Here is a 72,089-nt window from a genome sequence, read left to right on the forward strand (position 1 = left end):
AGCGGCGAATAATTATTTAGCCGAACATAAGTTATTAGGCGCGAGAACCTTGTTTTGGGCTTAAAGGGGCGTGAGAGGCATGGGCCTAAGCCATTTGGGCTTGGTTCATGACATGAGAAGTAGTATAAGTAGCAAGTCAAACATATGAATAGTATCATAAATTCATTTCTTTGAGTTTGAGTGAGTAGAAGCAAGATAGAGCAAGAGCTAGGGTTTTGGCTAAGAGAAAGCTTGAGCAAGAGAAGGCTTGGATCATCATCTTTGCTTAAGGTAAGAGATTAGAATTCATGATTCTTGAGTGGTAAGGAGAGGGGAGATTGTCTATGTCTCCGTTCCCGAACTCTCCCACTCAATTTCTTTTAGATTTCGATTAAGCTTTTGTATGTGAGTATGATGTTCTTCATCATCACTTTGTATGTGTTAATCACTAGCTTGATTCCATGAAGAATATGTATGTATTTGAACCATGTTTGAAAAGTTTGAGAAAGTTGCTTAAAACTCAAGTAATTGGCATGATTTTGATTGTTAGAGGTATTTGGATGTTTGGAAGGGATGATTAATGTTCCTTGATACCATATATGTTTGGAATGGCTGTTTATATGAATTTATAACATGTTTGGATGAATTTTTGAGTTGATTTGAGGTTAAACCGCCTTAGAAACTCAAGAACAGATATTTTCTTTCTGGTGTAGTTCGCTAAGCGACCAGGAGTTCGCTGTAGCGAACAGGTTCGCTGGATCTCGCCGAAGCTCGCTATGAGCAGGTGATTCCCGGGTGAGGTTCGCTTAGGCTCGCTAAGCCTTCGCTCAGCGAATAGTTCGTTGAAGCTCGCCAATGCTCGCCATGAGCAGGTGACTTCCTGGTGTGGTTCGCCATGTCTCGCTAAGGCTTCGCTTAGCGAAGGCCTCTGTGACAGCAATTCTTGTTGATGTTGGTAAGTGTGGTTAGGCACTTGTAACATGGTTTAAGAGTATCCTTACATGATTGTTGATACATGTTGATACTGTTAATGCTTATTGTTAATCGTTATATGATTGATAAACGTGTATGCAATAAGTTGTAGCTTAATGTGAGCAATGTTATGTTTTGGCATTAATTTGCAATGTTAAGTGAATGTGTTAGGATTGTGTTCCCGCATTCATAAAAGAGTAGCTTCGAGCTAGAGAAATATCATATTGATGATATGTGTAAACATACATGCATTCATGTATATATATGTTGAATTGGAAACTAGGGTTCCAATAGATTTAAATGGATTTTTGAGTCCATAAGGAAGCCGAGGATCGGATTAGATGAATCCATAAGATCTAGAGCTGCTATCCAGCAGGATATAAAACTGTTTAACTTATCCATGAGGGATATGAAGGTTTGGTAAGTTCCGAACAATCCGGCAAGATGTAAAACTGTTTAACTTATCCATGAGGGGTAAAAGGCAATTGGTACCACATGCATTAGTCGTGTCTAGGGATGACATGACATAGAATGATTGGCATTAGATACATTAGGGTAAATGCGCATATATTTGATAAATGGTATGTGACATTATCTGATTGAACTGTGCTAAACTTTATTAATTGATAACTGTTTGGTGCGATGTTTTGACGTGAGTTAGAATATGTATGATGTAGTTTGAAAGTGTAAGACCTTTCTTATACTCGTATGATATGCGGTTATGTTTTCTAACTCTCTGCTTTGTGTTACTTGCTGGACCTTTGGGGGTTCAGATATTCAGGCTGAGGACGGTGCCGACGTTTAGACTGCTGTTCTAGCGTGGTGTTGAAGTACCTTTTGGTGAGGAGACTTAGCATAGATTACTCCTCTTAGTACTAGCTTTTGACTAGAGTTTGTAAATAGTAAATGCTCTGGTGATGTAACATCGAGTCGGGGATTTCGCTTGGCTTTCATCGTATATCGGTGTTACCTTTTTGATATGCTAGTTCTTGTATAAGTGACATCCTTAGGGATGAATATGGCTTATGTATATATATATGTATATATATGCATGCTTGGTTTGATTGGAATCCGCTGTTGTTTTTCATGTTAAATTTCATGATGCTCTGTGTGTATGCTTGTGTTTTAATTACCGCGTGGCACTCTGCCTTTACACTTGTTGAAAAGTTTTTAAAATTACGTTTTTAAGGGTAGTATGGGTTAGGGTGTTACAGACTTGGGTAAAATTCCTAAGAACAAAAGATGAAGCTTATGATGAGTTTAGCATCTTCTGCAAACAAATTCAAAATGAAAAAGGCTACACTATTTTAAAAGTTAGAAGTGATCATGGTGGAGAATTTGAAAATGAACCTTTTGAAAACTTTTGTGAAAAATATGGCATCTTGCATGAATTCTCTTCTCCTAGAACTCCTCAACAAAATGGGGTTGTAGAAAGGAAGAATAGAACTCTGCAAGAAATGGCCAGAACCATGATGCATGAAACTAATGTAGCAAAATTTTTATGGGCAGAAGCTGTAAACACAGCATGTTATGTTCAAAATAGAATCTATATCAGATCTAAATTGAACAAAACTGCTTACGAATTGTTCAAAGGAAGAAAGCCTGACATTTCTTATTTTCATCAGTTTGGATGTACTTGTTATATCTTAAACAACAAAGTCCATCTAAAGAAATTTGATGCTAGAGGTTATAAGGGTATCTTTATAGGATATTCTGAACGCTCAAAAGCATACAGACTGTATATTTCTGAAACACACACTGTGGAAGAAACTATGCATGTCAAATTTGATGACAAAGAGCCTGACCAAGTGTCAGAGCTTGTGGAAGGTTTGTCTAGATTTCAGGTATCAGAGGATCAGTATTCAGATATTCCAAACTACTCAGAACATCCATTCTCTGAAGAACCTCTGAACATAACAGTTCCTACAGACTCTGAACAACAAAGAACTGAAGCAACTGCTGAACCTGATGTTGATGAGTCTGAAGATGATGAGCCCCCAAGAAATACCTTCAAATACAAATCATCACATCCAGAGGAACTGATCTTAGGCAACAAGGATAGTCCAAGGAAGACAAGATCTCAACTGAGAAATGAGGAATCTTTAGTTGGTCTTATCTCAATGATGGAACCTTCAAAGATTGATGAAGCTCTAAAAGATGATGCTTGGATTGTAGCAATGCAAGAAGAGCTGAATCAATTTCAAAGGAATGATGTATGGACTCTAGTGCCCAAACCTTCACACAAGAACATTATTGGAACAAAATGGGTATTCAGAAACAAGCTGAATGAACAAGGTGAAGTGGTAAGAAACAAGGCTAGATTGGTTGCACAAGGTTATAGTCAACAAGAGGGGATTGACTATACTGAAACCTTTGCACCGGTTGCTAGACTTGAAGCAATCAGGTTACTTCTATCTTATGCTGTTAATCATGGAATAACTTTGTATCAGATGGATGTTAAGAGTGCCTTCTTAAATGGTTTTATTTCTGAAGTAGTGTATGTTAAGCAACCTCCTGGTTTTGAAGATGTCTCAAACCCAGAACATGTTTTCAAATTGAAGAAATCACTGTATGGTCTGAAACAAGCTCCAAGAGCTTGGTATGATAGACTCAGTAATTTCCTTCTTGAAAAGGGTTTTGAGAAAGGGAAGGTTGACTGCACACTCTTTAGAAAAACAACCAAAGAAGACATTTTAATCATTCAAATTTATGTTGATGATATTATCTTTGGTTCAACCAATGCTTCCTTGTGCAAGAATTTTTCTAAGATAATGCAGGATGAATTTGAAATGAGCATGATGGGAGAATTGAAATTCTTTCTTGGAATTCAAATTAATCAGAAGAAGGAAGGAACTTATGTTCATCAATCAAAATATACCAAGGAACTTCTGAAGAAGTTCAACCTAGATGACTGCAAGATAATGAACACTCCTATGCATTCAACTACCAACATGAGCAAGTCAGAAGATGAAGGAAAAGTAGATCAAAAGGTCTACAGAGGTATGATTGGTTCCTTACTCTATCTGACAGCCTCTAGACCAGATATTTTATTCAGTGTTTGCTTATGTGCAAGATTCCAGTCAGATCCCAGAGAATCTCATCTTACTGCTGTAAAGAGAATCTTTAGGTATCTGAAAGGAACAACTAATCTTGGACTTCTCTATAAGAAATCCAATGATTATGTGCTAAATGGATTCTGTGATGCTGACTATGCTGGAGATAAAATTGAAAGAAAATCCACAAGTGGCAATTGTCAATTTGTTGGTGAAAACCTTATCTCCTGGGCTAGTAAGAGACAAACTACTATAGCTTTGTCTACAGCAGAAGCAGAATACATTTCAGCAGCTAAGTGTTGTACACAACTACTCTGGTTAAAATATCAGTTAGAAGATTATCAGGTAAGCAGTAACAATATTCCTTTATATTGTGATAATACTGCAGCCATTCATTTATCTAAAAATCCTATCCTACACTCTAGAGCCAAACATATTGAAATCAAACACCATTTTATCAGAGATTATGTTCAGAGAGGCATTATAGATATTAAGTTTGTTGATACTGAAAATCAATGGGCTGACATATTTACTAAAGCCTTACCTGTTGAAAGATTTGATTTTATAAAGAAACATCTGAACATGTTTTCAATCTCTGAATGAAAAAAAAAAAAATTGGCATTTAAAGTGTAAGAGGTTATGTATATCAGAACTTATGATTCAGAACATCTGAAACACAAGCTCTGAAGTACTTAACTCTGATAGAGAATTTTAAATATCTCAGAGGCTCTGATCTATTTAAGTGGGAAACGTTTAGTATTCGCTACTGAACAGTTGTCCATTAAAATAGCAGTTACCGAGTAAATTTCTGCACGTGGTCTACGTGTGTCAGGTAGTGGGTGGTTAATGATGATTTTTGGTATTCAACTTTCTGTCAATTAGCGTAACTTCCCAAATTTGCTATTTTCGTGTTAACTGTGTGCATTTAAATAAAACTTACACAATACACTTGCACACTTCTCACTTTCACAACCTACACTTTCTTTTCTCTCTAAACCTTCAACAAAATTTTCTTGGTTTAACTACACATTTGGTCCCTTACGTTTATTTTAGGTTTCAATTTGGTCCCTTACGTTTAAAAAGTATCAATTTGGTCCCTTACGTTTATTTTAGGTTTCAATTTGGTCCTTTCCGTCAATTTTGTCACTAACACCGTTTGAACAGTACACGTGTCAGTGTGTCCAAGTGCCACGTGTCAGTCCACATGTGCAAATTGACTGCCACATGTGACAAAATTGACGGAAAGGACTAACTTGAAACCTAAAATAAACGTAAGGGACCAAATTGATACTTTTTAAACGTAAGGGACCAAATTGAAACCTAAAATAAACGTAAGGGACCAAATGTGTAGTTAAGCCAATTTTCTTTCTCTCTCATTAGTTCCTACCCTTACCTAAACTCCATCATGGCTGGTACTTCATCTTCTTCATCAACAAAGATCCCTCCGTTTATGTTCAGACACCTTCAGATTGTTGGGAACGAGATGGAATTCCCAGAATCTCAACTGACGTTACTACCTGAGAAGATGGTTGATTTTGAAAGTCTAAAGGAAAATGGGTATGATGTGAAGCCGTACTTCTCTGCTCAAGGATGGAATAAGTATTTTGATATGCTAAATGGTCCCATTTATCCAGATCTTTTGAAGAAATTCTGGATGAAAGCAAGAGTTTTTACAAAGTTTGAAGCAAAGCAAGAAGAACTTGCAGCAATCGAAAGAGATCCTAGTCTGAAAGGAAAAACTAGGAAGGAGATGGGTCTTTTGGAGTTCACTGGTACACAGATTAGGTCTAATATCTGTGGTATCAATCTTACTTTCTCTCCAATTCACTTCAATGCTTTGTTGGGTTTGGACAACTCTGGTTTGGTTCTAGATGATTTTGAGAAGGATACAAGATTCAGAGACGAACTTCTGCACAGGATGTGCATTGACATGAAGTTGAAAGGAAAGGTTAAAGGATTAACAGATGAGTGCAGGGTTCTTTTCAAGATTATTTTGTCAACTATCAGTCCAAGAGTTGGTGGTACTGATACTATTTCATGGCCTCATCGTCATTTAATTTACTTTCTTCTGACTGAAAGGAAAGTAAATCTGGGTAAATACTTCTTTGAGAGGGTCTGTGAAGCCATCTTCGCAAGCAAGTCTCAGAGGAAAACAACCATTGTTTATCCTAGACTGCTTTCAGATCTTCTCTTCCAAGGTCACATTGTTCAGAATCTGAAGAAGTTCTATCCAGAACTTATGGCTCAGAAGCTCTCGCCAGAAGTTCTGAATGCAAGCTTCTTAACAAAGATGCACTTAATTGACACCAAGCTGGTTCAACCTAAACAAGCATTTAGAGTTAGTTTGGAAGATCGCTTGTATGTGGATGGATATCCAGTAATCTCTGAAATGGATGCTGAGCACATCATTCAGGATTATCTGAAAGTTCTTAAGGATGAAGGTTATAATGTTGATAGGAGTATGGTCCCTCCAGCTCCTGTAAACATGTATAATCCTAAGAGGAAAGCTGAACAAGATAAACCAGATCTTCTGGCTCAGAAGAAGGTTAAGGTAGAAGAAGCTGCTGCTGAGCAAAGAACAAAGAGGAAACATGAAGCTTTGACTGGAAAAGGTGCTGCAACTTCATCAAAGAAGCCCATTATTGTTGATGATGAAGAAGAAAGTGAAGATAGTGACTCCTCTGAATCTCAGTGTGATTCAGAAACTGAGTCTGATGAAGAAACTCTGAGTACCAGGATGCATCAGAAACATGTCCCTGATCCTAAAGGTAAATCTTCTCAGTACATCTTTAATGAAGCTGAAATTGGAATAGGGTTTACCAAACCACTTAGAACTATTCTTCCTGACATTTCACCTTCTGATAACCCACTTTCTGAACTAGAAAAACACCTCAGCCCTGACCCCCTCAATAATCAACCTCTTACTCATGAAACCCACAAATCTAGCTCACCTCCTAAACCAAAATCACCTCAACCTCAACCTCAACCACAACAACAATCACCTGACATTCCATCATCTGAACCTCAACCAGATATTCCAACTGCTGAACAAACCTCTCCCACCAAACAACCCTCTCCAAATAAATCTCCTGAACCAACCCTTGAACAAATTGCTCCTGAACCAACCTCTAAACACAAATCTCCTGAACCATCCCCTGAACACATTTATCCTGAATCAACATCTGATATCTCTTCCTCTGAATCAACTCCTGAACCCAATCCTAATCCACGCATTCATACTTGTGCCCCTAACCCTTCAGAAGCAGAAGTTGTTATTATTGACAACCCTGTTAATGAACCAAAACTCTCTACCATTCCCAATATCTCACCCTCATCCTCTGACCCTTTTGGTAACCTCTCCAATCAGCTTTATGATGATTTACTTAGGTTATCACACATTCAGGACAAGTTTTTGGTGTGTCCCTCTGATGTGGATCTGGAGGTGTCACTAATCAAAGCTAGAATCTGCAATGCTTTGGATGCTATTGGAAATGAAATCAAGACTGTGATTGGGCAACGAGATTTGGACTTGGTACATCTGCTGAAGGACAGTTTAGCCAGAGCCAGCTTGAAACGTCTGACTGAGTTTAATCATGAAGATCATGAGCATGCTAAGCTTGCTGCTCTTGCTGCTACTGCAAGGCATATGTCTGTGTTTAAGGAATGCTGGGTGGATTCTAAGTTATTCAAGAGTCTTGAGGATCAAAGGATTGAAAATGAACGTCTAGCTGAAGCTGCTGCAAGACTTGCTGAAGAGATTCCTGAGATAAACCAAGAGGTTACTCCTGATGCTGATATTCTGATGATTGATTATCCAGAGGAAGGTGAACCCTCCTCTGATAAAGGCAAGGCACCTTTGGTTGAAGATCAAGCTCCTGTGGTTGTAGATCAGCTGCAGATTTTTCAAGAAGCTTTGAGGGAACAACAAGAAGGTTTGGAAAGGCAAAGGACAGCTCACCTCAACCTGGAATCTAAAGTGGATGGTCTTGTTTCCAACGTTGGGTCTCTGAATGACAAATTTGACCAGCTCTTAGCCTTTCTTAAGAAACCTTAGGAATCTTTGCACTTTTTGTCTTTTATGATATTTTATCTTCTGAACTTGATATTTACTTTTTTTTCTTTTTTGTCTGAACAATTTTTATTTTGGATTTTCACTTAGTTATGTGGTTTGTTATATTTTTGTGTGTGCTAATTTTCTTTGATAAATAAGAACATAAGAACACAAGATGCTTTTAAACGAAAATTTTTATTAATGATCTAACAATGTTGAGTACATTGGTAAAAAGAAAAAGAAAAAGACAACCTAATCCTAATCAGATGGATAATACTCAGAAGAAATCTCAGATTTCTCCTCAGCATCCTCTGATGAAATTTCTATGGGATCTGGGTTCTGCTCTTCTTCTTCTTCTTGTTCTTCTTCTGGAACATAGCCAGCCAAGAACTCAACATAGTCAGCATCATCTTCATTCTCTTCAGCTTCAGAATCTGATGAGATGATTATTATCTCAGCATCTTGTGGTTTCTTGTCGTCTTCTTTATTCTTCTCATCTTTTTCGCGTTTTTCTTCTTCTTTCTTTCTCCGAAACTCTGCGATACGTGGACTAAAAACGCATTAATTGATAAGTGATAAGTTTCAAAGCTGAAACCACGCTCTCGTTTTTATCCGTTAAGTAAAAAGTTGTTACTTTTAAGTTGTTTTACGTATTTTAATGTGGAGACTAAGTTAGTTGAAACTGAAATAAATTTCATAAGTAAGGATAAGTTAAGAGTGCAATTTTAACTTAGCCTTATGAGACTTAGGGGGAGAGCTTGCAAACCTCTCACTCTAAAGAAAGATATGAAATTTGTTTTATTCCAAATTATCTTAATCTTATACTAAATTAAAATATCATGGATAAAACTTAAAGCTTTGGCTTTAAGGAGTATCAATCTTAGGGGGAACTTGCAAACCTCACAAACCTAAGAGAAACATGATAAGTTAATTTAACAACAATTGTCAATTAATACTTATGTTTGTCATCATCAAAAAGGGGGAGATTGTTGGAACAAAATTGATTTAAAAATGTTTGCCCCTAAATCTATTAAGGTTTTGATGATAACAAAGTATTAATAAACAATTGGAAGGACTAAAAATTTAATTTAAGTGTGCAGGACTTAGATTCAATTAAGCTCTGATTAATGATCAGAAGATAAGGACTTCAGATGTTCGTAAGCGCTCAGAAGATCGTGAGACTCAGAAGTTGTACTCTTCAGACGATGGAGTCTTCAGAACCTCTTAAGGTCTTAGCTTCATCAAACTCTGGTGATCTTCTTGAAGTTTGTAAAGATTCTCTTTTGCAAGTCAACTCTTCTACCAATGAAGAAAAGGACCTTTCAAGCCTGATCAGAACAGCTAATCTCTTTCTGTCTGTTCTCTTTTGAGAACGTGGGTCATCAGTTGTGTTAGCTGAATAAGGAAAGTCTTCTCTGCAGTAGTCAAAGTACCTGAAACTCTTACTTAGTTTTGGATACAACCAAACTGCATCAAGACAGGCTGCTTGAAGACAAAAGATTATCTACTTCAACGGTCATCTTTGCAACGACTTTTTTCTAGTCGTATATATACTAAAGGAATCAGTTGTATAAAAGAATTATCGAAAAAGGATTGATATACGCACGAACAAACTCTGAATTCCTCATACAAAGCTCTGAACCTCTGAACTGTGTTGTTGCACTTTTAGTTCAAATATTTAGTATTTGTTCTTCTAGGTTCTGTCTAAGAGCTATTGTATACTTTCCATTACTTTACTATATCTAGTACTTGAGATAACTTAAGCTTGTGTGCTTAAGTGTGAAGTCTTAAGCTTGTGTGCTTGAGCATTGTTGAGAAGTCTCTTGCTTGTGTGCTTGAGCAGTTGTAATCTTGTGTGATTATAGTGAAATCCCTTGGAAGTGCAAGGGGACTGGACTACTCTCGTTTTGTGAGAGGAACCAGTATAAATTGCTTGTGTGATCTCTCTCTCTCTCTTAACTCGTTTTATTGTGTTATTTATCCGCTGCTGTTGTAGTTAAGTTAAGAACTTGAAAAAGTTTTAAACTTGACTAAAACACAATTCAACCCCCCCTTCTTGTGTTTTCACACCTTCAGATATCATTACAATCACCAACGCAACAACCCACATTCGATTTGAACCACTCCTCATCAACTGTCCTGCCTATGCTAAAAATATCCCTCCACCAAATAGAATCCTTAGCCCCAACTTGAGGTGTTGTTCCAGTCAAAATTTTAGTAGGTAGATGCCCATATCTAAACTGCAACAAATCAGCCTATACTCCCTCTCGTTCATCAATTAATCTCCATTTCCATTTGCTAAGCAATGCCGTATTGAAAAGTTCTAAATTTTTTACTCCTAATCCACCCTGGTTCTTTGGTAAGCAAATATGATCCCACTTAATCCAGCATAGCTTCTTCTCCTCAAGACCGCCTCCCCATAAAAAAATTCTTTGAATCCTTACTAATTGTTTTAAAATACAACTAAGATCCTTAAAGAAAGAGAAGAAATAAAGCGGCATACTAGCCAAAACCGAGTTGATTAAAGTGATGCACCCTCCAATAGATAGCTGACGGCTACTCCAAGAACTTAATTTGTTAGACATAGCATCCACCACTGATTTCTGTAACCACCCTAACCCATTATTTAATTTATCTTAATAAAAGAATATTTTTCGAAACTACGCAGCGGATAAAAATGACTTTAAGACTCGAAGTCAAAATGAATTATAAAATATTGGTTCAAGGTGTTACATTTTTCGTTAAAAACTCTACTAATAAAATTAATTAGTAATCATCACTTATACAAAATCCCTTTATAAAAGATACACCTTTAATTGAAATAAAACAACATCAAATAAATACTCTATGAACCCTTCCACGTGTTACAACCAGAGCGGAGCTTTCACCAACAACTCGAACACTAACAAACATACAACCTGAGGATCTGAACCCCCAACGGTTCAGCACAAACACAAAACAGAGGGTTAGATAACACAATTATTAACAGTGACTGAATATAACGCATATCAGACACTGAATAAAATAAATACAATTGAGTAAATTCAACTCATACAATCACCACATATACACACATATATAGATCTACTCAGACATATATCAGACATATATCAAATATATTCAGACATGTTCAAACATGTATTAGATATATTCATTTATCAATTACTCATCACATTTGAGAAGTACAAACTCTCGAACAAAGAAATGAAATACACAATGTCGAGTAACATTTAACATTTAAGAATGTCACATAATTCCTAATGCATTCTAATGTCACATAGATATGAAAATCACTTATTTCAATCCAGAAAATTATACCAAACATATACCATACTTATACATGTTCAAAATCACTTAAAACAACTTAAAACAACAAGTATAAGCACTTATTTCATGAATTTTCACTTAAACTTATAAACTTACTAAAAGCACTTAAACTACATCATCAACAATCAAAGTAAGTATTTTCTCAAAGCAAATCATCCAATAATCATGAATAAACATATAGATTCATGTATCAACACATAAAACTCATAAATAAACATATTCCCAACTCCCACGTACAAACCCCCAATTGAGATGAGAGAGTTTGGGCTAGAGAAAAATGATTTTCTCTCCTCTCATGAATTCATCTCCAATAATTATGTTACTATCCCTCATACCTCTAATTCCTTGAAAATGGAAGATTTGATGTTCTTGAGCTCTCTAACTTTTCTCTTCTCCAAAGCTTTCTTTCTTTCTCCCAAAGCTTCATCTTTCTTTCTTCTAGGTTTTAAGAGAAAAAATGAAACTCTCTTAATGATTTTTTCCCTTTTATACTAGGTTTTTACAAATTACTACCTACACCCCCTCTTTACTCAACACACCCCCAACACCTCTTAGGCTCCATACTCATTTTAGCCTAATTACTTAATTTCTACTCATTAATTATCTTGACTCTAATTTAGTCTACAACTCTCAACTAATTAATATCTATTATGATTATAATATACTCCATAATAAAATACACACAAATAAATAATCCTAATAATAAAAATTGGGATGTTACAATTTCCATGTCTCTCTCCTTCTAGGATTAGCCCCTACTGGTATTCCTAGAAATTTAAAAAGGATAGAATCCGAACGGCAAGACAAAAAAGATGATCCAGCTTCCAGAAAGTTCACATCTATATTTATACCATAAAGCTTGCTTTTCACAAAGTTTATTCTCATACCGGACACTAATTCAAAGCTTCTTAACAACACTTTGATAGACCACAAATTATCCCATATGCATGTCCCCATTAAAATAGTATCATCAGCGAATTGAAGGATCTGAAATTGTATACTGTCATTTACCTGGAATCCTTTAAATCTCTCATTCTCTACAGCTCTTCCATCATTCCGGTTAAACCTTCAGCTACAATTAAGAACAAAAAATGGGATAAAGGATCACCTTGACGTAGGCCTCTTCCAACCTTGAAATCTTCTATTGGGCTTCCATTAACTAGAATGGACATCGAAATCTCAAAGATACAAGCCCGCATCCACTTTAACCAACCATCGGAAAACCCCGTCTTTACCATCATGCGTTCCAAAAAACCTCAATTCACAGTATCATAAGCTCTTTCAAAGTCAACCTTCAACAACAAGCATTCATCTTTTCTTCTTTTTTCTAAATCGAGAATCTCATTGAGAATAAGCACTCCATCAATAATCTGTCTCTACGGAAGGAAGGTAGATTGGCAGTTGGAGATTACTTTGCCCAAAACTCTTTTCAGTGTATTAGCCAAAATCTTGGACAAAATTTTATAAAGACTACCAATCAAACAAATGGGTCGGTAATCAAAGAGAACCTGAGGGTGGTCCTTCTTTGGAATAAGAGTCAAAAAAGAAGTTGTCACCGCTTTAGGGAGAATAGCGTTGTTATGAAATTCTCATTAAAAAAGCCATCACATCGTTTTTCACAATACTCTAGCAAGCCTTAAAAAAGTTAAGATTGAAGTCATATGGGCCCGGACTCTTATTACCATCAATGCCTTGCAAAAAAGGTCTATTATTCCATTCTTCAGAAAAATGCTTGGAAAAATGTTCTTTCACTTCTTTTTTAATGCATGTCAACCCCTGTATCCACTCCTCTCCATTCTTTAGCATTACAATTTGATTTCTACGCCGTCTTCCTTTTATGCTAGCATGGAAGAATTGTGAATTAGAATCCCCTTCCTAGACCCACTTCGACCTAGATTTTTGATGAAGGAGACTTTCTTTGTAATGAATTTGCTCCCAGAATTTTTTGACCAAACCTTTGTATTGTGAAAGGAAGGGTCATCGATCCTGTTAGCGGCCAAGTCCTCTACCTCATTCAATTCCTTCATAGTTTTATCAATCTTGAGATCAAGAAGATCGAATACCTCACGATTCCACACCTTTAGACGCTCTTTTAAAACATTCAACTTTTCTTTAAGAACAAAAGTTTTTTACCTCTAATCACCGTCGTTTCCCAAATGTCAACAACAAAAGACATGTAGTTCGGATGCTCTAACCAACAGTTGTTAAACCTGAAAGGCTTAGGACCTCAATCGAGATTAGTACACACAAGCCATATAGGAAAATGGTCGGAGATGTCACGATCACCAATCCATTGATTGAATATGCCTCCTTTCTCAATAAAGCCTTCGGATAGTAAAAATCAGTCCAAACGACTCATAGCTGAGCCATCCGAACTCAACCAGAAAAATTTCTTTCCCAAAACAGGTATATCAATCACTTCCATAACATTAATAAACTGATCAAATTCATACCTCTCCACCGGGCTCCTTCCTCCACTATTGCCTTTTATTTCTCCCAATTTCAAGATCGCGTTAAAGTCACCTCCTAGACACCAATCACCCTTTGCAATGTTCAATTTAAAATCTACCAAGTCTTTCCAAAGCTTCCTCTTTCCTGACATACTACATGGAGAATAGATATTAACAATGTACAGCAAGCCAGAATTCCATTCAACACACATACCTAAAAAACCATCGCATGTGAAGCTATACTGAAATGAGAATAACTCCTTATTCCAAATAGACAATAAACCACCTGATAAACCAATAGATTCTTTCACCACCCATTCGACATCTTTATGACCCCACAAGTTATGAATCATAAAGTCGTCAAAATTAGATCTTTTTGTTTCTTGCAACAAACACATATCGAACGCACCTGATTTTAACAACGAGCTCAAACGACGTCGTTTAGCAGTATTGCCCACCCACGTAAATTCAAGGACATAATCTTTATGGGCAACACTGGTTCTGGTGCTCCCTTTGAATTCGTGCTTCCTCAACTCTGGTTTCATTTGAAATAATCCTCTCTACATACCTTTCTCCTTCCTCCTCTCCTTATTCAACCCCCAATTCTAAAGCCCCAAGCCATACTTTGGATGCCACTTCGTGTTCATAATTCTTCAGGAATTTTGTGTTGCAGTTTCGAATGTCAGAAGAGTTGATAGAACTGCAGCACAATAAGTCGTCGGTAGAATTTAAAGAGCCCGACAAACCCGTCCCTGAATTGATCATCGACGGCTGAACCCTCCTAACCCCAGCGACTTCAGAAGCACCTTCCGCAGAAACAGTATTCGTGCTGGACAAATCTAGATGTGCTTTAGAAGAAGAAATATGTGAATTCTGTTTGCGAGATTTGAGGCTGCTTGCGAGTTGTTGTTGTTTACGCAAAGAAGCAGAAGGAAGAAACAATGGCGCTTTCCCTGTATGTTTCTGCATACTCAAAGATTTTTGAGAATTATTGTGGTACCTTGGGTGCATGATAGTATTATGGAGGCCAAAACAGATAGCTCACGTTTGACTTGTAGTGACAGTTTTGTAACTGTCATTATAAGTTAAATTTCTTGGATTTAAATAAGTATACCGGAAATTTTAAAGAAGGTGTTCCGGTAAACAATAATTAACCAGATTACTTTAAAAAAGTGTTCCGGTAGAGGGGGAAACGACATCTATTTACAGATTTTCTACTTTTAGTGACAGTTTGGTCTGTCACTATAAGTCAAATTTCTTTTAAACTCAAACAATAAATAGGGATGGCCACGGGCACCCATGGGTGCGGGTTTGACACTTACCAAACCCACACCCGAAATCATCACCCAAACCCAAACCCAAACCCAAAGGCTGTTCGGGTGGCAAAACAACACCTACGCCCACACCCATTGGGTTCGGGTTTTTTCCACCCAAACCCGCAGCACATTTGAAAATAATTTGCAAATTTAAGAAATTAAATTCCAACATAGACTTTGAATTAAATTACAACTAAAATTAAGGTCTTCCAAGGAAATTCAAACATAGACTTTCAAGAAATTACAACATAGACTTACAAGAAATTAAATTACAACTAAAATTTAAGGTCTTCCAAGGAAATTGAGGAAGACTATGGGGGTAATTAGGTAATTATAAAATATTTCGGGTGGGTGTATGGGTTTCGGGTGTGGGTTTGACTGATACCAAACCCACACCCATATTATCGGGTGTCACCCGAACCCAAACCCAAACCCAGTCAAATCGGGTTTCCCCCGTTGACTTGGGTTTGGGTTCGGGTGGGTCTCTCGGGTTTGGGTTTTTTTGCCATCCCTAACAATAAAGAGTAAAATTATTATAACAAAAAAATAAATAAAGGGTAAAATTGGAAAACAAATTAATTTGTAGGGGTAGAGGTATAATTGTTGGGGTAGAAAAAAAAAATTCCTCTTTTTTCTCTCTTTTTAAATAAATTTGAGAGGTAGTTTGTTTGTGGGGTGGATAAATGGATGCCCACATATTTGGGATGTCTTACTTTTCTTGTTAAGCTATCTCATTTTTCCTTAAAAAAAAAAAGAAGAAGAAAGGAAATAGTGTAAAGCATTAAATGACATATTTGACATCTCTTGACACTCTAAATTTACCATCTATCATTTACAACGCAACACCTTAAAAAATTAACATGTAGCGCTTGCGACTGGCAAGGACAGAGAGTAATCACTGAAGCATAAGGCATATATATATAAACAATGAGCATCATGTGTCCCCTATTGTATTAGTAGGTCGTGGGTTCAATTCATACTCAAACTATGATTGATGTAATTTCAAAGGATTTGATCACTCTGTCCACTGTTATGCGGCGGTCATAGCAAGCATCAACGACCTTCTTCATTTGGATTGGAAAGTCCGCCTTTCTCATTCTTTTAGGGAAGGTAATGCTGATGCTGATTTTTTGGCGAAGTTAAAATCGATTAATGATGACAAATTGACCTTTTGGGGATTCCTACCTGGAGAGATGGAGAGCATGCTTTAAGGGTGTTAATTTCACCCTCATACTTGATTTCTTTTTCTTTTTCTTTCTGCCTCTTTTTGATATTGTACCAACAGAAAAAATGTTTTTTATTGTTACTTTTACCGGGTTTTTTTGCTTACTAACCATTAAGATAACTATTGAATTCATCACTGAAATGTAATAATAATAATAATAATAATAATAATAATAATAATAATAATAATAATAATAATAATAATGCACCCAAATAATTAAAGTTTAGACAGCTCAATATTTAAATTTCATTAATTAATTTTATTCTTTAATTAAAATTGTGTAATATTATATTTATGTATATTGCCTTAAAAAAATATTTATGTATATTATCAACTATTTCTAAAATATTTATCTATATACTAAAATACAAAATGTTCATTGGTGTAAGTACATTTTCTATTTTCTCAAAATATAATTATTAATTTACTTTAGGCTCATCTAAAAATTTGCTTTCCACTCATCTAAAACTTTGCTTTAGGCTCCAAAATATGTTGGGCCAGCACTGACTGCCGTTAAAAATGATTAATTTCTATTGGGGAACTTGTGGGGCATGCATGCAAGGTGAGTTATCTCCTTCCAACTTAATTTTCTCCATTCACGTGTGCTAAAAATCAAACTCCAAGTTCATTCATTGGTTTCCGTAATTTTATTTCCTCTCGCTTTCTTTTCATTCAACCAAACGAACTCAAGGGGACCGAAACCCTTACCACTTGAACTTATTTATCTTTAGTATTTGATTATTAATTCTTAGAGGTGGAAACTGTTGGAGTAAGCCCTAAAAGCTAGTGTATTTTGATAGAATCTTCTTTTGTATCATGAGTTTGATTTATATGTTTAATATATATAATAAGACATTTTTTATTATATGTTTGTTTCAAACTAATAAAGTCCCTAGAATAGTTAGTCTGTTTAATGGAACATTAAGTGTGACTTAATCGTGAGACCTCATTAGACACAATGACATTATTCTTAAAGTATCTGTAGTCAAGTTTTACTGTGATGTGGGATAACACTAAAACATAGAGACTATTATGTGAATAGACCGATGACGTCATCTCATGTGTCATGGATATGAGATATCAAGTCTTCACATAGATATAAATATTAGGAGTAATATTTATATTGGATTGACCCTCCATGAGAATACTACATACTAGTAAAAGTTATGAAAAGTGTCTTAAGATATTCTCATAGTGATAGTGGTGTATTCCACCCTTTGACCTGAAACCACTATGTACCCTAGATGTAGGAGTCGAGTGCTTTATCACCTCAATTAATTTAAAACAGAATCAAACTTTTGGTTTAGATCTATCGCTTTTAGAAGTATCAAATCAAATCTTAACTATTAAGAACCACTTGTAACAGATTACCGTCAATTGATTTGAAAATCTCTTAACCATTAAAAAAATTTCAAATCACTGTTGGGAAACTTGTGGGGCATGCATGCAACGTGAGTTATCCCCTTCCAACTGAATTTTCTCCATTAACGCAGGGACAGACCTAGCTATACATGAAAAGGGGCAGTCGCCACCCTTCAATCATGTAGCACTCTAGTATCCATATACATATATATGTGATCGCCACCCGTGTACAACAAATAAATTCAACCTTTGGCACCTTTTCATATTTCATAATATACAAAATAAACTACTATATATAATATAAGAGAAGGGATCCGTTGACTCCAGAAGTAAGTCTACATTGACTTACTCCGCTTAATAACTCGATATCGGCATTATATTTCTTCAATCCAACCGTTGAATTCAAAGATCTCATTGAGTAGATCAACTCCACAAATTTTTATAAAAATCAAAATCGTTTGATACTTTTTCTGATAACTTTAATTGAACGTACGACAAACTTTTAAAAAAATCGTTGAATTTCAATAGTCAAAATACATAACTACATTTTTTGAATTTTTATTTATTCCAACTCCACTAACACACTTAGTAATAATTGTTTGTATATAAATTCTAGTTCATTTAGTAAATATGTTAAAATTGTCTTAGATTCGATTTTTCTTGGTGTCAATTTTGGTAGATTAAGTCTATATGATTTTAGCTTTAAATGGAATTGCTACAAGTTGATAGTGAAATTGGACCCCTCAAATTAATCGGTTCTTGGGCTAAAGATCGATTTTTCCAAAAAATAAATAAAATAAATTGTCAATATTATATGTTATATTTCAGTCACCCTCAACGATTTTTCCTGGTTCCGTCCCTGCATTCACGTGAGCTAAAAATCAAATTTTAAGTTCATTCATTGATTTCCGTAATTTTCTTTTCACTCTCTTTCTTTCCATTCAACCTAACGAATCCAATGAGGCCAAAAGCCTTACCACTTGATTAATTCTTGAGGTGAAAACTTCATATTAATAAAAATAAAAATGGTAACCAAAATAATTATGCATGACATGTCTGCTTGGATATTTATATATATATATATATATATATATATATATATATATATCAAAAAATATCTTTCACTCCAAATATAATAACAAAAAAAGAAAAATCATCCATTTAGACAAGTCAAATAAATAGAAAGAGTCCTCTCAAAAAAAATAAAAAATAGAAACAGCAAGCTGTGTACTACTAATAAGTTAATGGTACGGATGTTTCTTCAAAAAAAGTGAAAAAAATTCAATCCCATGATGTTTTTGTTTTTTTATGACATGGACCTCGGATTCATCGACATTAAAAACCATAGGATTATAGTTCCAAATTACATGAACCTAACCAACCATCATTCAACACTTGTCTCACATAGCTCCTTCCCTTTCCTCTTTGTGTTTTGTGTGAGTTTTTTTTTAGAAGGGTCTCTTTCTTCTTTTTCTCTTGTTTTTTTTTTTTGTCACAATCATTTTTCAAAAGAGGAGAAAAGAGAAAGGGTTTTGGTTTTGAATTTTAGCATGGAGAATCACATGGTGAAGGAGGAAATAATTGAGGTGATTGATGGAGAACAAGAGGAAGAAGAAAATGATGATGAAGAAGAAGAAGATGATGTTGTTTCTACCTTGACAATGGAAAGGGTTGCTGCTGCTAAGAAATTCATTGAGAATCATTATAAGTCTCAAATGAAACATATTCAAGAACGTAAGGAAAGGTAAAAAAAACCACCATGCACCCACTTTGTTTTTTTGTTTTGATCATTATAAAGAATTGAACAACAAATTTTTTTTGTTTAATTTTTATATAATATATAGATTAAAGATAATTACATATGAACGAAAGGTAGACCGTCAACAAACTGTGTCGCTAAATCGTTCAGTATAGCAAAATCAATTCTTCGAAAAACTACATTCATAGACTTAGAGGACACAACATTGTTATGTATGATCCTTTGAACTATTTTAAGAAGGTCCACGGCCTCTAGTCCTAGAAAACCCAACATTGTTTTTTGTGTTACACTTTGCATTTTTTTTGCTTTTGATAGAAATGTGTTGTTGAAGGTTTTCTTCTTTTTCTTTGCTTTGTTTTCTTTTTCCCTCCTTTTGTGAAATGTGTATTTGTTAATGTGAATTTACTTATTCTAGGATGTGATAATATGTGTATATTGTGGAAGCTTTGGATTTTTGTTAAATTGTTATGTTTTTAGGTGCATATCTTAATGATGCTGCTTAATGCTTAATGAAGTTTATTTATTTTAATGGATTTGAGAAGCTTAATGCTTAAAGGAAAAATTGTTCATGATTAATCGTTTGAGATGACAACAAGAACATTTGAGTTTCATTGTATCATATCCTAATAATTCACATTCATCATCAATGTTGGCCCATACCCTGCTGCTTAAAAATGTATGTTGTGGCTGTGTTAAAACTCTTATGAAGAGTTTGTCGCCCATTTGAGTCCCACAAGGCTCGAGGGATTAGTCCCTACAGTTGCGCGCAAAGGATACCTGGTTTATGCCTAAAAAAATGTATGTTGTGGCTTTTGCATACAAACACACAAAAGATTGCAACTTTTATGGCATTTGACAGTCCTAATTCATTGACAATCAAAGAAGTACAGGCATGCATACATAAAAATGATTTCCGATCTCATCTTATAAGTCGTTTAAGGTTTTAGCAGATGAATTCAGAATGAGATTATTATCATAGGTTTCATAAAACATTTTCAGGCGTTCAGTACTACAAAAGGAGTTAGAATCTGCGCATGTACCAGAAGAAGAACAAATCAATTTATTGAAGGATTTAGAGAGCAAGGAGACTGAGTATATGCGGTTAAAAAGACATAAAATATGTGTCGATGATTTTGACCTGCTAACCATTATTGGCAGGGGAGCCTTTGGTGAGGTAGAGATTCATATATTTCCTTCGGATTCTCATTTTACGTTTTTTTTTATTATACTTTCTATGGTGAAATTGTGTAACATCTTATACCACGTGATTTCACAGGTAAGACTCTGTCGCGAGAAGAAATCAGGTAATATATATGCCATGAAAAAGTTGAAAAAGTCTGAAATGCTCAGCCGGGGACAGGTTAGTTTTTCATATTTTCATTAACACCATATGTTTATTGTTTCCGTCATGGTTCTAAATTGCAGTTGCAGTCACGTCTGCAAACTTTGATATTTTGGCAAAATGCTGACAAATGCAGCCGCAATTGTGGTTGTGATGCCGTTGTAGAGACCTCTAGAACCTTTATTTTTCAAGTTTCACATTAAGATTCATATTTTCTTTTTATTCATTTGGTGTGTTTCCCGTCATAGGTTGAGCATGTTAGAGCTGAAAGGAATGTACTTGCAGAAGTTGCCAATGACTGCATTGTGAAACTTTATTACTCATTTCAAGATCCCGAATTCTTATATCTTATAATGGAATATTTACCTGGTGGCGATATAATGACTTTGTTAATGAGGGAAGAAACTTTGACAGAAAGTGTGGCTAGATTTTACATCGCCCAAACCGTTTTGGCCATAGAGTCTATTCATAAACACAATTACATTCATCGGTTAGTATTATTTCATTTTAAACTGTACTTCTGTGTTATTCGTATAAACCATATTTTGCAGTTATAAGTTCTTCGTCTTTCCTCAGGGATATAAAACCTGACAACCTTCTGTTAGACATAAATGGTCATATGAAACTGTCCGATTTCGGTCTTTGCAAACCACTTGACTGCTCAAATCTATCATCTATAAATGAAAATGAAATATTGGATGATGAAAACTTGAATGATACAATGGACGTTGATGGATCCTCAAACCCAAATAGCAAAAACGGTAGGCGTTGGAAAAGTCCGCTCGAACAACTTCAACATTGGCAAATGAATCGGAGGAAATTGGTAATTGTTTTCTGCCAACATTTATAACAATTTTATTTGACACATGAAATTAATATATACGTTTGCTTCTAAATTTCGTACCTTCTTTATTGAATTTGTTTTGAAAAGGTACCTTCCTTTCCAAGTAATATATGTTTTCGGCTTATAAAAGAAAAAGTTGATTTTGATTGCATTTTACCATTTTGAACATCTTTCATTTTCTTTCATGAAAATGTTTCTCAAGCTTTTCTATTGATTTCATGGCAGGCATTTTCCACTGTTGGAACACCAGACTATATTGCTCCAGAAGTGTTATTGAAAAAGGGTTATGGTGTCGAATGCGACTGGTTTGTTGATATTCTTTTCCATTTTCTTGAGTTACATCTATTTAGTATCTGTTTCAGTAGTTCTCCCATTTTGAAGTGATCGCAAATGATAACGCAAATGAAATTAATATCCTTTTCGAAATGGAATATCTTCCTTGTTTTCCGACATGGATTCTTGGCTTGCTGCAGGTGGTCTCTTGGTGCTATAATGTATGAGATGCTTGTCGGTTATCCTCCATTTTACTCTGATGATCCTGTAACAACGTGCAGAAAGGTTTTAATATTTTTTTCCGTATTCGTCCCACCTTAAGCAGCGCTTATTTTCCCTTGTCTTATGTTTTTTAATTATTGAGCATTTCAATGGACAGATTGTGCACTGGAAAAATCACTTAAAATTTCCGGACGAGGCAAGATTGACACCTGAAGCAAAAGATCTGATATGCAGGTTGCTTAGTGGTGTTCCGCATAGACTTGGTACAAGAGGAGCAAATGAAATTAAAGTGTGTAAGATGCGGGTTTTTTTTCTTATATCTCATTACAATGGATTAGCATTAAATCATGTTATTCGCTGATAACACTACTGGTTCTTAATTGACAGTCTCATCCGTGGTTTAGAGATGTCATATGGGACAGACTCTATGAAACCGAGGCAGCATTTAAACCACGAGTCATTGGAGAACTTGACACTCAAAATTTTATGAAATTCGACGAGGTATAAGATATTAAGAAATAGGTGCATTATATGAATTTTTTATGAAACAAAATGAAGTATACATTTTAATTGGTTGAAATTGTAATGTTTATTGTAATTGTCTTAATAGGTTGAACCACCAAAGCCATATCGAACTGGATCTGGACCGATAAGAAAGGTAACACTATTTACATGCAGGAAGATTGAGATTTTTCATCAGTTCTAGTTGTTTACCCTGACACAAAATTTCCATGCTATATATAAGTTGATTGATTTTGTAGTAAACTAAAAATCTTGAGTTTCTTATAATTTTTTTCTGCAGAAGCACTTGACTCCTCAAGATCTCAGTTTTGTTGGCTATACATATAAGAATTTTGCCGCTGTCAAGGGGAAACGCCACTCTGTTGGTAGGATCTTACTATCCTTTTTCCCTTATCATGTTTTAATATTTTGACGATATGTGATATCTATTTTTAATGTTATAATTCAACCTTTTTGTCGCCAATTTGCATTTTCATTTTGTTCGTGAGATCAGCATATTAATGTTATATGCCAAGGAAAATGCTGAAATTTTGAAAATGCACGAAAATGTTACAAGTAGAGGGATAAACAATGTGGCATAATATTGTTAACCCTTTACCCTTTCTGTTCTCCATATATCATAGCAACGGCTTAATTGGTTAATAATTTTCATGCACTTGATGCTATCTTTGATGCTTAAACATCTTTTTGTCCTAGCAAGTATATCAGCTTTTGCCATATCGGTTTTTGCTTCTAGTCTCTGTAATTTTTGCTTTTTCCATATCGGTTGTAGCTATCGGTTTTTTCTTAATCCTATCACCATATTTAAATATACCTGCTGAACATTTCAGTGTATACAGTTTTTATCCCTTGTAGCTAATTATATTCTACCACTTTGTTGGACTTGATACAGATAAGGGAAGCTTGTCATCACAATCATCACTCGACTCCACTCACAGTAATAAAACCTAACTAACTTCAATAATTACTACTATGTTTATATTCCGTTGAGAGTGCTAGCAACGCACTCTTTAACACACGCTTCCAACATTCTCGGATCCCATATAAATTTGGTGGGACCCATAAAAGAGAGCGTCTAGAAAAGTGTGTGCTGCTAGCATTATTTTTATTCCATTACGTGATTCTAACTGACCCGTTTTATTTTAGGTGATTCTGTAATAGACTATTCCGCTTAATACTCGACGGACATCACAAAAGCATAGGCGGTTGCATTGCACTTGTATGGTTGCACCCTATGATTCTTGTGAAAAGTGACCTAACCTTAATGTTCATGTACATTATGACCTTGTGTAGCAAATAGATGAAGATGCAACTTCTTTAATGATGGTGTCATTTTGCCTTAATTTCAATACTAACAGACACATATCATGCAGAAGTTAGTGTGTACAGGGATTGATATCTATGTATGTATGTATGTATGTACCTTAAGGAATGGTTCACTTGTTGTGATAGTATATGTGAAAGCTTTGAAGCCAAAAATTGATGTTTGTAAAATTGTGAACTATAGGTCATGACCAATGTAGAAATGCCCAAGTTGGCAAATTAGAAACATGTGCCATCACTTTGTGACAATTTCTAATGACCCTTTTCTCTCAATTCTCCTTTTTTGTAACCCCTTTTATTATGCCTTGTTTGGAAATTCCACTTGTACTTTCAACATAACAGCAACTAACTTCTTGCCTCCATTGAAGTTGAGGTTGTTGTGTTGTATATTTGTAATGTTGACATATTGAGAAAAGTGGTACTAATGACAACTTTGTTATGATTCTGATATGTCATTGATTAGATACTTGGATTTATTTTTGCTAGATGTAATCCTGCTCATTGTGCATGTGCTTATGATAACTAGACGTCAATGAACACAATTGGGAGGTTGTTTCAATAGATTATCATAAATAGATAAATTTTATATGAAATTAAGTTTGCTATATGAGTTATGCATTTCAATTGCTGATTTTTTTTTATAGCAATGATGGCCTGAGCTTGAAAAGAAACCATTACAAGGGAATCAAACGAGAGGTCGCAATATCCAAAACATCTCATAACAGTAAATGACTGAGTTGAGTCAGACACGATTCGAACCCAATTTTCAACCAAAATTTGCTAGAGTATCTGTACACCAATTTGCTTCACGGTAAGAGTGACAAATCTCCACCTCCCAATCTAGCTCAATCAAATGCCGAATTCTCGTAACTAAAGTACGCCCCACAGGACTTACAATCATGTCCATCTTAATCGCCTTAACCACAACTAGAGAATCAACAAGTAATTTCATCGCCATAAGTCCCAATCTTCTAGCATATCTTAATTATTGACGCACACCCTACAGTTCAGCCACATATGCGTTACAAGCACCTTAGAATTTTGCAAATCTTCCAATCCACTGCCCCTCACTTCCTTGAATAACACCACCACATCCAGCTCTCTTCTCTTGCCTTCCTTACTTGCACCATCTGTGTTCAATTTCACCCAACCAATCCGCGGCGTAGTCCACTTCACAAATACAAGCTCTCTGGGATGATAATTAATGATTTTAGTAGCAGCCTTGCCTTCATGAACTGAAGCACTTGCTGACCCTGGTTGAAAAGGTCTTCGTGATTTTAGTTATAGGGAGAAACTTACAAGTTTAAATATACATAATATCTATTAATTATAAAGGGGGCTGCTAACTTAGACCCAGTTGGGTCTAAATTAGCAAAGTGCACCTTTTCAGTTGGACCAAAATACCCATTCTTTTTAATTAATTAACCAAATTACCATCAATGGACGCGGATCCAGTGTCGCGCGCGTACCGCAGGACCATGGTTACAGGCCGTTGATTTCCATCAGACAGCCAAGATCTGATCTCATCAAGACTGTCTGATCAATCAGACATCCCAGATCATCCGAATCCATCAGATTCCAGCGCGTGCACCTCACTGGATTACACCCTGGAGAGAGAAGAATCTACTTTTTAAAAGCAGGACACGTGTCGCTGTCTGATTGGCTGGGTGTGATTTTTTTCCATTTAATACTTTGAACTCAATTATTTCGTTGTAAATTAATTTTTTATTTTTTATTTTTATACCAAAATTCATAATTTTTTTTTCTCTACAAATAGAGACTTGGTTCGTTTGATTTGGACACATAAAAAAAACCCAATTTTTCACTACCTTAATCTCATTTTTCACTACCTTACATCAACTCACTGAAACCATTCTACCAGGAAAATGGTTTCAGATTACAACTCTCTTAAACCATTGTACCAGATAAATGGTTTCAGAAGCAAACACAATTAATAAATTACTCACTGAAACCATTCTACCAGTAAAATAGTTTCAGAGTACAACTATGTGCAACCATTCTACAAGCTAAATGGTTTCAGAAGCAAATAACTAATAATCAACTTACTGAAACCATTCTACCAGCAAAATGGTTTCAGATTACAACTCTCTGAAACCATTGTACCAGATAAATGGTTTCAGAAGCAAACACAATTAATAAATTACTCATTGAAACCATTCTACCAGTAAAATGGTTTCAGAATACAACTATGTGCAACCATTCTACCAGTAAAATGGTTTCAGAAGCAAACATTAGTTTTTAATTACCGTTTTATCTCATTTAATTAACTAAAAATAGTTTCAGGTCTCCAAAAATTTCATAAAATATACCAAAAGTTCCAGAATATTATCTACTATTTTCCTGGTATAATGGTTTCAGTGAGTTGGTTGAGTGGTGCGTGTTAAATTACAACACACAAGTAACGTATTTAGTAGACAAAAAATAAGATTAAGGTAGTGAAAAATTGCATTTTTTTTTCGGTGTCCAAATCAAACGAACCAAGTCTCTATTTGTAGAAAAAAAAAATTATGAATTTTGGTATAAAAAAAAAAAATTAAAAATTAATTTACAACGAAATAATTGAGTTCAAAGTATTAAATGAACAAAAATCACGTCCAGCCAACAATTGTGTGACACGTGTCCTACTTTTAAAAAGCAAATTTTTCTCTCTCCAGGGTGTAATCCAGTGTGGCGCACGCGCTGGAATCTGATGGATCAGGATGATCTGGGCTGTCGGATTGATCAGACAGTCTTGATGAGATCAGATATTGGCTGTCTGATGGAAATCAACGGTCTGTAACCATGGTCCTTCGGTACGCGCGCGACACTGGATCCGCGTCTATTAATGGGTATTTTGGTTAATTAATTAAAAAGAATGGGTATTTTGGTCCAATTGAAAAGGTGCACCTTGCTAACTTAGACCTAACTAGGGTCTAAGTTAGAAAACCCCAATTATAAATATACGAATTTAATTTATATACAGTTAAAAATTGTAGTTACTTTTATCTTGTAGATGATTAAATTAGTTATAACATCTTATATTCATTAATCATTTCCCAAACATAATTACTTGTGTATTTGAAAATTAAAAGTACAAAGTGTGTCAAAACCTGTCACTAGTCACTACCTATAGAGAAGACTTAGCTGCTATATGCCAAGTCAATGCTGAACACTTCCTTGTGGTGCAGCTTCTCTCAAGCTTCTCAGCATTTTCTACCACCATCCCTGCACCGTGTTCACTTCATTCAGCTATTAACTTAATTTCTTCTATATAATATAACCAACAAACATACACAAAATTAAGAAATATAAAAAACAATACTCAGACTCAAAAATCAGTTTTCCTCAATTCTTGTTGCATATCATGACACAATCTTCATTGTGTGTCTCTTCTAACTTCACCTATGATGTTTTCCTAAGTTTTAGAGGCATAGATACCCGCGAAAATTTCACCCGTGACCTTTACGATTCTCTTGATCAAAAGGGTATTCATACTTTCATTGATGAAGAAGAAATTCAAAAAGGAGAACAAATCACACCATCACTTCTTCAAGCCATTCAACAATCTAAGATTTTCATTGTTGTTTTCTCTAACAACTATGCATCCTCAACTTTTTGTTTGAATGAACTTGTCACAATCCTTGAGTGTTCCGACACACAAGGACGTTTGGTTTTGCCAATTTTTTATGATGTTGATCCATCACATGTTCGCCACCAAACTGGTGCTTATGGTGATGCTTTGAAGAAACACGAGGAGAGGTATTCGGATGATAAAAATAAGGTCCCAAAATGGAGGGATGCTTTATACCAAGCTGCTAATATCTCTGGCTGGCATTTCCAACATGGGTAATCTTATATTCGCATACCACACTTTTATGCAATTACTACCTCTGGTCTTTATATAAGTAAAGTTTCTCTTATATTAAGGATCAGAGGGATTATTTTAATACCCTTATTTTGCATGCCTTATACTCCCCGTGTCCTTAAATATAAGTAGAAAAGTGCATATATTTACAGATACATATTATAATGCAAGAAACATTTTCATGCAAAAGAAATTGCAGATACCATTTTAAATGAAGGAAACATTTTATTTGTATTTTATGTGCACAAATTAGTCTCATAATATGTCAACTTCTCATGAACTCAAGTGTCCTTCACAAATTGATTTCTAAGTAATGATCCAAATTGGAGGGGGACTGATTTGACTGGTATTTGAATGTTTCAAAAACAAAATTGATACTTTTCATTTCTTTATAACTAAATAGGTCTCCGTGTTTTTTCTCGAGGACTAGTTTGGACTTTTACTCTTGATTTTTTTTTTAAAAAAACTTGGTATCCAGTCCAAGGACCGACTAATCCAATGGGACCAATCATGCTGTTTGCGGGGACCTCATTTAAAGTCGGAGTTTTTCTTGCTATGTATGGACTAGCCCACCGAAATTGGCACCAAGGGGAATCGAACATGAGACCTTTGAGAGGAGCACACCCAAGGTTCAAAGCCAAAACCACCAGACCAACCATTCTAGGAATAAGAACCAACAAACCTAACCATTGAAATATTTACTTAAAAGAATATAATTCGAATTCTAATCATATACATATCTTAACACATATCATGTGTGCTTCTGTAATGTGTAGGTCTGAATCAGAATACAAATTTATTGCAAAGATCGTTGAGGAAGTCACTAAGAAGACCGACCGCACTCGTTTACATGTTGCTGATAACCCAGTTGCGCTAGAGTCGCGAGTGTTAGAAGTGGCATCTCTTCTAGGGTCCGATTCTGATAAAGCAGCCAGCATGGTTGCCATTTATGGAATCGGTGGTGTGGGTAAATCAACATTGGCTCGTGCCGTGTACAACCAAATTTCTAATCACTTTGATGGTGTGTGTTTTCTTGCTGATATAAGAGTCAATGCAACTAATCATGGTCTTGTGCAACTCCAAGAAACACTACTTTCTGAAATACTTTGTGAGAAGGATATTAGAGTGAGAGATGTTTACAGAGGAATTTCAATCATAAAAAAGAGGCTCCAAAAAAAAAAGGTACTTTTGGTTCTTGATGATGTTGACAAAGCGAAGCAGATACAAGTACTTGCAGGGGGACAGGATTGGTTTGGCTCCGGTAGCAAGATCATAATCACTACAAGAGACAAACATTTGTTGTCTATTCATGAGATTCTAAAGTTATATGAGGTTAAACAGTTAAATCATGAAAAATCTCTTGAGTTGTTTAATTGGCATGCCTTTAGAAACAGAAAAATCGATCCATGTTATGGCGATATTTCAAACCGTGCAGTTTCTTATGCTCATGGCCTTCCATTGGCTTTGGAGGTCATAGGTTCTCACTTGTTTGGCAAAAGTTTAGATGTATGGAAATCTGCATTAGATAAATATGAAAGAATTCTTCATAAAGATATTCTTGAAATTCTTAAAGTTAGCTATGATGATTTGGATGAAGACGAGAAGGGTATTTTTCTTGACATCGCTTGTTTCTTCAATTCGTATGAAATTAGCTATGTCAAAGAAATATTATACCTGCATGGTTTTAAAGTGGAAAATGGCATTCAAGTGCTGACTGACAAATCCCTCATAAAAGTTGATGGCAATGGTTGTGTGAGAATGCATGACTTAGTTCAAGACATGGGCAGAGAAATCGTGAGGCAGGAATCAACATTGGAGCCTGGCAGACGCAGTAGATTATGGTTTGATGACGACATAGTTCATGTTTTGGAAGAAAATACGGTATGTTACAAACTAAAAACATCTCCAAGGTTTTTCTTGCTTTCCTTTAGATATATATATACAAACTGTCCTAATTGATAACTACTAAATTTCTATATTCTTGTTAATCTACTCTCAATTTCAAATGTGTAATGAAATTTATTAGCATAAGCAGAAAAGGATATCAATGTCATGATTTAGAATTTGTAATTTCTTGAAATATGTAGATGAGATTCCTAAACTTTACATTCTGATTAACTAATAATTTGATATTGAAGGGCACTGGTACAATTGAAGTCATAATCATCAACTTGTGCAATGACAAAGAAGTGCAGTGGAGTGGAGAAGCCTTCAAGAAGATGAAAAACTTGAAAATTCTTATAATTAGAAGCGCGCGCTTTTCTAGGGGACCTCTAAAACTACCAAACAGTTTGAGAGTTCTAGACTGGAGTGGATATCCATCAGATTCCTTACCAGCTGATTTTAATCCTAAGAATCTAATGATACTTAGTTTGCCTGAAAGTTGCCTTATATCGTTCAAATCACTCAAGGTATGTGTTTTAAAATACATTCTGTTGGTCGTAAACGCTATTGTGTGTTTCCTATAAAAATCTCATACTGTCATTTTATTTTTGTTTTGTAGGTGTTTGAGTCCTTGAACTTTCTGGACTTTGAAGGCTGCAAGTTATTAACTGAGCTACCTAACTTGTCTGGTCTAGCAAATTTGGGGGCACTGTGTCTTGACAACTGCACTAATTTAATTACGATTCATAAGTCAGTCGGTTTTCTTGATAGACTCGTGTTATTGAGTACTCAAGGATGCAACCAACTAGAAATTTTGGTGCCCTGCATCAATCTGTCATCTCTAGAGACTCTAGATATGAGGGGTTGCTCGCGTCTCAAGAGCTTCCCTGAAGTTTTGGGAGTGATGGAGAATATAAGAGATGTTTATTTAGACGGTACTTCCATAGAGAAGTTGCCATTTTCAATTGGAAATCTTGTTGGCCTCGAACGATTGTTCTTGAGGGAATGCAAAAGCCTAACTCAACTACCGGATAGTATTTGAAATTCTGGTATCACTAGAATGATGTTGCCTAAGATGTTCCAACAACTACTTTATGATTAATGTTGTTTCTTTTGTTGGCACATCTTATATAACATATAAAAACTGACAGAAAGTAAATAAATGACACAAGTAATTGTTAACCCAGTTCAGCCAACTGCCTACTCTGGGGGATACCAATCCAGGAAGGAAATCCACTAATAGCTCTAGTTACTAAGACCTCCAGCAAACCCTAGGATTTACGCCTTACACTAAGACCTCCAGCAAACCCCTGGTTTACGTCTTATAACCTCGACACTACTCATGCAACTTCTGCCTAGGAACTCCTAGACATGAGATCCCATCTCACTTCCACTCACACAACACAACCTGTGTTGATTATACAATGTTAAGAATGATGTGGCGACAACTTGCCAAGACAACACTTCACTTTTGCTTAAAAGCTTCAAGTGAATCACACACGGTAAACTCCGTACTTCAAAGCTTAGGAGTAACCTTAAAATAACAAACTCACTTCTTAACTTGTGTTATAGAATCCACAAGCAAGAATTACAATCAAATAATAAAAGACTCAACAAAGACTCAATATGTGAACTAATATTTTTCAATGAGATATCTATTCTTGAGCTTGGTCTTCGTATATATAATGATTAGGCACGCTCCTCTTTCTTCACAAATGCTCAGACGCTCCTTGAGAGTCATAAAGGATGATCTGATTCTCTTTTGATCTTCATTAAGAATGTATAGAAACTTTCCAAAAGTGTTTAAGGACTTTATAGGATAATTGTGATCATACCGTTGTACCATTAAGTCTTATCTTATCCTTAAAATACTTGATCAGATCAAATCTCCATTGAGCGTGCTCTTTAAGTGGATTTCCATAAATAGCAGATGCTCTCATAAATGCGCGAGATTTCCTTGAATAAATATGATGTTGTAACATGTTTTCCAACATCTTGTTAGTATATTTGTTTTAGCAAAATTAAGCCAATTCAAATATCCAACAATCTCCCCCTTTGGCAATTTTTGGCTAAAACAATTTCAGGCCATTACCTTTGAGAGATATAAAAAGCGCAATCCTTCAAATCACCATGGTCACACAAAAGAAGGAATGTTAGAGCATCATTTAAACAAAAATTTCACATAGGTGAAAAATATATGCATCAGAGGCAGCAGCAGCGGAGTTATCATCAAAAAGCCTCGAGCAAAATAAAACGTGGTATCAGAGCAAAACATATATCATATGTCATATGTCATCAAAGGTGTTGTGACATATGGAGCACATCTTCTAGCACCTGTTCGTCCAATCGACTTTATCAGCTTGTGCATCATCTCAGGGTAACAAATTTACTCCCCCTGAATACTTGCTTACTGCTACTTAAAACATGTCATAACAAAAGACACAACAACATGTAGCAGAAACAAACAAACAAAATGCTACTCCCCCTTTTTAGCCACAAAATGTGCCAAAACAGGAAAGTAAAGTATCCAAAGTGCAGAATTAAAAGTACAGACCATGCACTCAGAAGGTGCTAAAAAACCAGGGCACAAACAACCCACAAAACAAATAACAAAGTTCAGTAAAATATTAAAACAGATTACAAAATCATTCATCATCACTACTGTCAGAGGCTTCATCCTCATCTGTAGCAGTAGCATAACCTTCATCCTCATCTGCATTGTTTTGATCACCTGTAGCAGCCACATTTGCACTAGCTTTCACAGGTACCTCATCAGCTTCCAATCCTTCAATCATTTTCAAGAACATATTCTTCCTTTCCTCAAGCTCAGCCTGCTGTTTAGCAATGTCCTGACATTGAACCTTTAACCTAGCAATAATTTCCCTTTTGGTCATAACACCAGCTCCAGCAGCAGATGTCCCAACATGATCAGTAACATTGTGATTACCAAAGAGCTTATGATGAAAAGTAAAACCAGATTCCCTTTTCTTGGGAGTGTCAGTCACAGCCTTAATGTCTGGATACTGGGCCAAGATAATTCCACATAGCAAAGATGGAAATGCTATTGGCATCTTCACAGCTGTTGATCTAATATGCTTAATGGTTTGATCAAATATAAAGGTTCCATAGTCATAGTCAAACTTGGTTCCTACAGCATATATAAATCTACCCAGGTTTGTAGCAACATTGGTTGCATGCTTAGTTGGTACCCAATTTGTTGACCCTATCCTATTGAGGATGGCATATTTGACATTCAGTTTACTAGTGGGTATCAGCTTCTTCGTGGGCCAGACCTTAACCTTACCACCAGTTATCTCAGCACTCACAACATCATTAGCAACCTCTAATTCAGCCTTAGGTTCTATAGGTCTTCCTAAGTAGTTATTAATCACAATAGGAGAAAAATTGATACATTTACCTCTGACAAAAACTTTGTGGTAGTCCTTGCTCAGTGGGTTATCACATTCTTCAGGGATGTTCACCAGAAATTCTTTCACAAGCAGCTCATAACAGGGACTGAAGTCACAGACTGTCTTCATCAGACCAGCTTCCTTGATGTAGTCAAAGATGTCTTGACATTTGAGAGCATCTTTGGTCAGTTCCCTTTCAACAGCCAATCTCCTTTGGTAAATATAGTCCCATCTCAGTGCAAAGGCAGCACGATGGAAGGAGATGTTATCACATGGGGCTTCTTCAACACCTTGTGGAGCCTTCTTCACAGTAGTCTTCTTAGGATTGGCAGAGGAGATGTTAACAACATCTTCAGCAACATCATAGTCTGAGTCACTAGATGACTCCTTCTTTCTCTTCAGAGTTTCCTTCTTCTTTCCAGGAGGGGAGAGGACTTTGCTCCAACCTTTGACTGGTCCAACACCTTTTGTTTTCACTCTTGGTGCAGGAGTCTTGCTTGCAGTGGCCACAGCCTTCCCTGTACAGCTTCTCAATCTCTTTGTTATACCACCAGTTGATTTTTCAGCAGTCTTGGTGGTGACATAATCATCAACATCAACAACATCTTTCTTTTTTTCTTTCTCAGGTTCTGCAGGCTTGTCAGCTTCAACCTCTTGCTCATCTGTAGGGATGGACTGGTTACTTTCTTCAGATTGAGTGTCCCCTTCATTATCAGAAGTATCCTCATCAGCAGTTCTAGTTTCTTCATCTGTGGACTCAGATGTTGTGGCAGTTGTCTCAACATCTTTTTCAGCAGCAGTTTCCTTCACAGGTTCTTCCTCAGCAGTTCCATAATCTTCATTCTCATTCAAGGATGTCTCAACATCGTTCATGACAACCTCTTCAGTAACAACAGGGGTAGATTCTTCAGCTACCATCTCAGCAATTGTTGGTGATTTGTCAGGCATATTAGGATCAACCTCTGTTGGAGTGTCTTCCATCTCAGTATCAACAGGCACATTATTCAGATCTCTCTTCTCAGCATCAGATCCCAAATTTTCTTGACTAGGGTTACCAGCAGTGGAAATAATTGTTTCAACAACTTCAGGCACAGGTTTAGGTTTTTGAGGTTTTACTTCAGTTGCCTTCTCGGATGTGTTAACATTCGAATCAAACACCAAATCAGACATAGACAGAGCAAACTTAGATTTATAATCCCTTCTATTCCTTTTAGAAGTTCCTTTACTAGATTTAACAGTCGAAGGAGAGATATCATCACTTACTTTTGAAGTTTCTTTCTTTTCAGCAGTTTTTCCTTTCCCTTTCTTCTCAGCGACATTTGTTTGGGCTTTAGATTTGGAAGCACGAACAGTTGTAACAGGTACAGCATCCTTGATGATTAGTGCCTTTGATCGAGTAGAACGACCGGACTTTGTAGTTTGGGAAGATTCAGACATGGTTGAATGAAGATTTTTGAGGTTTAGGAAGTTGAATAGATGAAAGTTGAAGTTGGAAGTGGAAGAATAGGGTTCACGATAAAAAATTAGGATTTGAGTGAAAGTATATTGATTGCGTGTACAGACACATTTAAGGGAAGTTTGTAATGATTTCCCTAAATTAGCGTGCATTGAATGATGGGAGAGAAAACGGTTTCCTTTTGCACGCCTCAACTGCTGTAACTGCTATGCTTCTTCATGCAGGCAAATTCCCAATTTGCCCCTTAAAAATTCAAACTGATTAGCATCAAGCGCCTTTGTAAAAATGTCAGCTAGCTGTTCACTTGTACCAATGTGCTTGAGTTCCACACAATTTTCTTCAACAAGGTCTCTAATGAAATGATGCCTGATGTCTATGTGTTTGGTTCTTGAGTGTTGAACTGGATTTTTTGAAATATTGATTGCACTCAAGTTGTCGCAATATAATGTCATGACATCTTGGTCGACATTATATTCTTTCAGCATCTGTTTCATCCACATTAGCTGGGAACAACTGCTACCTGCAGCAATGTATTCAGCCTCTGCAGTAGATAGAGACACACAATTCTGCTTCTTGCTGAACCATGAGATTAAGTTGTCACCCAAAAAGAAGCATCCTCCTGAAGTGCTCTTTCTATCATCAGCACTTCCAGCCCAATCTGCATCACAATACCCTATCAAAGTTGAGTTTTTGGTCTGGGAATACAGAATCCCATAATTACTGGTGCCCTTTATATACTTCAGAATCCTTTTGACTTGCACAAGATGGCTCATCTTTGGCTTGGCTTGATATCTTGCACAAACACCAACAGCAAAGGTGATGTCTGGTCTACTAGCTGTAAGATACAAGAGACTGCCAATCATGCTCCTGTATAGGCTTTGGTCAACATCAATGCCATTCTCATCTTTGGTTAGCTTCAGATGTGTAGCAGCTGGAGTTCTCTTGTGTGCTGCAGTGTCCATTCCAAACTTCTTGATCATATTCTTCGCATACTTGCTTTGAGAAACAAATATGGTGTCTTCCATTTGTTTGACTTGCAGACCAAGGAAATATGTCAGCTCACCTACCAAACTCATTTCAAACTCTGATTGCATTTGTTGTACAAAATGTTGCACCATCTTGTCAGACATTCCACCAAATACTATGTCATCAACATAAATCTGGGCAATCATCAGCTTCTCTTCTTGTTCTTTGACAAACAAGGTTTTGTCATGGCCTCCTTTTCTGTATCCTTGACTAACAAGAAAATTTGTCAGCCTTTCATACCAAGCCCTTGGAGCTTGTTTCAATCCATAAAGCGCTTTCTTCAGCTTGTACACATGATCAGGATTAGCAGGATCTACAAAACCTTTTGGCTGCTCCACATAAACTTCTTCATGTAAGTACCCATTAAGAAAGGCACTTTTGACATCCATTTGGTACAGCTTAAATTTGAAAATGCATGCTATACCAAGGAGTAGCCTAATAGATTCTAGTCTTGCTACAGGCGCAAATGTTTCATCAAAATCAAGTCCTTCAACCTGAGTGTACCCTTGAGCCACTAATCTTGCCTTGTTTCTTGTTACAACACCATTTTCATCTGACTTGTTCTTGAACACCCATTTTGTGCCTATAACATTAACACCATTGGGTCTAGGAACAAGATCCCACACATCACTTCTTCTAAACTGATTTAATTCATCTTGCATGGCTTCTATCCAGAACTCATCAGTGAGAGCCTCTTTTACATTTTTAGGCTCAACCTTTGAGACAAAACATGAATTAGTAACCACTTCATTTGTCCTTCTTGTAGCAATTCCCTGGTTAGGATTTCCTATGATGAGATCCTTGGGATGGTTCTTCTGTATTCTTATTGAAGGAACTTTACTCACAGGGCGAGGTGTAGGAATGGTTGATTCATCATCTGAATCTGATTCCTTCTCTGCTACAGCTTCTTCAGATGTTGGCAAAGTTGTTGCAACATCATCTTCAGTATCAGATGTTTTAGCAGATGTCAAATCATCTATCACAACATTGATAGATTCTACTATTACCTTAGTTCTCTGGTTGTAAACTCTGTAGGCCCTGCTGTTTGTTGAGTATCCAAGAAACAATCCTTCTTCACTTTTAGGATCCATTTTTCTTCTGTGCTCTCTATCAGATAGGATATAGCACTTACTTCCAAACACATGAAAGTGTTTGACAGTTGGTTTTCTGCCTTTCCACAGCTCATATAGTGTAGTAGAAGTTCCAGTTCTGAGTGTGACACGATTGTGAATATAACAAGCAGTATGCATAGCCTCAGCCCAGAATTGATATGGAAGATGTTTTGCATGCAACATCACTCTGGCTGACTCTTGTATTGTCCTGTTCTTCCTCTCAACAACACCATTTTGTTGAGGTGCGATTGGAGCTGAAAATTCATGCTTGATTCCTTCAGAGATGCAGAATTCAAGAAAGCTTGCATTCTCAAACTCTTTACCATGATCACTTCGTATCCTAACAATAGCAGAGTTCTTTTCTCTTTGGAGTTGAAGACAAAGTTCTTTGAATGCATCAAAACTTTCAGATTTGTCTTTTAGAAATTCAATCCATGTGAACCTTGAAAAGTCATCTACCATGACAAACGCGTACCTTTTTCCTCCAAGGCTCTCCACTTGCATTGGCCCCATCAGGTCTATGTGCAATAATTCTAGTACCCTTGTTGTGGTAAGATGTTGCAACTTTGGATGCGACATCTTTGTCTGCTTTCCTATTTGACATTCTCCACATATACTCCCTTCCTCTATTTTGAGCTTTGGAAGTCCTCTGATTGCCTCTTTAGCTATTGCCTTTTTCATGCCTTTGAGGTGTAGGTGGCCAAGTTTTTGATGCCACAATTTTACCTCATCTTCTTTGCTAATAAGACATGTGGATACATCTTCTTCTTTAGGAATCCAGAGATAACAGTTGTCTCTAGACCTTACTCCTTTCATCAACAGCTCTCCTTGCTCGTTTGTAACTAGGCATTCAGCTTTTGTGAAGTTAACTTTCATGCCTTGATCACAAAGTTGGCTTATGCTGATTAGATTAGCTTTAAGCCCTTTTACAAGCAGCACATTATCAAGCTTTGGTAAGCCATGGTTTGCAAGTTTACCAACTCCCTTGATCTCTCCTTTGGCTCCATCTCCAAAGGTCACAAAACTGGTAGCATATGACTTCAAGTCTTCAAGATAATGTTCAACACCTGTCATGTGTCTAGAACAGCCACTATCAAAGTACCAGGTTTCTCTTGAAGAAGCTCTCAAGGATGTATGAGCTATTAGACCTGTGATCTTCTTCTTTTCTCTCCATTCCTGTCTTGTCGTAACATTAGGAAAGACAGGAGTATAGAATTCTTGATGAACTCTCCTTGGATATCCGTGCAGCCTATAGCAGAAAGGCCTAATGTGTCCTTTCCTGCCACAATGATGACATGTCCAGTTATAGAACCTGGGCATAGAATGTCCCATCAGATGTTGCGACAATCCTCCTGACACAAACGTGCTGTTGATTGGAGTATGTATAGTAGCATTGTTGAACTTCATCTGCTGCTTTACTCTTTCATGTTCAAAACCAATGGGCTTAGGTTTCCCATAGTTTTGTCTCTGTAACATTTCCTCAAAGGCATCAGTACCTTTGGTCATCATTTTAGCCACTTTAGTGACTTGATCTAAATCAGCATTTAATTTGGTTACTTCTTCATTCTGTTCAGCAACTTTACACAGGAGGTTAGACTTCTCCATTTCCAGCTGTTGAATTTGACTACTCTGATCTTCAACCTTAGCATTGAGATTATCAATGTTTATGAGTAAGTCATTTTTCTCAGCTTGTAGTTTACCATTGATCTTCTTTTGTTTCTCTAATGCTTTGCAAACTTCTATACTTCTAGTATGAAGATCTTTATAAGTAGCAGCTAGTTCCTCATAAGTTACCTCCTCATCACATGATTCTGAGTCAGATACACAAACTCCTGTTAAAGCATTAACAAACTTGGCAGATTCTTCCTCCTCTGAATCTGTATCAGACCATGAAACCACAAGACTTTTCTTTTGCCTTTTTAGAAAGGTTGGACATTCAGGTCTGATATGTCCAAAACCTTCACATTCATGGCATTTCATTCCTCTTTCATCTTCATTTGTCTTTTTCTGAAAGCTGGATTGTTTGTTGTTGTTGAATCGACCATTTGGCTTGTGCCTTTGATCCACTTTCTTCATCAACTTGTTGAACTGTCTTCCAAGCATAGCCATAGATTCAGCTAAGCTTTCTTCACCTTCAGATTCAATTTGTAAGTCATCAGCAGCACCTTTTGAAGCAAAGGCTAGATTCTTATCTTTCTTTTCATTTCTCCTGTTTAGGCCAATTTCATAGGTCTGAAGTGATCCTATGAGTTCATCTAAATTTAGACTTGAAAGATCATGAGCCTCCTCAATAGCTGTCACCTTCATATCAAATCTTTTAGGCAAAGATCTGATTATTTTTCCAACTAGCTCCTCATCTGAGATAGGTTTTCCAAGTGCATCAAACGAATTTGCAAAATCAAGCACATTCATCTGAAAGTCATGAATGGTTTCTTCCTCCTTCATTCTGAGATTCTCAAAATTGGTTTTGAGCATCTGAAGTTTAGATAGCTTAACTTTTGATGTTCCTTCATGAGCTTTTCTCAGAACTTCCCAGGCATGCTTAGCAGTAATACATCTCTTAACAAGCCTGAACATGTTTGCATCCACACCATTAAAAATAGCATACAAGGCTTTGGAGTTGCCAAGTGCCAGATCATCCTCATCTTTAGTCCATTCATCATTTGGCTTCTTGACATCAGTTTTATTGCCATCTTTGTCAAGAACCATTGGTGGTTCCCATCCACGTAACACAGCCTTCCATGTCCTGCTGTCAATTGATTTTATGAAAGCCTCCATTTTAGATTTCCAATAATCATAGTTTTCAGGACCTGTCAGTAAGGGGGGTTTAGACACTGACCCTCCTTCTTTATCCATTGTACCAGAAAGTACTCTCCCTGGAGCTCACCCAAAATAACAGAACAGGGTGCCTGCTCTGATGCCAATTGAAATTCTGGTATCACTAGAATGATGTTGCCTAAGATGTCCCAACAACTACATTATGATTAATGTTGTTTCTTTTGTTGGCACATCTTATATAACATATAAAAACTGACAGAAAGTAAATAAATGACACAAGTAATTGTTAACCCAGTTCAGCCAACTGCCTACTCTGGGGGATACCAATCCAGGAAGGAAATCCACTAATAGCTCTAGTTACTAAGACCTCCAGCAAACCCTAGGATTTACGCCTTACACTAAGACCTCCAGCAAACCCCTGGTTTACGTCTTATAACCTCGACACTACTCATGCAACTTCTGCCTAGGAACTCCTAGACATGAGATCCCATCTCACTTCCACTCACACAACACAACCTGTGTTGATTATACAATGTTAAGAATGATGTGGCGACAACTTGCCAAGACAACACTTCACTTTTGCTTAAAAGCTTCAAGTGAATCACACACGGTAAACTCCGTACTTCAAAGCTTAGGAGTAACCTTAAAATAACAAACTCACTTCTTAACTTGTGTTATAGAATCCACAAGCAAGAATTACAATCAAATAATAAAAGACTCAACAAAGACTCAATATGTGAACTAATATTTTTCAATGAGATATCTATTCTTGAGCTTGGTCTTCGTATATATAATGATTAGGCACGCTCCTCTTTCTTCACAAATGCTCAGACGCTCCTTGAGAGTCATAAAGGATGATCTGATTCTCTTTTGATCTTCATTAAGAATGTATAGAAACTTTCCAAAAGTGTTTAAGGACTTTATAGGATAATTGTGATCATACCGTTGTACCATTAAGTCTTATCTTATCCTTAAAATACCTGATCAGATCAAATCTCCATTGAGCGTGCTCTTTAAGTGGATTTCCATAAATAGCAGATGCTCTCATAAATGCGCGAGATTTCCTTGAATAAATATGATGTTGTAACATGTTTTCCAACATCTTGTTAGTATATTTGTTTTAGCAAAATTAAGCCAATTCAAATATCCAACAGTATTCGTATATTGCCTAAACTTGAGATAATAATGGTTTATGATTGTAGAGGATTTCAATTGTTTGAGGATAAAGAAAAAGTTGGTTCAAAAGTGTTTCCAAAAACCATGGTTGTTTTTAATGAAGGAAAGAGGACAGTGCTTGATGCGTGTTCTCTTAACATCTGTGCCAATAATGCTATAGAAGTATGTGAACCTTCATTTATCAGCAATGATTTCAGATTCGTGTTTAAAGGGATTTTTGAAGGGAGAGTAAATTGGTGCATCAAGAAATCATCTCCGTGTTTTTGGTTTCGAAATAAATTCCCTCAGATAATTCTATGTTGTTCTGGAGAACCTCCGATGAATAAAGACAATATGATATTGGATTTCAAGTTGAGTGTACTCATCAATGGCACTAAGCAATTCAGTTCTTCATGTAACTACATATTTTCTGCAGGAAGGATATCAGACCAAATACTTATGTGTGATTTAGTGTGCAAAGTGGAAAGATCATATTTAGAGCATGAATGGAATAAAGTAGAGATTTTATATGAGTTCAAATACCCTATGCCATTAGGCTCTGAAAGGATAATGGCCAACCATGACAGGACCACAACAAGAAATCCAAGTTGGTCCCTCATTTATGTCTGTCAAGATATAAAAGAGGATGTCAAATTTATGTCTGAGTTTATGGAATACAAAGAGGTTCAGAGAAGAAAGGAAACACTATTGGGTTTTCACTCTATGCAGAACAAGAATCATGGATTTGATTGGATTGGGTTTTTAATAGAAAAGTCAAGTATGATCTAATTTTTATTTTCTTAAAATACTAAATGTAAACTCCATCTAATTCAGTTGAAATCATGTTAAGTTGAACCAATATTTTAATTTTTATTGATATTCTTCTTTGACATATAAAAATTCATTGAATATATAATAATTGTAGTAAATAATTAAATGGTCTAGATTTTTCAATTGTTTCCTTTTTTTTTTTTTTTAGTTTCAGAGATTTTTCAACCAGCTAGTTAATTAACTTTCCAGGATTATGATTATATTATGTGCTAAGTGGTTTTGTGACTGTCCTGCAGCTTCTAAGGATGTTTTATAGGCTGTTGCTATATTACAAGCTTGTAGCATACCAAAGTATACCAGAAACTATGATGGAAGGCCATGCCAGATTAGTTTGGAAGCACAGGTGTTTTGATGAGGATTGGCTAAGGACCAAAGGAGTATCTCAGTACCTATTGTCCAGAAAGTTCTTATGATGTTAGGAGTTTTTTTTTCCTGGTGTGTGGATGTGTGGAGCACATTCACATAATCAGTGTCCTAATTAATTCTGCATTTCAAGTAGCTCACATTGTAGTCAAGATTGTAAAACTATAAATATAACCTATTAGTTTTGATTTTTTTTCCTTCTTTCAAGTGGCATAAGTCCTATTAGTTTTTGCCCTCCGGCATTAGGTCGGCTACATGCAGACCAACCAATGGGTTGGCTACTGACAACCCTCTAACAGACTACATCTGGGCAGATCATGACCCAACTGCCGAGGGCAATGGCATGGGACCAACCCACAAGCTCACATAAAGATATCCGAGTCGTTGACAACATGGGTGCTGACAATAAAGGGCCATCTGATGACCGTGCGAGTCCCGGCAGCCTGTGTCCTGATATTGTAATTAAATTCTCACAAAATATTTATAGATAGAATGGATATCCATCCATATAAAAATTGTAATCGATAGATTAATAGATTGTTTTAGTTAATCCATCATAATCCAATAAAAAGTTATGTAAATCATATATTTCGCTAATTACAAGCAATCAACCAAACCGGAGTGAAATATCCAACAATTTAATTGATTCAGTGTTAAAAAACAATAGCAAAAATTACAATTCAGTTATTCAAACTCAAGGCAAGTTAGAGAAAGTAATTTAGTTGTTACTTGTTGGTTGAAGAGAATCACGGTGAAATCAACTTTCTCAAACACGGATTGGAGGCTTGGAGCTTCTGAAAAAGCACTACTATCATATAACTGATATACAACAGATTCGTGGTGCGGTAGATTGTTGCTTCCTATTTATACAGCAAACAGCTTCATATGATCAGATTGATGAGCATGGCAACTATAATAATGAAAATGTTTAATATGTTGACAACCTCTTGGAAAACATTGTGTTTAATATGTTTAATATGTGTTTGATGAGCATGGCAGCTTCATAATGTTTAATATGTTTAATATGAAGGTTTGGGAAACATTGTGCCTGCTCTCACAATTTGTGTGATGCTCACTAGAGTTGAAATGAGCTATTCAGTGCTTGTGGCTGCTTCTCCTCAACTTATGATGTTTTTCACAATGATCTGAACTCTGTTCACTTCTATGATGTGAATGCTTTTTTGTGTCCTGTTTGCTCGTATCATACTCAGGATGTTCAGAACCCTCAAGGGTACCGCAGTGTTTTTCGTCGATCCTTCTACTTCGATTATTCTTTTCAACATCAGAATCATCGGAAGAATAAGAACGTCCAGCTCTGCTCTTCTGACTTCCATGTTTTTCTTTTATCCTTATACTTCGATCATTCTTTTCAACATCAGAATGATTGGAAGAATAAGAACGTTCAGCTCTGCTCTTCTGACTTCCATGTTTTTCTTTAATCCTTCTAATTAGACTATTCTTTTCAACATCAGAATCATCGGAAGAATAAGAGTGCTCAACTCTGCTCTTCTGACTTCCATGTTTTTCTTTTATCCTTCTACTCCGATAATCCTTTTCAACATCAGAATCATCGGAAGAATAAGAGTGCTCAGCTCTGCTCCTCTGACTTCCATGTTTTTCTTTTATCCTTCTACTTCGATTGTCCTTTTCAACATCAGAATCATCGGAAGAATGAGAATGCTCAGCTCTGCTCTTCTGACTTCCACGTTTTTCTTTTATTCTTCTACTTTGATTGTCCTTTTCAACATCAGAATCATCGGAAGAATATGAACACTTAGCTCTGCTCTTCTGACTTCCATGTTTTCCTTTGATCCTTCTATTTCGACTATTCTTTTCAACATCAGAATCATCGGAAGAATATGAATGCTCAGCTCTGCTCTTCTGACTTCCACGGTACCGATCATGACTATAAATTACTTTGTGCATTTGAGAATCGCAAGGGGTTGCTGATGAATACTGATGGCTGCCCCTTTTATCCTCAGGTTGTCGTTGATGATTATGATCATCTGATTTACGATAACGCTTATCTCTGCTCTTGTGTTTCACATGATAATCAGCAGGCCCAGAATCCGTCTCATCAGAATAAGAATGTCTTTTTCTGCTGCGTTTCCTCTCATGCTTTTGCATACTCTTTCTACCTCGATCATCCCTGTCACTATCAGAATCTTCAGATGAATACGAATTCTTATCACTAATCTTGTAATTTCCATCATAATCATCAGTAGCAGACTCCTTATATGAAAAGGAATGCCTTCGGTTGCTATGTTCACTCCTACTGTGCCTAGGATGATCGTAACCTTTGGGTGAAAGTGAATGCTCTTGTTTAGTTCTTCTACTTCGGTCATATCGGTCACTGGCAGAAACTTCTGAATGTTTGTGTCTGCTCTTTCCATTATCTTTTTCAGAGACAGAAGAATCTGATGAACTTGACTCTTTATAATCTCGCTTCTTTTTACTTGCCTTATCCTTTTTTTTCTTAGATCTACTCTCTCCTCCATCATCAGAAGATGCTTCATTTTCTGAATGTACTTGCTGTGGCTTTTTGTGCTTCTTTTTGGACTTTTTTGGTTTTTTGGATAAGCTGGTCAATAAATCAGGGATATCGCCCATATTGAGAAAACCTATAACACCAGCCACAGTTATGATTGATGTGGACAAACACCAAAGACGTCAATACATACAAATCACTTAAAAAATAAGAGCTGGTAGTAGATACCTCCGTATTCATCAAATATGTCATCGTCCTCAGCAACTATCTGCTGGTTGGGGTCATCTGGTTTAAACCCTCCACGAGGAGGACTGATTCCTGGCTTCTGCTTGAGCTCCCATTTTAGAGGCTGCATCATTCCCAAACAAAACAACAAAATCAATATCAAATTATCAATATTACCGACTTTGGGGGAAGAGGGAAATGAGTATTATAGATGTTCGCATCTATACTATATAATTTACACATGACAAGAAATTCAGATGCAGTACCCAACAGCAAATTGTGCCACTACGAAGGATATTCAGGGAAGGCATCCTAAACTTTAGGCTGCACATAATCTGAATTCTGAAGGCAAGATCAAATTGTCCTGATAGAGGTTGAATTTTCAAACTCTCCTTAATCTATAGTAGGGCCTGCCGGGGGGGGGGATTTATCCTTTCCGAGTTCTTAACTAATTTTTCATCCAAATTTATGCAAAGCTGGCTTTCGATCTATTTCCTTCTATTCTATTTATCAAGGTAATCAAAACCGGACCGGTCGTTAAACCGGCGTACTTATGGGTTCAAGGTTTAAGGGTTAGACCGGGGTTGGACCGTTTTTAATTATATGTATATTTTATTTATTTTTAAATAATATATAAAATAATAATAAATAAATAAATTATATAATAATGATAATTTTACACTATTAATAAAAAAAAATGTCAAAAAAAAATGTTTTACTACAGAATATAAGGCTCACTTTTTATCAAAAAAAGAATATAAGGCTCACTGTGACTTTAAAAGTCTCACCTAGTTGTCATTCTTTATGATTTTTTATCTAACAACAAAACCCTAAAATTGATAGATGAAACAAAGTTGCAGCCACAGCCACAATATAGCTATTTCCTCATCTACAACTGATTGGATTTGAAAAAGTGACCTCCACTTTGTATTTTTCAATTCTAATACTGATGTATTTTTTCTGTTCCAGCTCTTCACTGCCTGTCTTGAGCTCCTTTTCTTTGTATTGTTTCTTCTTCTTTATTTTTTTAGTGAATAGCAAAGTATCTTCTAATTATCTTCTTCTACTTGCAATTTAAAAAAATTTGATCGATGTTTCATGCCTTTTTGGAAGAAAAAACAAAAATGCTGTTCATTATGAAGAAATGTGTGAGCCGCGGTTTTTGTCGGTTTCTCCGGTTTTGTACCGGTTTTCCGGTTCATTGGCCAAGCGGTTTTCAAGCCTTAACAGACCGGACGCTGGTCCGGTTCGAGGTTGAACCGACCGGTCCAGTCCGGTCCGGTTTTTATTACCATGCTATTTATTGATATATCTATGATTCTATTCTATTTATTATATTATATAGTAAAACAAAGTCATAGCTAGACAAGTGTCAAGCTCCTAACAAAAAAAATCCTGCTCAAAATCAGGTTTCCCCAGCAATTTGTCTATTACTCTATGCTAAACCATTTCTCCTGCTCAAAACTAAACCCTAAGCTTGCCATGCTCTTGCTTTAAGCATGAGTCTCTAAACTACCAAAAATATCCAGAATCCAGGAAAAATCTCCCTCCAGAATATTTTTGTTATCAGGTTTACAAAAGTAAAATAAGCTTATCCAAACACAAACTCATCAGAAAATGGCCATTACTTGTACAATGACGAAGCAAAACTATAAAGGATAAAAAATATACAATGAACTATGGATATGAAGCATTTTCCCTTGGATTGTACAATAATTGCTAGAAACAGGTGGAAAATAATCAATTGATTAATTAAATTCTCTCTCATTCAATTACTGGTTGCAAGTGATCTTACACTAATTAGAGATTGAGACCGACATAGAGGAAGACAGGAAGATATGGTATTCTTGGAAATGTAATTCTCACCAAATGTAATTAGTTTGTGAACAGATGTAAGTTGTCCCATTATGATATAAAGCATATTTTCTTATCAGGAAGTCATAGTGTATAATTGATCAGTTTGTGAACAGATTAGTCACTTAAATGTGTAATTGAGTTGAATCATAGTGTGTTAATTATTTAATGGAACTGTGATAAAACAACTACCAAGTGACATTTATACTAACAGAATTAAACAAGTTTGTCCACAAACAATATAAATTCAATTAAGCCAAACTCTATGCAGGCATAAGTGTATCAATCCACAATGTCAAGGAGTAAATAGTAAAATTTCTCAAACAAAAATTCAATACAAAGACTAGCTGACCTCGGAAAGATCTGTGTGGGCAAGAATAGCATTCAAAGGGTCATCTCTTTTCAATCTACTTTCCTCATTTGGCATTATAGCATCCTTCAAGGGACATTCACGATCACCACTTTGGTGACCATAGTTCCCACATCTTAAACATTTAACATTGCGAATTTCAACTCCAAAAGGTTTTGCCCTTGCTGCAACTCCTGTTTCCAGCCTAAAAAATATTCAGTTACTAAAAGTACAATTAAATTCACAATAATTCATGGGGATTCACAACAGCAATTTTAACTTCAAGACCACATTGTCAATTTGTCATGTCAGAATATAGAGAATGGAATTCCATTTTCCCAAATTCAAAAATACATGGCAAAACTATATCCAAATACTATCTATCTCGCATAAAAGGGATCTAGGATGCACCACATACTACAGATTTCAGTCACTTTCAAAACCTACGAAATACAGAACATGAGGCACAGAGGGAAAATAAAATTGTAGGTTTAGCAGTTTCAGCAGTGGAAAAGAGTGATTAAACTTTCACATAAAGGACATGGTATAGCTTCAAGAGCAGTGTAGTAACTCCTAGTTTGTTTATAGTTTGTTAGTTAGATAGCTTGACTATGACATATATAAATAACATGAAGGATTACATACAGTCATTTAGTGAATTGGGGCCTTTTTGAGTGTTTGGGAGGTCCAGACCCTCAAGGGATTCTGACATAGTTCTTTATAACAAAGATGCATGTTTATGTTAACATGGATTTTTTAAAAGCAAAATGAAAGAATAGAACCCCCTTGTGAATATAGTATGTCTATTAAGTTTAAACTAACAAAGATGTTATATTAATTAAAGGATGATGTGTAATATCCCAAAAAAAACTTTATTTTCTTAGCCTATTTATTTTATATTATATATGTATATATATGTATGTATATTAGAAAAAAAATGAAAAAATGAAATGAGTATCTAGAAATTCTGGGAGCCAAGCCCATATCATCACAGGAACCCCATCTCAGTGTCTCTTGTCTTTCAATAATTTGGGGAAATCTTAGCCAAAACCATGTTTCTATCTCCATCAATCATTTTTCTTCCAATTTCTTACTTTTAAATTCCAAATCCCTAACATGCTAAGAGGCCAGGGATGGTGCTGTGAGTTGAAAGAAAAATACTCACTCAACGGTAATCATTAGATTGAAATTCTTTGGGATAAAGTAGATACAATTCATGTGGCTTTTATTGTGGGTTCTAACAAAGATCAAGTTGATTCTTCATTATTGTAAGTAGCTGATTTATTTATTTAGTGGTAATTTTATCCAAATCCTTTCCTATGAAAGAAGCATGTTGGTCCCAAATTATTTTTGTGTCTCAATATTTATGTTGGTAGTTTTCTATTGAGCATAAGAATTGAAATAGAGATTTGATTTATATACCTTGGCATAAGTTGGATATATTGAGAAATATGGTTTGAGATATATGATTTTGGAAAAATGTTGATATTTTCCGTTTGGATTTGACTTTACTTATGGTTTCTAAAGTGGAATATTTTCAATTCCGTTTGGATGGATTGTATGTATTTTGACAAAAGATTTGAAAATGTGGTGAAACATGATTCTAAGAGATGTATTTTAAGAATCACGGTTATAGTGACGACAACCTTGGTGCACCAAGTAATGTGATTTCGGTTAGGGAGAATTACCCGTTAGATGGAGCCACCCCTGTGGAAAGGCCGCCATTAGGAGGAGAGGGCTATCAACAAGATGTAGACTCCCTGATCAATAGATTTGTTTTTTTTTAGTTGAGAGAAAAGAGCTATCCGTTAGATGGAGCTACCACTAAGGGACGTCTCTCTTAGGAGGAAAGAGCTATCAACGAGATGGAGCTAGCTATCGGTTTTAACATTGTAATGATCAATAGATTTGATGACGTGTTCTCCGAATCGAGGAGAAAAGTGCTACCCGTTAGATGGAGCCGCCACTAGTGAGAGACCACTCTTAGGAGAAAGGGCTATCAACGAGATGGAACCATCTCTCGATTCTCTCGTAACGATTTTTTTTATTTTAATTATACCTGATTTCTATATTTCCTATAAAGTTGCTGATTTGGTTTTCACCTCTTTATGACATTTGATTTTTGAAGTCTTATTTTATATGGACAAATTTACAAATTTTGTCTTTGTGACTTACCCCTTCATCTTACATATTTTTTTTAGATTCACAATCAGCTGAGTAGCAAGTTTCTAGCAGATATAAAGATTTTTCGGTGTCACTCTTTTGGTAGGCCAGGCCTCCTTGATGAAAGACGATGTGAGTTTGGGTCGTGACATGATGATACATTAAAAGGGATTCGTGCAAGTTCTCAAAATAGAAAAAGTCAGTATAGTTTATATATCGCAAACTATGTTGTTAATCCCAGATAGCGTCGTGTAGCGCAGAACCCCAAAAACGTTATAGCGGCATAGCCGGATAGATGCTGATGCAACGTCTAAAAACCAGTGTACAAAATAAACATAAATACTCCAGAATAGAATAATACACAAAATTAAAGAGACCATCCTACTTAATAAGTATAATCAACTGTATCATTTCCCATCAAAATCAAGTTCTAAAAGCAATCAAAGAGCAGAATTTAACAGAACGAAGAACAAAGCAGAGCAAGAATAGAATGAACATAAAACCAAAACAATCAGAACAGAACACGGAAGCAGAAGATGCAGAACAAGAATGAAGAAGCAAAACGAAGCAGAACAAAATGATGAAGATGAAAGATGCAGCAGAGTACAAGAAGAATGAAATGAACACAAGATGGAAAAAAAATGTGGAATTGAAATAGTAAATAAAGTATTAGGTCACTTAAAGGGTTTGAAAGGACAATTATACTGTTAAGAAAAGAAGTTTTAAAAATAAGTACAATTTGGAAAGTTGGCCCTGAAACCCTAATAGCAGCCACAAAACAGAATACACAACTGTGGAAGACGCCTCGCAGGCTGCAGGCGTCACAGTGGCCACCGGCTTCGCTATGTGTTTCAGCCATTGCACACTATAGTTCCACTATATACAACGTAGATGGCGAAATTAATTTATTATTTCTTTTATCATTAACTTAACAGAGGGAAAATAACGATTTTTTAAAAGAACGGGCCTACTCTACCATTTAACATTAGACAAAATATAGAGAGAATAAAATCCATGTTTATCTAGTATCTAGGCTGGGATTTTTTTCACCAACGATTCCAGTTTATCCTTACTTCAACTTTTTGCTCCTAGCCAAATTAAAACACACACACACACAAATGCAATAGCAGCCAAGTGAGCCAACTACCCAAGTGAGTCAGTTACAGGTTTTTAAGCTTGCCCCTGTGATCTGTTTGCCATATTCAACACATAATAGAGAGAAAAACCTCAACAATGACAATCTCCAAGAGGCTTATGTTCTAAAAAACCTATGTACAAGATCCTAGTCCTAGTATGATCAGGAAATTGGTATAATATATAATATATATGTCTACAGTAAGTGCAACTAAAATATGAGGGGAGAATTTCTTTCTTCTGGTATGCAACACCAAGCAACCCAACTAATCAGAAATGCCGTGGGAAAAACTTATCCATGCAAGAAAACAACAACAGAAATACTAATTGACATACCTTGGCGCATTTTTAAGAACTTCGAATTCTTCTTCGGTTGGTAGAGCACGGCCGAAAACATCTTTTGGCCTCGGTTTTTTCTTCTCTCCTTGCGGCGGCCTAGGAATTAAGTAATTCACAATCACATTCAATGACACAAGAAATGAGGGAAAAATAAATCACGGAGAAACTAGATTGCGAGGGGAAACAAAACAAGGCAAAGTGAGGAAGAAGTACAATGAAGAGGAAGGTCCATCGGGATTGGTTTGTGTAGGCTCCCTATTCACCATATCTTCTTTTTTCTTCTCGTCATTCAACTCTGCAGCCTCAGCACTTTCAGGATTGTAACCAGGAGGACGAACATACATAAAGCTAACAGCTTGCATAAGCTCCACCTACACACACACACACACACACACACAAAACACAAATATGAAAAACCATATTGCAGCCAACAAAAGAGAATCGAAGTAACAAAGAAAAGGGTAGGGTGCAAAACGGAACCTTTTCCTTGTCCTTCTTGGATATAAGAGCTGTCTGGCGATAAAACTCTTGCTCCTGAGCATACTGCAAAACACAATAAGTGGGTTATGCAATTGACATCAAAATTGAAATTAGCGAAATGGAAAGGGAATATTAAGCAGGAAAGCTACTTGCCTCACGAGCAACCTCTTCAGTTTTCCGTTCGCGCTGAGCATGAGTTTGTTCAGCAATCCACTTACGCCGTTGGTTAGGATACGACAAAGGATGCCACGGTTTTTGGTTAAGAAAATTATGGCTCCAAGCTGTACCCGATTTCGTCTTATAATCAACCTCTCCTCCACCTTTGTCATCATTGAATCTCTTGCTCAATCTCACACCACCTCCTTCCTCACCCTCCATCTTCTCTTCCTCCACACCACAATTTCAAACAAACACAAACACACTTTTCAACCAATAACCTTCAAATTAAACCCATCAAGAACAACCATGAATCAATCAATTTTCAGTGCAAAAAAGGGTCAATTTTTACAAAATCACAGTGAGGGACTGAATTAAAACTAAATCAATTTTCATATTGAATCATTCAATATCTAAAACTCTAAATACATTTTGTTAGACTAAATTGTTATAAGGAAAAAAATAAAAATAAAAAAATATTGCAATCACCGAATCGAAGCATTGAAATGGGAAAAAAACTAACCTTGAATTGAATCGAAAATTTTGTTCTTCCTCTGCAATCGCCTAAACTGAAAAGAAGGGTTTTATGTTTTCTTCTCAGACGCGCAGGAACTGTATACCATAAAATTAAGGGAGTGTATTGGATTAGGATTTAATAGGATTTTAAAAGACTTTTTTATGATAAAAAAATCTTGTGGTATTCAATCAAGATTTTTAGAAAAGTTAAATAAATTTTGTGGTATTCAATTAAGACAATTAAGATTTTTTTTTCATTCACTTCTTTTTCTTTTTCACGGAAAGTTTTTTTCAATATTAAAAATCCATAAAGTCAATTGAAATCTTAAAAATTTGTATTATAAAATCCATTAAAGTCTTTTGAAATCCAAATTGGAAAATCCTGATTGTAAAAAGTCTTTTAAAAAAGTCTTAAAAGTCTATACAATCCTATAAAATTTTTTAAAATCTTCAAGATTTTTTTTGTTAAAATTGTCCGTCAAAATCCTAATCCAATACACCCCCCTAAGATTTTATAAATGAAAAACTATATTATTTTTTTTACGATAAAATAAACTATATCATTAAGTCATTTGGTAAAAAAAAAAAAAAACAGTAGTTTCGGTTGAAGATTAGATTTAACAGTAGTTTCGGTTGAAGATTAGATTTGATCCGGTGCAGATTTAATTAATGTCGATTTTGTCGTCATCAACGCTATAGATTTGGAGACATAGATACTACGAACACAGATTTATCCTTTTTGTTATTAGTCATTTTGAATTTGTATTGCATCGATGCAGGGGCGTCTCTGAGTTTTTGGAGGCTCTGTGCAAAATATAAAAGTGGTACTTTGATAAAATAACATAAAATATAATCATTCTTGTAATTAACATAAAATATAATAGGGGCATCAATGATTTAAATTGCATCAATGATTATAATCATTCTTGTAATTAACATAAAAGTGGTACTCTGTGCATCAATGATTTAAATTGCAAATAACATAAAATATAATCATTCTTGTAATTAACATAAAAAAGATTCATAGTCTAACAATAGGGGCGTCTCCAAAAAGTTGAAGACCACGAGAGATTATTAAAAATAGGCCATAATAAAAGAAACAAGGCTTAAATGCAGTTTTATCCCCTCTGTTTTGAAAAATGCGGAATTTTACCCCTCCTATTATAAAATTCGGAATTTTACCCCCCCTATTTTATAATTTGTTGAATTTTGCCCCCATCAAAATTCTGCACAAAATCTGCTTCTGAGCCTCAAGTTCAAAGCTTCGCACAGAACTTAATTTGGATCAATAATTCACCAAATTGGTACCGAAACGACCGCAATCGAGTTATTTTTCCACATAATCAAACTCCACTAAATTTGGAGTTACAGAGAGAGATTAATTACCGTTTTAGTGGAGATCTGTTCAAATTAATTATCGTAAGAAACTACTACTGGTATTTTTGTCATGCCTCTCACCCTGTAGCTCATTTTTTAATAGTATTTACATATATGGAAAGCTAACGAAATTACCCTTGTTGGCATTTCAATTTCGTCGAATTTGGAGTTACGATGCGTTCGATAGACGATGTTGAATTTGAAAGTCACAAGTAAATTTCTGCAGAATTAGTAATTGGACAGATCTTCACTAAAACGGTAATTAATCTCTCTCTGTAACTCCAAATTTAGTGGGGTTTCATTATGTGGAAAGCTAACTCGATTACGGTAGTTTCGGTATCAGTTTTGTGAATTATTGATCCAAATTGAGCTCTGTGCGAATCTTTGAACTTAAGGCTCAGAAGCAGATTTTGTGCAAAATTTTGGTGGGGGGCAAAATCCAACAAATTATAAAATAGGGGGGGTAAAATTCCGCATTTTAAAATAGGGGGGGTAAAATTCCGCATTTTTCAAAATAGAAGGGGTAAAATTGCATTTAAGCCAAGAAACAATGCAAAATTAGCTATAAAAGCGTCTAAGAAACAAGACAATCTATATTACACGTTTTTTCATTTGATAAAACTATAGTATAACAATTAGCTATAAAGAATCTCTTTATTCACAATAGAAAAAGGACAAAACTTACATGCATTTTCATACATGCATTTCTTATTTTTCCTCTCACAAAGAGGTAGTTTTTTTTATTAAAAAATAATTTTCTTTTATTTTTTCAAAATGAAAAAACACAAATAACCACCTCTTTGTGAGTGGAAAAGTAAGAAATGCATGTATGGAAATGCATGTAAGTTTTGTCCATAGAAAAATCTCTTTTAGGACATTTTGTAACTAATAAATCAATCATTTTAGAATAAAAAGAATCTCAAATATTTGAACTCTACAATCTCTCATTTGGAAGCCTGCAATTCTTAGTTTTATATCTCTCATTTACTAATACTACTACCCTAAAAAAAATAATTAGAGGCCCCTATTTTTCTGAGGCCTTATGCCGTCGCACATGTCGCACACTCCCAAAAGACCCCTCTGCATCGATGTACTCTTAGCCTGTTTGGATTAGCTTATTTTTGAGCTTATAAAAAATAACTTACACAAATTATAAATTTTTATTTTTTGAACATAATAAATTTTTAAGTTAATTCATAAGTTGGTTCAAAAAAAAAAGTTAATTCATAAGTTTGCATTGGCAAAAATTGAGTTTTTATAAGTTGTTTTTTTATAAACTTCCTTAACAAACTTAAAAATCTATTCTAATATATTAAAATTGATTACCACCAAAGTTATTAATTTATCCTTATTACTTTTAACCACGTTGCAAGTTTTATATTCTTCATTGTAATTTTACTAAAAAAAATAAAGAAAGAATATAAGATAATACCAAAAAAAATATACAAAAAAATATAGAGAAAAAATTAGCTGAATACATAAAAATAGAAATATAGAAATAGAAACTTAAAAAGCAACTATGGTAAACAAAAAAAACATAAACAATATTTTTCATCCAAACAATATTTTTTATCAAAAATAAAATAAATAATATTGCTACCAAGTTTACTACTAAATATTTATTCTATTCTATCTATCTATTCTATACTATACTAGAACTCTTTCAGGAAACCAAAATTAACTCCATCCGGTTCGGGACTCTTATAGCTATCACAATTCCAAACCGCGACCTGAACTTCGTCAACAGAAAAAGGTTTAACCAAGCTCCCTCCTTTCGAAGGAGACAAAGTGCCAAACTAAAAGTCATCCACCGTTGGTCTATCTGCACAAACTGCCTTGAAATGGGAGGAGAAATGTGAGAAAACTGCCTAGTGGACACGCAGCAAGCCCTCCCCCCGCCGACCGTCCACCAAAATCGAAGACAGAACATTCCTTCTCCGACGACTCGTCAATATAGAATGAAAGTACTTTGAGTTTGTATCCCCTTCACGAATCCACATAAGTCGCGCCTGTTGCCAACAAATACTAGAGTATTCATATAAGTCAAAGATTGATTATCAGATGTTTCAGCATGAAGTTATGCAATCTCATCCTCAGTCAACACCTCCTCTTCCTTTTTACAATCCAAAACTGATAAACGAACCTTTAGAAAATCTATTATGTCCGGTACATTCTTGGTGTGAGTGATCTGTCATTCTTTCAAAGCATTCGTCAACATTTTCAGTTTTTCTTTTAGCACAAAACTGTCCCAACCATCTAAATGCTAGGATTGCCACTTACTAATCACAAACAGCTTATAACCAAGAATATCTTGCTAGCAATTCAACATCAGCAGGGGTCGGGGCCCCCAGTTTTCCTCGTCCACTAACAAAGACAAAATGCAATTATCAAATAGCCCCCGCAACTGAGCAAGCTACACACAATTAGGCCATTAAAAGCACCAGTCCTTTGAGAGCAAGAATTTGTCAATCTGGCTCATGGAGAGACCGTCTCCCTTGTACCAAGTGAAGTTGCGACCACACAATGGTAAATCTACCAAGTCATTATCATCTATAAACTGATTAAAAGAGATATTGATCGTGCAAACTCAATCCTTGACTCATAGGACGCCTCTCTTCGTCGGATCGAACTGCATTAAAGTCCCCGTCGATACATACATTTTTCCCACCCAACTGTTGTAACCTCCTTGACAACATGTCCCACAACTCTAACATTGCATTATTCTCACATGACACATACACATTGAATAAAAAGAACTCCTCTTGAGAATGTAGGAACCGACCATGTATCATCAACACGTAAGGCTAACCGTATACCAAACCACCACCTCTGCCGTATCCCACAGCACCAACAGGCCACCCGAAGTCCCCACTAAGGGACGATAGTAACCATGAGACGAAGTCCCCCACAAAGAAGCACATAAGAAGTCATCACAAACCCCAACTTAGTTTCTTGAATGCACACAATAAACAGATTCTTCTCATTAATCAATTTCCTGACCTCCTTCCTCTTCTCCAACCCACCCAAACCCCTAATATTCCAAGAAAGAATATGCATGGTACACCCATGAAACTGTCACAACGCCCTCCCCCTAACATTCCGAGAAAGTATAATATTTTTTATATTTTTTTTTCTCTTTTACTTTTCATGTAAAAAAGTTAATTTTTGTTGTTGTTGTTGTTGTTGTTCTAATTAGCCTAATGGCTATATATTTTTTTTACTAAAAATAGACGATGTTCATTCAAATTGATAGAGGACCTGTTTGGATTAACTTATTTTTTAGTTAATGCAAAATAAATTATATAATTAATATGCTTTTATGTATTACTAGTTTAAAGACCTGTGCATTGGGTCCATTGACTTTAATTTGATATTTAAGTTTATCATTATATTAAGGCTTAACTACATATTTGGTCCCTTACGTTTATTTTAGGTTTCAATTTGGTCCCTTACGTTTAAAAAGTATCAATTTGGTCCCTTACGTTTATTTTAGGTTTCAAGTTAGTCCTTTCCGTTAGTTTTGTCACTTTCAACGTTTGAACAGTACACGTGTCACTGTGTCCAAGTGCCACGTGTCAGTCCACATATGCAAATTGACTGCCACATGTGACAAAATTGACGGAAAGGACTAACTTGAAACCTAAAATAAACGTAAGGGACCAAATTGATACTTTTTAAACGTAAGGGACCAAATTGAAACCTAAAATAAACGTAAGGGACCAAATGTGTAGTTAAGCCTTATATTAATGTAGAAAATTTATTTAGAATAAAATATTTAAACTTGTCACAAAATATTGTTAAATATATGTGAAACTATTGTGTTATTTTTCGTAAAACTTATTTATCAGATTTTTTATGTTTCAGTGACAAATAATGGTCCCGTATAAATTTTATTAGGAATATCTACGGTAATTTAGTAAATTTGATAGTAATTAACTTAATTTAATTATTATTAACTAGCGGGTCAGACAAGCGTGTTCCACACCTGTCTGTGTTTAACTTATGTCAAAAAAAAATGTCTTATGTTATGACGAGTTTGTTAATAGAAGAGTTTTGCTACTAAAAAAATATGTGCATTATATTTTGATGAGTTTGTTAATAAAAGATTTTTGTTGCTACTAAAAAAAATCAAGGGTATTGTTGTTATTATGAAAAGTCCACACCAAAACTCATATATCTTCTTTATATATAGTATAGAATAGATATAGATGACACATACACATTGAATAAAAAGAACTCCTCTTGAGAATGTAGGAACCAACCATGTATCATTAACACGTAAGGCTAACCGTAGACCACACCTCCACCTCTGCCGTATCCCACAGCACCAACAGGCCACCCGAAGTCCCCACTAAGGGACGATAGTAACCATGAGACGAAGTCCCCCACAAAGAAGCACATAAGGAGTCATCACAAATCCCAACTTAGTTTCTTGAATGCACATAATAAACAGATTCTTCTCACTAATCAATTTCCTGACCTCCTTCCTATTCTCCAACCCACCCAAACCCCTAACATTCCTAGAAAGAATCTGCATGGTAAACCCATGAAACTATCACATCGCCGTCCCCATAACATTCCGAGAAAGTATAATATTTTTTATTTTTTTTTTCATGTAAAAAAGTAAATTTTTGTTGTTGTTCTAATTAGCCTAATGGCTATATATTTATTTTACTAAAAATAGACGATGTTCATTCAAATTGATAGAGGACCTGTTTGGATTAACTTATTTTTTAGTTAATGCAAAATAAATTATGTAAATAAATATGCTTTTATGTATTACTAGTTTAAAAACCTGTGCATTGGGTCCATTGACTTTAATTTGATATTTAAGTTTATCATTATATTAATGTAGAAAATTTATTTAGAATAAAATATTTAAACTTGTCACAAAATATTGTTAAATATATGTGAAACTATTGTGTTATTTTTCGTAAAACTTATTTGTAAGTTTAAGAGTGCAACCTAAGAGGGGGGGTGAATTAGGTTATGAGACTTTTTGTTTATTTTTAGAGATGTTATGGTAATTTTATTTTTCTTGAAGGTTTGTGATGAGTATATGAATAAAGTGCAGAAAAATAAAAGTGCAGGGAAAGAGAAAATGGACACAGGAGATTTATAGTGGTTCCCCTAATGGTACGTCCACTCCCTTCACACCCCGTGAAGGATTTCACTATGATCTTTATAAAGTGAAACAAGAGAACAATCCTCTCTTTTTCACTCTCTTGCTTCCAACAATCCTTGACAGCAAGGTGATTCCCCTTACAAAGTGAAACAAGAGAATAATCCTCTCTTTTTCACTCTCTTGCTTCCAACAATCCTGGATAGCAAGGTGTTCACACTAATATGAATTTATACAAGAATTTGGATACAAATTTGAGTATAGAGAATTTTGATACAACAAAATTCCAATAATACAATTCAGAATAATAAACTCTAAGTGCTCAAGAAACTTTTATCTGATATAAAATTATGTAGAAAAGTTTCAAAGAGTTTTGTGAAAATATTTGCAGAGAATTGTTATTAAAAAGTTAATGAAAGTGATTCATTCTTTTTGAGAAAATTCTGATGTATATTTATATAGAAAATGATACCTCTTTGAAAATAAAATTGCAATGATTTGGAAGAGGTATAATAATGAAAAGGTGTGTTTACATATCAGAATTTTCAAATGGATGCAGAGGTAAATCGATTTCCATTACCAGGTAAATCGATTTTCCTTTCCTTTTTAACGTTAAAAGAAGTTTCAAAATTGCACAGGGTAAATCGATTTACCTGTCAAAAATTCAGCAACAGAGTGTTGGTAAATCGATTTCCCTTTCAAGGTAAATCGATTTACCTGCTTGAAAAACAACATTTTAGAAACAACATACTGTAGGTAAATCGATTTCCCTGTTTAGGTAAATCGATTTACCTGCTTAAAAAACTTGAAAAAATTCTAAGTTAAAACCTTTTTGGATGGGAATCATGCAACATTATTATAGTAACTTTAGAAAGGTTTAGATGATAGTTTGTGAGCACCTAAAGCTTATAACAATGAATTGCATATTGTACCTAAGATTATTCCCATAACTTGATCATCATCTTCATGTGGTAATTTGGATTTCTTTAATCTTGAGCACTTGATCATGATCAATCTTTTTCTTCTTTTCACATATTTGTCTTCATCAAAATAACTTCAAATATAGAAGCTTGTCTTCACATTCTCCCCCTTTTTGATGATGACAGATGCATACTTGATGTTTGTGAGTTTTCTGTAATACTCCCCCTAGGATAAATATCTCCCCCTTAATCCATGACTTGTGTTCATTTGAAAATTCATGATGTACCTGGATATCAAGGAGACAAGGAAAACACACATACATATATACATCCTTCTCCCCCTTTTGACATTATCGAAAAGAAGGGAAAGATGGGTAAAAGTAAAAGACAATCCAAGAATAAATGTATATAAACATAATCATCCAAATAACATAAGTAATTCAAACATAGAAAATTTTAAGCATAAATGTCTAGACAAGCATAAATGCAACATTAACTTTAGAAGATTCAATTTGAAAGACAAAAGTCATATTTAAACATGCCTCACATAATTTATCTTTTAACAAATTTAATCTTTGGCAAACCAATAACTATATTACGTTTCACTAATTTAAATAATTCATATGAATATGGGCTGCCCTTTTATGCCAAAGTCATGTGTCATTGTTGTTTATCATGAGACATTTTACTTTCAAAGGTGGATCGTCTAAGGAAATCATGAAAATGTTATTAATTCTTTTACCTTTGAGTTTTACCTCATGATTGGCTTCATCTTTAATCAAGCATTCATCCTTGGTGAACTTGATTTTGAAGCCTCTGTCACAAAGTTGGCTTATACTTAGAAGATTGTACTTTTAATCCTTTAATATTAAGAACATCTTCAATGGATGTGAAAGGTGGTGCTCCAACTTTGCATATGCCAAGAATTTTTCCTTTGTTGTTGTCTCCATAAGTGACATAATCATTGGCTTTAAACACTAGATTTGAAAATTAGTTTATTCAAAAAAGATTTGAAAATTTGTGTATATCTCCCGTCATATGCTTGGACCAACCACTATCAAGATTCAAGATACCATAGATTTTTAGTGGTCTTCAAGCAATCCTACAAAACAAATTTAGTTTTGCTAGGTACCCAAATTGCTTTGGGTCCTTCATAATTAGTTCCTTTCTTTACCCACACATAATGCCCACTTGGTACACTAAACTTTCATACATAGCAAGCATTAGGTGTATGACCACTTATACCACAATAAAAACAAGCAGGAACAAAATTACTTCTATATCTAGGAACATAAGATTTCTTTTTAGGAAATATCTTCTTAGAATTATGATTAACTTTTTGTGCTTTATTCACTTTCTCTTTGGTGGATTGGTCAATTTCCTTAACAAAGATTGTTTTATTTGTACTTGGTTTGTCAAATTTAGAATAACCAAGTCCACTTTTATCATTAGAATGTCTTTGTTGACTAAGGATATTGTCCAATCCAACTTGTCCTTTTTCATACCTTTCAAGAACTCTTTTCAATTGGACAATTTGGAAGGAAAGTGAATCACACTCTTTGCATGTAAATTTCTGTTTTTCTTTTTCAAGAAAACTTTGTTTTTCAATTTCAAAATTCATTTCCATGGTGTCAATCTTTTCTTCAAGAGATTGAATTTGCTTTTTTTGTGTTGACACCGTTTTATATAGAATTTTACATTCATTGAGTAATTCATTAATAGCACCTTGAAAATCATTATCATAAGAAGAAGATTTACTACTAACCTCTTCACATTCATCATCGGAATGATGTGATGCCATTAATGCAAGTTTTGCATATTCTTCGGTCTCCGAGTCGAATGATGAACTTACTTCATTATCATCCCATGCAATATAGACTCTTTTGGGCTTTGACTCCTTTCTTCTTTTGGAACTACTTTTCTTTGCACGTTTTGGACAATCCGTCTTTATGTGTCCTTGTTTCCCACATTCATAACAAGTGATATTTTGTGTGGAAGTGGATTCGCCATTACATTTCTTTTCTTGATCAAATTTCTTTGTTTTGTCTCTTTTCAATAATTCCTTAAGTTTCTTGACAATTATTTCTACATCATCATCTTCTCCATTTTCCGATTGAGACTCTTCATCATTACTATCATAATCTCTTGCTTTTGATTTTAAGGCGAGACTTTTGTATTTCTTCTCTTGCACTTCATGCTTTTCTAATCTTCCAAGTTCAATTTCATGTTCTTGTAGTTTACCAAATAATGTTGCTGAAGTCATTTTGGAGAGGCTTTTCTTTTCTGATATTGCTGTTACCTTTGGTTGTCATACTCTTGTCAATGATCTCAGAACTTTGAGATTTAATTCATCATTAGAGAATGTTTTTCCAAGTGCTTTTAAATGATTTGTCAAATGCACAAATCTTTTTTGCAAGTTGAGGATTGATTCTCCGGGCTGCATTGTGAATAATTCATATTCTTGACTCAAGGTGTTCAATCTAGATCTTTTAACTTCAGCAGTTCCTTCATGAGTTTCCAACAATGTATCCCATATTTCCTTTGCCGTTTCACATGTTGAAATACGGAAAAATTCATCCATGCTAAGTGCACTTTGAAGTATATTGATTGCCTTTTTGTCGTTGAGTACTTTTTTCTTATCATCCTCATCCCAAGAACTTTGGATTTTGGGTGTGCCTACACCATTTACAACACTCATAGGAATAAATGGTCCATCAACAACAGCCTTCCATATACCATCTCCTTGTGCTTCTAACCTTCATACGGATTTTCCAAAAATCAAAATATTCACCACTGAACAATGGAGGCTTGTTACTACTACCACCATCTCTAAAAGTCGGATTTGCGGAAACAATTCTTGATCTTTTAGGAACAGGTTACCTATAACCCGCTCTGATGCCAATTGTAAGTTTAAGAGTGCAACCTAAGAGGGGGGGGGGGGGGTGAATTAGGTTATGAGACTTTTTGTTTATTTTTAGAGATGTTATGGTAATTTTATTTTTCTTGAAGGTTTGTGATGAGTATATGAATAAAGTGCAGAAAAATAAAAGTGCAGGGAAAGAGAAAATGAACACAGGAGATTTATAGTGGTTCCCCTAATGGTACGTCCACTCCCTTCACACCCCGTGAAGGTTTTCACTATGATCTTTATAAAGTGAAACAAGAGAACAATCCTCTCTTTTTCACTCTCTTGCTTCCAACAATCCTGGACAGCAAGGTGATTCCCCTTACAAAGTGAAACAAGAGAACAATCCTCTCTTTTTCACTCTCTTGCTTCCAACAATCCTGGATAGCAAGGTGTTCACACTAATATGAATTTATACAAGAGTTTGGATACAAATTTGAGTATAGAGAATTTTGATACAACAAAATTCCAATAATACAATTCAGAATAATAAACTCTAAGTGCTCAGGAAACTTTTATCTGATATGAAATTATGTAGAAAAGTTTCAAAGAGTTTTGTGAAAATATTTGCAGAGAATTGTTATTAAAAAGTTAATGAAAGTGATTCGTTCTTTTTGAGAAAATTCTGATGTATATTTATATAGAAAATGATATCTCTTTGAAAATAAAATTGTAATGATTTGGAAGAGGTATAATAATGAAAAGGTGTGTTTACATATCAGAATTTTCAAATGGATGCAGAGGTAAATCGATTTCCATTACCAGGTAAATCGATTTTCCTTTCCTTTTTAACGTTTGAAATTCCTGGCACACAGTGGACAGGTGTTGATCAAGGTGTATCAACACTTGTCTGTTGTAGACAGATGTTGTTACCGGTGCGCCAACACTTGTCTATAAACAGAGCAAATAACATAAAACAATACAAACAGTAAAGTAAATAACACACAAGAGTTGTTAACCCAGTTCAGCCTAAAGCCTACTCTGGGGGATACCAATCCAGGAATGAAGTCCATTATCAGCAGTATTACTTCGAAGCTAAATTCACCCGTTTACAACTACTCACTTAATCACTACCCAATGACACTTCTACCTAGGAACTCCTAGATATGAGACCTCGTCCCAAATCCCACCTTAACAACACAGACAGCGTTGTTATTTGTAACACCCAACCCCTTAACGCGTATTTATTAAATATAAATAAATAAAACACTTAAGAAAATCTAGGCGTCACATGTTAATAATACAAACCACGGCATAATTAAAAAATCATGCTAGCACAGCGGAATTAAAAGCGAATAATTATCATAATGTATATCATACAATGATCATAATTGTTCACACAATATCCCTAGGCTCTAGGCCATATCAACAAAGGATATTATGTTTACAATTCAAAAGATAGGAATAGCAAAGTTAAATATGCCATCACGGGCTTAATACAATTCAAACGAATAACCCGACCCGGTAAGACCTAATCAGAGCAATTCTATACAACCCATCAAAAAGATATATAACATATATCTAAGGAGTAGTCTACGCTAACTCCTCACCAAAAAGCGCACTACACGAGCACGAGCAGCCTCTAACTCTGATCGGGATCCTCAACCTGAGAACCTGAACCCCCAACGGTCCAGCACATAACACAAAATATGAGAGTTAGATCACATAATCAAAATACAAGTGCAAGTAAAAGGTACTTAAACACTCCTTCAACAACAACAACAACAACAAGCCTATTCATAATTTATAAACATGCATCACCATTAACTACTCAATTACAAGTTCTAAACATGTATAATCAAGTACCAAATAATCAATCTACAATTCATTACACTTAGCCAAATTATATGTCACATATCACTTATCAAGTAATGCACACACATATAACCTAATGCAACTCTAATGCTTCAACTTCATGAATGTCAATCCTAGACATTACTAATGCATGTGGTACCATCTTCTTTATTAGAGTATCTCACCTCTAATATCCTTCTTTATCGGATAAATATAATCCGATATACTTCTTTATTGGAATATCCAATATCCTATTTAATTCATGAATGCATGTTTATGTTTCATGAATCCACTCACAATTAATAGCATTAAGCTTCTTCCTTTACAATGTGGAATAATATCCAACATTCTTCATTATTAGAATAAACAATTATCCTAATATTCTTCATTAATCACTTCCTTTATCATATCTCATCATCATACAATTAATCATAGCTAAAAGCACCTAATTGTATGTTAGAATATCACAATTACATGTTATAAGTGCATAATTCCACTAACAAAACATCAACAAAATAATCCTGTCACAGAGCTGTTCGCTATAGCGAACAGGTAGCGAACAGACACAGAGCCAAAATCCAATTAGCGAGCAGGTAGCGAACAGGTGGCGAACACGTTCGCTGTAGCGAGCATCTGGCGAACACATTCGCTGTAGCGAGCAGGTAGCGAACGCAAACAGACACAAAACCTCAACTGGCGAGCAGTTGGCGAGCATCTGGCGAACACGTTCGCTGTAGCGAACAGGTAGCGAACCACACCAGAAGAACATCTGTTCTTGAGTTTTCAGAAAATGATTTTTCACTCAAAATCACCAAAATCCCATTTTTCATGTTATAAACCCCAAATATGTTTGTTTTCATGTATATAACACATATATAAGCACAAAAGGACGGATTGATTCTCCGATCCACATCATTAACATCGAAAAAGCAAGGATTTAACATTTATGAGTCTAAAAGCTCAAGAACACATATAATCACTCAAAACATACAAATTCTCATTATTTAACCCATGATTTCGCTCACACTACATGGTAGAAGTATATTGAACATGTTATTAACATTGGGTTTCATTTTCTCGAAGATTAACTCTCCCAAACCAAAACGAAAATGGGGTGGAGGAAGTTTGGGTGAGGAGAAATCGGCATTCTCCCCTTCCTCGGATCACCCACGATTAAGGAAACTACTCTCATACCTGGATTCGAAGAAAACTCGATGAAGATCTTGAATCTCTAGCTTTTCTTCTTGCCCTAGCTCCACAAACTCTCCTCTCTTCTCTCAAGAACACAAAACTTATGAGTAAAATGAATTTCTCTCCCTTGCTTCATGGCCATAAGGGCGCCACACACACACCTCACAAGGCCCATTGGGCCTCAAGCCCATTGGCTTGGCCCAATAACACGATAACTCTCACTACTCGCCTAATAACTAAAGCATTCGATAAATAACTAAAGTTATTAACTTATTTAAAATGCCACGTCAATAAAACATTTTAACACATAAAAACGAATAAATGAAAATTGGGTCGTTACAACTCTACCCTCCTTAAAGAATTTTCGCCCTCGAAAATTACCTGAGAATAACTCCGGATACGAGCTCCTCATCTTGCTCTCCAATTCCCAAGTTGCATTCTCACCAGCGGGTCCTCCCCATACTACCTTCACCGAGGCGATATCCTTGTTCCTCAACCTCTTCACTTCTCTACCTTCAATCCTCGAAGGCACAGTCTCGACCGTTAAGTCATCCCTCACTTGAACATCATCTGACTCAATCACATGTGACGGGTCTCTAACATACTTCCTCAATTGTGACACGTGAAACACATCATGCAAATTCGCCAATGATGGCGGTAAAGCAATCCTATACGCCACTTTCCCCACTCTTTTCAAAATCTGATAAGGACCAATAAACTTCGACGTCAACTTCCTCGACTTCAAAGCACGTCCAATTCCGGTAGTCGATGTAACTCTTAAGAAAACATGATCACCTTCTTGAAATTCAATGTCTTTCCTTCTCTTGTCATGATAACTCTTTTGACGACTCTGAGACGCTTTCATCTTCTCTCGAATCATTCTAATCTTTTCCGTAGTCTCTTGCACAATCTCCGGACCAAGAATCACACTCTCTCCGGATTCAAACCAACAAAGCGGTGTTCTACACCTCCTTCCATACAAAGCCTCAAAAGGTGCCATTCCAATACTCGAATGAAAACTATTGTTGTACGTGAACTCGATCAACGGTAAACACGAATCCCAACTTACTCCTTGCTCCAAAACACAAGCTCTCAACAAATCTTCCAAAGATTGTATCGTCCTTTCCGATTGGCCATCCGTTTGAGGATGATAAGCCGAACTCAACCTCAACTTAGTCCCTAACGCCTCTTGTAAACTTTCGCAAAATCTCGAAGTAAACCTCGGATCTCGATCCGAAACAATACTCGACGGAATACCATGCAACTTCACGATTTGCTCCACATAAATCTCGGCCAACTTAGGCACCAAGGTACCTTTCTTAATAGCAATAAAATGCGCACACTTCGTCAAACGGTCTACTACCACCCAAATCACTTCATAACCTTTAGTAGTCTTGGGTAAACCTCCCACAAAATCCATCGCAATACTATCCCACTTCCATTCCGGGATAAACAAAGGTTGCAACAAACCAGACGGTTTCTGATGCTCAATCTTCGACTTCTGACAAACTAGGCAAGCATAAACAAACTCAGAAATTTGCCTCTTCATCCCTGGCCACCAAAACAACTTCTTCAAATCTTGATACATCTTGGTTACTCCAGGATGAATACTCATTCCACTCCTATGACCTTCTTCCAAAATCATCTTCTTCATCTCAGGCACATCGGGCACGCACACTCTTCCATGAAATCTCACAACTCCGTTCTCGTCAACTTTGAAATTAGCTTCTTTTCCTTCCTCAACCACTATTGCCAACTTCTCCATTAACTTCTTATCCGTCTTTTGACATTCTTTGATATTCTCTAGAAAAGGATTCGTCAACTTCAACATTCCCAATTTCACACTATTAGGAGTCACTTCACACACTAGACTCAAATCTCGGAATTCTTCAATCAACTCTAACTCTTTCACCATTAGTGATGACATGTGCAACGATTTCCTACTCAACGCATCGGCCACCACATTAGCTTTTCCGGGGTGATAACTCAAATCAAAGTCATAATCCTTCAAAAATTCGAGCCATCTTCTTTGTCTCATATTCAACTCCTTTTGATCGAATAGATACTTCAAACTCTTGTGATCACTAAAGACTTCAAACTTCGATCCATACAAGTAATGCCTCCATACTTTCAATGAAAACACAACTGCGGCTAATTCAAGATCGTGTGTCGGATAGTTCCTCTCGTGAACCTTCAGTTGTCTCGACGCATACGCTACCACTTGACCTTTTTGCATAAGCACACCTCCTAGTCCCATCTTCGAAGCATCACAATACACGACGAAAGATTCCTTAGCATCCGGTAAAATCAACACAGGCGCGGTAGTCAACCTCTTCTTAAGCTCTTGAAAACTTTCTTCACACTTCACATCCCAAATAAACGCTTGATCCTTCCGAGTCAACTGCGTCAAAGGCAAAGCCAACTTCGAAAATCCCTCAATGAACCTCCTATAATAACCAGCCAATCCAAGAAAACTTCTTATCTCAGAAACAGACTCCGGCGTTCCCCATTGCAATACGGCATCAACTTTCGCTGGGTCAACCGCTATTCCTCCACTTGAAATCACATGACCAAGAAAACTTACTTCTTTCAACCAAAACTCACACTTCGACAACTTGGCATACAACTTCTTCTCCTTCAAAACTTGTAAAACAATCCGCAAATGCTCCTTATGTTCCTCTTCGGACTTTGAGTAAACCAAAATATCATCGATGAATACCACTACAAACTTATCCAAGAATGAATGAAAAATCCTATTCATGTACTCCATAAAAACACCAGGTGCATTGGTCACACCAAAAGGCATCACCGAATACTCGTAATGACCATACCTCGTCCTAAAAGCAGTCTTTGGTATATCCTCCGTTTTCACTCTAATCTGATGGTATCCAGATCTCAGATCAATCTTACTAAACACGCAAGCTCCAACCAATTGATCCATCAAATCATCTATCCTCGGAAGTGGATACTTATTCTTGATCGTCACTTTGTTCAACTGTCGGTAGTCAATACACAACCGCATACTCCCTTCTTTCTTCTTAACCAATAACACAGGTGCACCCCACGGCGATGCACTAGGTCGAATAAACTTCTTCTCAAGTAGTTCCTCTAGTTGTTTCTTCAACTCATTCAACTCTGACGCTGACATTCGATACGGTGCCATAGATATCGGACTGGTACCAGGTACCAAATCAATCGTAAACTCTACTTCTCTTTTCGGCGGTACATCTGACACGTCTTCCGGAAATACATCGGGAAATTCACAAACAACCGGTAACTCTTCCACCTTAACTTCACCATCCATCTTCAAGGATGCAAACAACGCATACACCTCTACAGGTTCCTTCAACGACTCTACTACTTCCTTCTTACTCATCAAATGCAAACTCTCCTCCGGTTTAGGAAACACAACGGTCTTCTCGCAACAGTTGATATGGACTTGATTAAATATCAACCAATTCATACCAAAGATAACATCTATACCACTAAGTTGGATACACACTAGGTCCATTCCAAAGTGTCTACCAAACACGGTTACGGGACAGTCACGACATACGAGACGGGTAGTTACAGAACCATTAGCAGGAGTTTCTATTTCCATACGACCAGACATTTCAGACACAGGTATACTAAGACGCTTCATGCAATCAACGGATATAAAAGAATGTGTAGCTCCCGTATCAATAATCGCAATTAAAGGAGTGTTATAGATGAAACACGTACCTCTAATGAGATTATCCCCCTGATCCGCATCATCTCCACTCAAAGCAAACACCTTCCCCATAGTCTTCTTCGGCTTCTTGCACATAGGACTCTTGTGACCCTCTTCACCACAATTGAAGCAAGTCACCTTCACTTGACACACATCCGACTTGTGTCCTAGCCTCCCACAATTGAAACACTTGTCCACCTTCTTTGGGCACTCATAAGACTTATGACCCAACTCACCACACTTGTAGCATTGTCCACCACCTCTCTTCTTTCCACCACTAGACTCAACAACCTTCTTCCCCTTGTCACCATAGGGCTTCCCACGGTCTTGACCTTTTCCTCTCTTGTCACTCATGGCCTTGTAGTAATTAGTCTTGGCCTTTCCATCATCATCACAGATACGGCACTTATCCACCAAAGTTGCAAAGTCTCGGATTTGAGAAAATCCGATAAGATGCTTGATGTCCGGGCGCAACCCACTTTCAAACTTGACACACTTGTCATTCTCAGCTTCCACGGTGTTGTAGTGTGGACTAAACGCACACAACTCCTCAAACTTCACGGAATACTCCGCTACAGACATGTTCCCTTGCTTGAGCTCCATGAACTCCACCACTTTCTTGTTCCTAATATCAGCTGGAAAGTACTTCCTCAAGAACTCTCCCTTGAACATCTCCCAAGTGATTACCACTCCACCAATTCCCATCCTCAGCTTAGCATTCTTCCACCACTTGTTAGCTTCTTCACGAAGTACATAAGTACCCAAGGTCAACTTACTCTCCTCGGTACACCTCATAGCCTCAAAAACAATCTCTACTTCCTCTATCCACTTAACAGCAGCCTCCGGAGCATAGCCTCCAATGAAAAGCTTCGGATTATGCTTCATGAACCTCTCTAACCTCATCTCATCTTCCCTCCCGGGTTGATGATCTCTAGCCACGATGTTGGTCAAAGTAGCTATCGCATCTGCCATCTGATTGTTAGCCCTAGCCGCCATGATCCTGAACAACCAACCAATCCAAGAACAAACTTAGAAAGGTAATATCAACAGTGTTATCTCTACACAAGTTGAATATATGGGCAACTATTCCTAATTGGTTCCACATGAACCGACCTTGCTCTGATACCACTATTGTAACACCCAACCCCTTAACGCGTATTTATTAAATATAAATAAATAAAACACTTAAGAAAATCTAGGCGTCACATGTTAATAATACAAACCACGGCATAATTAAAAAATCATGCTAGCACAGCGGAATTAAAAGCGAATAATTATCATAATGTATATCATACAATGATCATAATTGTTCACACAATATCCCTAGGCTCTAGGCCATATCAACAAAGGATATTATGTTTACAATTCAAAAGATAGGAATAGCAAAGTTAAATATGCCATCACGGGCTTAATACAATTCAAACGAATAACCCGACCCGGTAAGACCTAATCAGAGCAATTCTATACAACCCATCAAAAAGATATATAACATATATCTAAGGAGTAGTCTACGCTAACTCCTCACCAAAAAGCGCACTACACGAGCACGAGCAGCCTCTAACTCTGATCGGGATCCTCAACCTGAGAACCTGAACCCCCAACGGTCCAGCACATAACACAAAACATGAGAGTTAGATCACATAATCAAAATACAAGTGCAAGTAAAAGGTACTTAAACACTCCTTCAACAACAACAACAACAACAAGCCTATTCATAATTTATAAACATGCATCACCATTAACTACTCAATTACAAGTTCTAAACATGTATAATCAAGTACCAAATAATCAATCTACAATTCATTACACTTAGCCAAATTATATGTCACATATCACTTATCAAGTAATGCACACACATATAACCTAATGCAACTCTAATGCTTCAACTTCATGAATGTCAATCCTAGACATTACTAATGCATGTGGTACCATCTTCTTTATTAGAGTATCTCACCTCTAATATCCTTCTTTATCGGATAAATATAATCTGATATACTTCTTTATTGGAATATCCAATATCCTATTTAATTCATGAATGCATGTTTATGTTTCATGAATCCACTCACAATTAATAGCATTAAGCTTCTTCCTTTACAATGTGGAATAATATCCAACATTCTTCATTATTAGAATAAACAATTATCCTAATATTCTTCATTAATCACTTCCTTTATCATATCTCATCATCATACAATTAATCATAGCTAAAAGCACCTAATTGTATGTTAGAATATCACAATTACATGTTATAAGTGCATAATTCCACTAACAAAACATCAACAAAATAATCCTGTCACAGAGCTGTTCGCTATAGCGAACAGGTAGCGAACAGGTAGCGAACAGACACAGAGCCAAAATCCAATTAGCGAGCAGGTAGCGAACAGGTGGCGAACACGTTCGCTGTAGCGAGCATCTGGCGAACACATTCGCTGTAGCGAGCAGGTAGCGAACGCAAACAGACACAAAACCTCAACTGGCGAGCAGTTGGCGAGCATCTGGCGAACACGTTCGCTGTAGCGAACAGGTAGCGAACCACACCAGAAGAACATCTGTTCTTGAGTTTTCAGAAAATGATTTTTCACTCAAAATCACCAAAATCCCATTTTTCATGTTATAAACCCCAAATATGTTTGTTTTCATGTATATAACACATATATAAGCACAAAAGGACGGATTGATTCTCCGATCCACATCATTAACATCGAAAAAGCAAGGATTTAACATTTATGAGTCTAAAAGCTCAAGAACACATATAATCACTCAAAACATACAAATTCTCATTATTTAACCCATGATTTCGCTCACACTACATGGTAGAAGTATATTGAACATGTTATTAACATTGGGTTTCATTTTCTCGAAGATTAACTCTCCCAAACCAAAACGAAAATGGGGTGGAGGAAGTTCGGGTGAGGAGAAATCGGCATTCTCCCCTTCCTCGGATCACCCACGATTAAGGAAACTACTCTCATACCTGGATTCGAAGAAAACTCGACGAAGATCTTGAATCTCTAGCTTTTCTTCTTGCCCTAGCTCCACAAACTCTCCTTTCTTCTCTCAAGAACACAAAACTTATGAGTAAAATGAATTTCTCTCCCTTGCTTCATGGCCATAAGGGCGCCACACACACACCTCACAAGGCCCATTGGGCCTCAAGCCCATTGGCTTGGCCCAATAACACGATAACTCTCACTACTCGCCTAATAACTAAAGCATTCGATAAATAACTAAAGTTATTAACTTATTTAAAATGCCACGTCAATAAAACATTTTAACACATAAAAACGAATAAATGAAAATTGGGTCGTTACATTATTCAATTCAACGATCACAAACGGTGGAGACACACTCCTAAGAAACTAGGATTCACTCTTGCTTAAAAGCTTGCGAGTAAACCACACAACACACTAGAACAATCTCCGTACTTCAAAGCTTAGGAGAACTTCACACTTACAACTCAATAA

The 72,089-nt window shown here is 35.9% G+C and overlaps 5 protein-coding genes across 8 annotated transcripts; 2 read left to right on the plus strand and 3 right to left on the minus strand.

Moving 5' to 3' along the window:
- Window positions 1-13,723: 13,723 nt before the first annotated feature.
- LOC123886076 lies at window positions 13,724-14,377 on the minus strand. Its single transcript, XM_045935415.1, has one exon. It carries the CDS (start codon window positions 14,375-14,377, stop codon window positions 13,724-13,726), a length of 654 nt encoding a protein of 217 aa, XP_045791371.1.
- A 4,625-nt stretch (window positions 14,378-19,002) lies between these two features.
- LOC123882915 (serine/threonine-protein kinase tricornered-like) lies at window positions 19,003-24,293 on the plus strand. Its single transcript, XM_045931567.1, has 13 exons — window positions 19,003-19,479; window positions 20,494-20,668; window positions 20,771-20,854; window positions 21,085-21,326; window positions 21,413-21,659; window positions 21,906-21,985; window positions 22,154-22,238; window positions 22,333-22,464; window positions 22,563-22,676; window positions 22,786-22,833; window positions 22,978-23,062; window positions 23,590-23,634; window positions 23,844-24,293. The coding sequence occupies exons 1-13, from the start codon at window positions 19,025-19,027 to the stop codon at window positions 23,870-23,872; spliced, it is 1,821 nt and encodes a 606-aa protein (XP_045787523.1). The 5' UTR covers window positions 19,003-19,024; the 3' UTR covers window positions 23,873-24,293.
- Window positions 24,294-27,186: 2,893 nt separating this feature from the next.
- On the plus strand, window positions 27,187-42,486 carry LOC123882916 (disease resistance protein RUN1-like). The gene is made up of 6 exons (XM_045931568.1): window positions 27,187-27,866; window positions 28,662-29,766; window positions 30,024-30,296; window positions 30,389-30,802; window positions 40,704-41,484; window positions 41,774-42,486. Exons 1-6 carry the CDS (start codon window positions 27,385-27,387, stop codon window positions 41,791-41,793), a joined length of 3,075 nt encoding a protein of 1,024 aa, XP_045787524.1. The 5' UTR covers window positions 27,187-27,384; the 3' UTR covers window positions 41,794-42,486.
- Window positions 42,487-42,529: 43 nt separating this feature from the next.
- Window positions 42,530-51,735, minus strand: LOC123882917 (uncharacterized zinc finger CCHC domain-containing protein At4g19190). Of its 4 annotated transcripts, XR_006800024.1 has the most exons (9): window positions 51,612-51,719; window positions 51,086-51,369; window positions 50,933-50,995; window positions 50,666-50,823; window positions 50,450-50,548; window positions 46,820-47,021; window positions 44,617-44,737; window positions 42,845-44,521; window positions 42,530-42,760 (listed from the first exon to the last, which is right to left on the minus strand). XR_006800024.1 is itself a non-coding variant. In XM_045931569.1 (8 exons), exons 2-8 carry the CDS (start codon window positions 51,308-51,310, stop codon window positions 42,996-42,998), a joined length of 2,394 nt encoding a protein of 797 aa, XP_045787525.1. In that variant the 5' UTR covers window positions 51,311-51,369; window positions 51,612-51,735; the 3' UTR covers window positions 42,530-42,995. The 4 variants fall into 4 exon arrangements, 3 of the variants coding, with proteins under 3 accessions (XP_045787525.1, XP_045787527.1, XP_045787528.1); XM_045931569.1 differs by having other exon boundaries at window positions 42,530-44,521; window positions 51,612-51,735; XM_045931571.1 differs by having other exon boundaries at window positions 42,530-44,521; window positions 51,086-51,315; window positions 51,612-51,717.
- Window positions 51,736-59,842: 8,107 nt separating this feature from the next.
- Window positions 59,843-61,286, minus strand: LOC123886077. Its single transcript, XM_045935417.1, has 3 exons — window positions 60,749-61,286; window positions 60,299-60,604; window positions 59,843-60,000 (listed from the first exon to the last, which is right to left on the minus strand). Exons 1-3 carry the CDS (start codon window positions 61,284-61,286, stop codon window positions 59,843-59,845), a joined length of 1,002 nt encoding a protein of 333 aa, XP_045791373.1.
- Between the last annotated feature and the right edge of the window lie 10,803 nt (window positions 61,287-72,089).

This window comes from Trifolium pratense, linkage group LG5, assembly GCF_020283565.1.
Source record: "Trifolium pratense cultivar HEN17-A07 linkage group LG5, ARS_RC_1.1, whole genome shotgun sequence".
NCBI lineage: Eukaryota > Viridiplantae > Streptophyta > Magnoliopsida > Fabales > Fabaceae > Trifolium > Trifolium pratense.

Coding starts and splice junctions, on each gene's coding strand:
- LOC123886076 (XM_045935415.1), bottom strand. CDS start 14,377: ATGAAACCAGAGTTGAGGAAGCACGAATTCAAAGGGAGCACCAGAACC.
- LOC123882915 (XM_045931567.1), top strand. CDS start 19,025: ATGATGTTTTTGTTTTTTTATGACATGGACCTCGGATTCATCGACATT. Junction 21,327..21,412: donor AAACACAATTACATTCATCG/GTTAGTATTATT, acceptor GTCTTTCCTCAG/GGATATAAAACCTGACAACC. Junction 22,677..22,785: donor ATTTTATGAAATTCGACGAG/GTATAAGATATT, acceptor TTGTCTTAATAG/GTTGAACCACCAAAGCCATA.
- LOC123882916 (XM_045931568.1), top strand. CDS start 27,385: ATGACACAATCTTCATTGTGTGTCTCTTCTAACTTCACCTATGATGTT. Junction 27,867..28,661: donor GGCTGGCATTTCCAACATGG/GTAATCTTATAT, acceptor TGTAATGTGTAG/GTCTGAATCAGAATACAAAT. Junction 29,767..30,023: donor ATGTTTTGGAAGAAAATACG/GTATGTTACAAA, acceptor TTGATATTGAAG/GGCACTGGTACAATTGAAGT.
- LOC123882917 (XM_045931569.1), bottom strand. CDS start 51,310: ATGGAGGGTGAGGAAGGAGGTGGTGTGAGATTGAGCAAGAGATTCAAT. Junction 50,996..51,085: donor CTGAAGAGGTTGCTCGTGAG/GCAAGTAGCTTT, acceptor TGTGTTTTGCAG/TATGCTCAGGAGCAAGAGTT. Junction 44,522..44,616: donor CATATTTGATGAATACGGAG/GTATCTACTACC, acceptor CTGGTGTTATAG/GTTTTCTCAATATGGGCGAT.
- LOC123886077 (XM_045935417.1), bottom strand. CDS start 61,286: ATGACTTCAGCAACATTATTTGGTAAACTACAAGAACATGAAATTGAA. Junction 60,605..60,748: donor TTATGATAATGATTTTCAAG/GTGCTATTAATG, acceptor TTCTTGAAAAAG/AAAAACAGAAATTTACATGC. Junction 60,001..60,298: donor TTATGTTCCTAGATATAGAA/GTAATTTTGTTC, acceptor TTTCAAATCTAG/TGTTTAAAGCCAATGATTAT.